Source organism: Echiichthys vipera (genome assembly GCF_963691815.1).
Source record: "Echiichthys vipera genome assembly, chromosome: 6".
In the NCBI taxonomy this organism is placed as follows: Eukaryota; Metazoa; Chordata; class Actinopteri; order Perciformes; family Trachinidae; genus Echiichthys; species Echiichthys vipera.
Window position 1 is genome coordinate 18,821,462 of NC_139831.1, and position 72,089 is coordinate 18,893,550.

Consider the following 72,089-nt stretch of genomic DNA (forward strand, 5'->3'; position numbering starts at 1 on the left):
CATAGAAAACAATTCAACAATCCCATTTCAATAACAGTTTAAAATGATAGTATATCCACTTTTAATAGCGTTGAAGCTATAAAAAACAGATCTACAATCAGAATTTCAACCCAAGGCCGCACAAATAAAACCCTGGGGAACAACGGCTGTGGCTCAGGTAGAGCGTGTTGTCTGCTAATTGGGAGATTGACTGTTTGATCCTTGTCTGCATGTCAAAGTGTCCTTGGGCAAGACACTGAACCCCAAAAGGAATGTGGCAAGTAGTGATCAGAAGAAAGGCGCTATATAATTAGTCCATTTACCAAAATCAACTGTGTGTTGCTATGTCTTATTTTTCTGTATCACCTTGTTGCGTGCAGCTTGTTAATTTAGATATAAAAAGAAAAAAAAGATCCTATTTTATACTAGTATTTTATCACAGTTTGAAATTCTGGTATCGTGACAAACTTAGGAAGGACAGGTCACCTTTCCTACGGTAGGTATAACTCTTAAATATTTATGTGTGCTTAAATAGTTCCATATCATTAATCTCGAGAGTGAATGACTGACTGACTGACTGATATATATATATTTGTGTGTGTATATAGGCACAGAGGTGTGTATTCATGAGGACACCCATAGTGGAAGAAGACTGATTTTAGTCCTATGTGAACCTGGTTGCGTCAGTAGGACTGGATCATCAGAACCCAATGAGGCCTTCCACTGTCTAACTCAGTATATCCCCTGCTGCACCATCAGTGAGTAATCGGTTTTCTGAGGCAGTGTGGGAAAAAGGGACGTCCACATATTCTGGTTATTGCTGTTTTCACTGTTTTCACTGCTTTCTCTGTCTTGACAAAGTTTAATACAAGAAAATTCATATCCTGCAGCCAAACATCCAAGGCGGGGTGTTGAACTCATCAGTATTTTTTTTTCCATGTGTGTGGTATTGTGTATGTTGTGACTGTGTCTGTGTTTCATGGAAAGATAAGCGTCCTTGGGGGACACTGGAGGCTGGCGTACAATACAAGGCAAACAGAATCTAAACCTGTTAGATGATAGACTTTCCAGCTGCCCTCTGTGTCCAGTTGCTGTACTCTCTGTTCCCCAGCTTCTGTTTGTATCTCACCAATAGCACTTAACAACCACTTCCTTTTCACTCAGCCAAATAACAGATATTGATACAACCAATCGTATTTATGGAAAATCAGCCTGAGGCGATGAAAACGAGTCGAAGTGAAAGGGTTGTCTTTTGTTCTCACTAGCTCAGAGGAGAAAAGGGTTATCTCCAGATCAGATTTTCCATGAGTTATTTTGAGTGGCGAAGAGGTGGTTAAGTTTAGACAGAGCACAGGCAGTGTTTTAGCTTTCAAAAGGGCCCTTGAAAGCGACAAAGCTCCTACAATTGCCCTTTGATGTTTCACTCCAAAGACACAATGCTTTATTTTATCACTTGGCAAAATGCAATTAATCTGTTTGATGACAAGTGCAGAGATCAAGAAGAATTATCCTGATGAAATATGTTCTCAGTTTAGATCCTGTCAGCGTTGAGGCAATGAAAAAAGCTCCTTGCATGTTTCCAAGGCAGCACGTGATACGCGGCTAATGAAATGCCTTTATTAAAATGCGTATAGCCGTGCTTTGTGGCATGGCCATTGAAATTTCCATGATTGTTGAAGACACACAGGTCTCCACCCTTGAGCAGATTTAATTTTCACACATGCTGGGTGAGGTGTCTGCAATTCCTCCCCGCCCTGTCATTGTTTGTTCTGCTGTTAAGTGTGAATATGAGCAGAGGCCAGGCAGAAATATAGCCTTGTTTAAGAGCTTCTCCTGCTCCGCTGAGTGCCATTGGCTGATGTCACACTAACCCAACAGCTTTCCAGACGTCTGTAGTCCGCCGTGTCCATCAGTGGGGTGAGAACCAGACCTTGAAGCCCTACAGTTGTCCTCAGAGTCAGAACATTTGGCTGTATGACGTAAAAAAAAGAAAAGTCTTGCAGAAAAGGCATGCATTATTCTCCCTGATTCCACCATGACTTATTCATACTTGCATAATGCACCAAAACAAGTTTCTAGACGGTTCTCAGTGCAATGCATTAGGTAAATGGTAGAATGTGTTGTCTTTTTCTGTGTTGCATTAAGCTAAATTGCAAATGACGTGTGTGACCGTGTTCTGTGAAGTCATAGCTGTGTTTTCTTGTACTGGTCTGTCTCTCTAATTACTCCTGTGCTCATGTCTGATTTTTGCACACATACCTTTTGTCTTAACGTGGGCAGCTCAGAACAGCAACTCTTTGATCACCTGGACGCACACCAATGACAATAAGATGAACGCAGACTTTCCAATATGTGCTCCATAATGACTTCAAACGGATGAACACATGAATCCCCCGTCCAGACACTGAAGCATGCAGGGAATGAAATGGAAATCCTATCAAACTCAACACTACATCATCTTGCAGTGTTGCAAAAAAAAAAAGGAAATTGACAAATAGCCCCACCATTCCTCTCCCTCACACACACTCATACACATACACACATGGGCCCTGTTGCTCCTACACACACCTCCCAGATGAATCAGACTCCCAAGTGCTTACCGTCATCAGCATTCCCTGAACCAGCCGTGGCTGCGGAGCACAACTGCATGACACGAGAGTCTCAGGGGTCAAATGAAATGCACACTCTAAGTGCCACTTCATTTTCAAGGCATAGCAGTGAGCAGCAGCTCATGAGCAAACTCAAATAATACCGGATTGTGTCGGCCATTGTGCTCCTATACGCTTGCATGGGGGTACATTGTAAACCAGGGTCCTTTCGCACTTTTCTGCAGTCACGCATGACTTCTCCCCAAACGGGCTCTCCTTCAGCCCCTACTGTCTATTTATGTAGACTACTACCAGGGCGGCATGGAATGCACCTCCACCACGCTCCACTCACACACACACACACACACACACCTATAAGACGAGGAGTCTGCCTCGACCTGCTGATATGAGCTGTTTGAGTATTACTTTTACACCGGGGTAAATGTTTTGATTAAAAGGCCGTTACTATTTTGTCACAATGGCTTTGTAGTGGAGGGGGTTTGCTGCCGTGCTGACTGATGGACGGCCGCTCCCTGCCTCCAGTGAGCGGTTGAATGACAGGGGAGCTGTCATCGCCCGGCTGCCGACTCTGTTGCATTAAGAGAGAGGAAGACAGAAAGGGTTTGGGGAGGTCAGAGAGAGCAGGAATTGGATGGAGAGCCAGTGACATACGATGTGTTGAAGTGGGAGAAGATGTCAGGGAAGGGAGCAGGCCTAGAGAATTAGAGGAGGGAACGTGTGCTCGAAGCGAGGAGGTCAGTATTGGGTGCAGCTCACCTCACACCCCTATCCCAGAAGGCACTGCAGAGAAGGAGTCTGCATTACGTAAAGAGGGGAGAGCAGGTGTTACTGTGAAGCACACAAAGCCTCTCTACGACGCCTGCGAGCAACAGTCCTGCTGGGATGTTAGAGTCCACGGTTAAATGCTGCAATGACTCTGGGCTCCCATGACATGATGAAAAGTTTCACAGCATTCAGTAATGGGGAGATTATATTGGTTGTTATGCACTGTGTCGGACAGCCACGTCAGAGGATGACAATATGTCATAAATCTTCAGAACAAAAGGAAGCAGCATCTCTCTGAAGGGATGGAGGAGGAATTAATGTGGTACATTAAAGATCAGAGTCAAACACATAAACATAGATCAGTGCTAATAGTGACATCAACCGTCTTGGTCTTCCTGGCATGAGATCAGTTGGTTTCTCTCTTGTTTTTTTCGTCTTGTAAACACAACTGTGAGCCATAAAAACATAATTCCACTTATAAACAAAACTAATAACTGGTTTTGGACACCTTGATGTTCACACAAACTCTCATTTAGCCTCAACCCCTTAGTGGGATGAACTCTGCTAATGAGTTCACGTTAAACTAACATTTGATTGTATCCTTATTTATGTTCTCCAAAGGGCAACGTGTGTTGAAACCTGCTCAGATGTCTGCAAGGATGCAAGTTATTGGTCTCACAGTGCCTCCCATTGGTGACTGCTGCAAAGTGCATGAGGTGTTGATGTTGTTTAGGTGCTTGTAATTCCCCCCTTTAGTGAATGTAAAGTGTTTGAAAAATAGTGTACACTGATTCATAGTTTGCCACTGTGATCTTTACTGAATTATTTCAAAAATTTTCAGTGAAGCAAAACTGAAAATGTCTTTAAAGTTCAACCCCCTTTAAAAATGACCATTTTTTAACTCCCTTTCAAAAAGCTAGCATGACATGGTCATGATCCAAAAGCTTTAATGATCCTGCTGTTTAAGACAGTAAGAGATTGACTGTGTTCCCGCAGGTCTCTTACTGGGGTGGCACCATTGGTGGCCATTCAAATGTCCGGGGGTGGCACGTGTCACCCCAGCCCACCCCCAGGGACATGACTGCTGCATCACAGCCTCAGTAAGATGAAAAAGCTGAAACATATATCTCAATCCTGAGTGAACAGCTTGTTCTAAACCTGAAATGGAACTGAGCAGAAGAAAACACGGCTCTTCTTCATGAGTCTCACGCTTAAGTTTTCAGCATACATCAGTACATGCAGTTGTAAAATGGAGGGTGTACTCAGTTATACTCAGTCCACTTCTTTTTCCAGCAGTTTACAGTATACCCACCTATCATCCAAAATCCATTAGAATATATAGGAGGGAATACCCAATTCCTCCTCTGTAACCTTCCCATCTACCTAATAGTTCATTCGCCTCATCAACTACCACTACTGAGTACATGTAATCAACTCGTTCCTTGATAATTATTAGCTTTGGTGTTTAGCTGATACAGCATGGTTGAACCTGACACCCTGAAGACTGTAACACACAATCCTTTTACCTCCTCTGTGGGGAGCTAATGCATGAAGCACTTGCAGGGTCCACCTCATACCTCAAATGTGTGAGAGGCAGGGCGGGATCATGGACCTGTGAGGCCCCTGGACACATGTCTTCTGATTCTTGTGACATCAGGAGAATCTTCTTGCACCAAGGGGCCTGGAGATGTAATGGTCCTACTGTAATATCTGTGGGGGCCTTAGGGGTCAGCTCATGCTTTAAGTGTGGATGGGCCCAGGGACTCTCACACTGGGTGCCGAGGTGCCTAGTCAGCTCACACCAAAAGCCTGAGGGCCCTCACATTATAAGCACTGAGGGATCTCCCTAGTGGTTAGCTCAAGCTTTAAGCACCCAGGGGCCTAGCTGGTACTTGGGGGCCAGGCGTTCAACTTCCTCTGGAAGTCTTGAGCCAGTCAGTACTCTCCTCTGGCCAAAGAAATGCCCAATGTCATCAAAAACACTACACACAAAGGGGCACTACATTGAATAAAACTCTGTTTCATAGCGTAAAATATCATGACGCCGTGGGTTGGTTTTCTTCCTGTTCTTCCTAGTTTTTAAGTCACTGATGTTTACATGTTTTAATTCTCAAAAACAAATCTTTTTTCTCATACTGTCTGAATATACCTGTATTCACTCTCTGTATGAAACGCTCTGTTTTAACACCGGTCTCTTTAAGCCCCTCTTCTGAAAAACCCCAGTCTGCTTTGATTGGTCAGTGTTTCCGGGTCTTCCACATCTGCGCTCTCGCCGTCTCTGCACCATCATTGCAGCCAAGGAATGACTGTAACAGCACTGTAGCAACTTGAATGTAAAACGTGTAGATATTTCCTTGTATTCTTTATAATGAATTGAGTTAAATGATCTATGATTATATAGTACACAACTCTTACTCTGCATTTTTCATTACATACATGCACTTTGCTGCCTTTTACTTACTTGGCTGTAAAGTTGTGATGTAATGCCCCTTTCAAAATATGATTTCCGTGCCCAAGGCGGTCCAAGCCTCTAATTTATACAATGCCACAGTGCTGTGTTCCCCGTTGTTTGAAAAGATCTGAGATCTGTTGTCTGAAAAAACAACATTGTAATTGTCATTTTACCGCCTTCCTATTGATGAAAAGGTGTTTCAATGAAGAAAGAAGTGATTGTAATTGTTCACTAGTTCGGCCGTTGTTATCTGTTCTCCAGAGTGAGAAATCACATTTTGAGAGGGCATTGCTTCAGAATTAGCCCCGTGCTATTACCGTTATTTTACACATCTTTTCTGGAATCCAGATAATTCCCATTATATACAAAGCATGTTGAATTACTGGGTTTGTAGCACTTATTTGCTCTTTTCTTTCTTTAAATACATTTTTCTTTGATGCATCACTATACCCTACAGTATCATTAAAGTTTAATTTAATCCAGCTAAATCTAAAAGTTTGGAGTAAATCGGGAAAGGCATGGATGAAAGTAATTTGGTGCAAATTATAACATTAAAAATAAATAAGAAACAACCCAAGATGATGTCATTCACATAATGGAGAGAAGGTGAACATCAGTCTTTATGTTAAAAGTAAATGAGCTGTAGCAGTATTCATGGCTTATACTCCAAGAATGTTGATCTAATTTTGCTCTTGGAAGAGAAACACATTTGGTGACTTCTTGTTTGTGTGTGTGTGTGTGTGTGTGTGTGTGTGTGTGTGTGTGTGTGTGTGTGTGTGTGTGTGTCCAAGGCCTGCAGATATTTGGACAAGAATCCAGCTGGTTGTGCAACCTACAGATGAAGCGCAGGAGTAAACAAGAGCACTTAAAAATTACTGTTAAGAATTAATCCCCGGTTCAGGTCCAGCTCTGGAACTTTGTTGCTTGTCATCCTCCATCTCCCTCCCCTCAACCAGTATTGGTTGGTGCATTTTACATGGAAGATCTTGCTTTTCTGGTTAGAGAAAGTCCTACCAGAGTTCATATAGAAAACATAAATCGTTTTACATTTGGGAAGCCTGTACAATAGTGCCATGGAGTAAATAAAGACAAAAGTTAAACACTAAATGGTGGATTCCTTCGGCCGAATGCATATAATTAAGGGCATTTAATTTACCTTTGTGTTATAACTTTAGACTTTTAAAGGTCCAATATTGTATGAATTGATATTCCCGCGCATTTTTACAATATAAAGCAGGTCGAGGTGCTATATAAATACTGTGAAAGTATCAAAATGTTCAATTTACAGAGAAATGCACTGAAATTCAGAAATACAGTCTTCAAACAAGTCGTCAGGACTTCTGTAAGTTTGTAATGTCACAACTACACTATAAAGGTTAAAGGTGCCATTACAGTCATTCCTCGACTGCAATGACATTGAAAGACAAGGAAACACGGACCAATCAGAGCAGACTGGGCTTTTTCAGGAGGGGGGCTTAAAGAGACAGGTGGCATTTCAGACAGAGGGCGAATACAGGTATATTCAGACAGACATATTAGAAAAATTACATGTTTTTTGAACATTAAAGCATGTAAACATGTCCTGGTAGAAACCGAAAATACAAGTAAAAACCTGAAAATGAACATGATATGGGACCTTTAAAGCTTGTTTTTTGTGCTGTGTTATATTGTCTTACACTTCCCTAAAACTGAAGCAGTTTTGAGTGAAAAAGGCCGACTCTTGATTGGACGTCGACTCTTGATTGGATGTGATATTTGTGATGCATCTTAATATATTTCTTAGTTCAGATACACCTGTACACCTGACTGGGGAAATACAGGGATGATAATGGGTCAGTTGTTTTGTTTTTAGTTCTTGAAATATATTTATATACACATTTTTTTGCTGTATGTGTTTAATAATTAATTATATTGTCTGTTTGTTTTATTTTTTACATGTTTTTATTTTGTTGCCATTTTATTGGCTTCTATTTTTGTTGTTGTTGTGAAACACTTTGTAACTATGTTTTGAAAGTTGCTTTACAAGAAATGTTTATTATGGGCCAATCCTACATATCTATCATTTATTGATAAATATGTTTGTATATTCAGTGATGCCACTTTGCTTTCTCTTTTATCGTTTGTATACCTTTGCGGACTAGATGACTTTTCATTTTATTTTCTTGCATTTAATGACACTTGAGGTGAGATTTCCTTAACAAGCCCTCATGGGTTTTCTCTCCGGCACAATATGTTGCGTTTTTTTTTGTCTGTTTTTTAATGTGCAAATAAATGTTTTTTATTCTTCTGATAAACTGCCAGGACACTGGACTAGCTCCACGGGAGTTTTTATTTTATTTTGTATTTTAATTGCACAATCAGAAAGGCATATATCATTCGAGATAAAACAAGTTATATAAAATATAAACAACCGAGCAAGGGACATCAATAACAAACACAGAAGGGGAAAATAAATGAAATACTAGACAAAACTTGATAATAATCAATTTAATAAATACATTTAAAAAAACAATTAAAGTAAAATTAACTGAAATCAGTCAGAAAAGGTCAGTCAGGGACAGAGACTGTGGTCAGGCAAAGCTTCATGGCTCCCGCAGTGCGGTGAATCGCTCTCCGATGTCACTGATGGCTAAATCCCAGGACTGGAAGTCGAGCGCAGATCAGAACAAGAGGTGAGATGAATATGGCTCTGTCCAGAGGGTTAAGATGCTGTCAAAGGGTTTTCTCCTGGATACCTGTTCTTATAATAACCTCCGTGGTGTTGTGGTCGTACTACGCCTACGTCTTTGAGCTATGCCTTTGTAAGTATGAGAGTCCGTTTGTTGTGTTATTGTTTTAACTGTTAGACCCCGCAGATTGCCGAACAGCAGTGTTGACACAAATAACGTTATAGGCAGAGTAAGCTAGCAAACTAGGCGGAAGTGGTTCATGGTGTGTGTTTTTATTTGACTAAAGTGCCAGTCAGTTTTTAAAACACGTATTTTAATGTCTCATTGCCACTAAGAGCTCTGTGTTCATACAAAGACTGAGTGTTGTTGTTCCTCCTGTAGCTAAAAACCTTTCAACCTGGCTAGTCGTGTTAGCAAATCTTGTTCTTCTTCTGAATGATAAAAGTCGTGTTGGTGGAAACAGTTAGCAACGCTGTTGCTGTGTTTTCATTGTGACATGTTCTTGTTTTTTACAGTTACACTCACCAACACACTGGAGAAAGGTGAGTTGGTCCACACATTGTGCTACTAAACCGCACATTAGGTGCATAATTGTATGTTGTTTTGTAATTTATTGTGCCTATTTGTTTTGTGCTTTCAGTGGCCTATCTACTGGTGTTTCATGTTTGCTTTGTGATGTTCTCCTGGACCTACTGGAAGTCCATATTTACCCCTCCTGCATCACCATGCAAAAAGGTACTGCTAAAAAATGACAGGTTGAACCTCATGCTAATCAATTGATTGTGCCTATATTAAGTCTATTGATATAAAAGAAATTGAGAGTTAATCATGACGCATGTTTGTTGCTCTAGTTTCAGCTGTCTTACTCAGACAAGCAAAGATATGAGATGGAAGAGAGACCGGATGCTCAGAAACAAATCCTGGTTGAGATTGCAAAGAAACTGCCCATCTTTAGCCGAGCCCAGTCTGGAGGTAAGTCGTCCTGTCAAGTCATTTATATTTTTCCTCTGCAACAATGTTATTTTCATATGGAATTATTCACTATTTTGCCAAGTAACATGGCAGGTTCATCAGCGCCAGTCCGTCATCTCACACAGTCTTAATTCGTGTGTTGAAAAGAAGTAGACTACGGCAATTAGCTTAGTGTGCTCCTGAGCATCCCCATCCAGCGTAATCAGCCAATGCATCTCTTTCATTAGTGCTGATTGCTAAGACTTAAAGTTCTAGGCTACAGGAAATAAGTGAACTTTAAGCTCAGCTCAAATGTCGTTCATTCAACTGGCCATTCTGCTGTCTCCAGCTATCAGGTTCTGCGACCGCTGCCAGGTACTGAAGCCTGATCGCTGTCACCACTGCTCAGTTTGTGAAACGTAAGTCACTCTTTCCTCCTCAGTCCATTCATCTAGACAGATGGCCCCAGGCAAGGAGATAATTGTTGGCCTGGGACTGCTGTGATAATTAGAAGGTGTTGCTTTGTTGACACACAATCTCTCGGTGAGAATATCCGAGTGATCAATCAGAGCAGAGGTTTATCAAAAGGAATCAGCAGTCAGAGTTGTGTGATGTGAATAATGGTATTTACTGCTTTAACATTAATGCCTCTCAGAATGTTAGGCAGAAACAAAGTATGTTTTTCTCTTAAAGATGCGTCTTGAAGATGGATCATCACTGTCCCTGGTAAGTAACAACTTAATCCGTATTTTTCTTTTTGGAGGAATTAATGCATACATTTTGCTCTGACACAAGAGTTTATTTTTCTTTTAGGGTGAACAACTGTGTGGGATTTGCCAACTACAAGTTTTTCCTGCTTTTCCTCTCCTACTCCATGCTCTACTGTGTGTTCATTGCAGCAACAGTCTTTCAGTATTTCCTCAAATTCTGGGTGGTGAGTGTCATTAGTCACAAATTAAGAAATAAATTATCACTCATGTTCAACTTCACAATGGAGTCATATGAGTAAGTTGGTACATACATTTTAGTTGTACATAGTTGACACTTAACCCAGTGTCATGAGTTATACCTTTTTTTTTAAGTTTAAAAGCTTCTTGTTCTCCTGTTTCTCTCTCCCAGGGGGACTTGCCAAATGGGCCTGCAAAGTTTCATGTCCTCTTCCTCATGTTTGTGGCACTCATGTTCTTTGTCAGTCTCATGTTCCTCTTTGGCTACCACTGTTGGTTGGTGTCAAAGAACCGATCCACTTTGGGTGAGGATTTACATATTTATTTGAGAAGTCAGATTCCGATCATAAAGCTGCTCTCTCACCACCTCATGAATGTGGGTTGTTTGTAAAAAGTTTATGTTGAGAACTGCAAACCTATTGTGATTGTTTTTCCTTTTGTAGAGGCCTTCTCAGCTCCAGTTTTTGTCAATGGACCAGACAGAAATGGCTTCAATGTCGGCATACGCAGAAACCTGCAGCAGGTATTCGGAGAGGATCGGAGGCTGTGGTTCCTCCCTATTTTCACAAGGTGAGTATGAGACAGCAAGTTAAAGTGTAATTCCGGCGTAAGGGGTTGGTGCTTTGTTTTATGTGTAGGGATACTTATGCTACTGCAGTGGTTTAGTGCTATTTTCAGCAATATTAGTGGTTAAAAAAAACTCTTCAGGATTTCTCTGTTAATAGGTGATCAACGAAAAAAAACTGTCTCCATGGCTTATTTGATGTATATTCATGCCGTACAAGACCATGGGATGCTTTTATGCCAGGATCACACTTTAAGCATGGATGTATAAAGAGAACTAGATACAGAGTTGGAGGCCCCGTTCATTCTGTTGAAAACTGCTTGGTGGCACATAAAGCCAAAATATTTCAATTTTTAATCGTGCATCTCTCCTGGACTATCCACACGTCACCTGACCAAATGGATCAAATTCTGGAATTGATTTTGGGGGAGTTGTGCCGCTAAAACAAATGTATTCACTAAATTAAAGACGTCTCTCTCCAAATGTATGTCAATGGGAAAAAGTATTTTGGGGGAATCATATGATGGACCAAGTAGGTGCAAATTAAACTGTTTGGCCATTATGTCAAATTGGCTTCAAAGCCCAGCGCACTTCCAGGCATAGCAGTGCTTCCACATCATGGGGCTGATAGACCAGGCACACAAGAGACTTCCAGAAGCCGAGACGGCTACTTCTGGTTTAGCAATCCAGCTAACTTGAATGGGGATAAAATGATTTAATTGTGCAGCGCTTTGCAGATTTTCAAAAATTATTAGACCGGATCTTATATTAACAAGTCATTTCGCAGGGGCATCACGCTCAGAAAATGTATCCACTGACTTACAGGCATCTCTTTCGCGATGTAAGTCAATGGGAAAAAGTATTTCAGTAGTTGCTATTACACTGTTGGGTTATTATGTCAAAATGGCTTCAAAGACCAGCACATTTGCTTGGGGCTTAAAATTAAGATTCAAAATAAGCTAATTCTCCTTCTCTTGCTCATTTTTTCAGTGGTGCTGCTAATTTTATATTTGTGGTGCAACTGTGGTCTCAAATCTTTGAAGTTGCTTTACAAAAGCAATTTGTTTTAGTAAATTATATAATTCAATACAGGGGATATTGATAGTTGGTATGATGAAAAATATAAAGCTGACTGTCTGCAGAATACAGAATAGTTTTACATGGAGCAGTGTTGCATCTAATGAACAAACTGTAGAATGAGGGATTGGATAAGTGGATGGTACGAGGTAATGGTCATGGTTCCTTAACTAGCTTCCATCTCCTTTTGTGCACTGTACATGTCAGCCAAGGGAACGGCCACTACTTCCCCTTGAAGAATCGAAGTTCTGACTCCCGAAACCCCTTATTAGCTAATGAGGACATGTGGGAGGAGTCGGATGATGGCTCTGAGGAGGGAAGCTTGGGTGAGTCAGTTTAATTTTGTCAAATGCATGTTTCTACTTCCTAAATTGCAAACTGCTTTCAATATCTTAAAAAAAGAATCAGTAACTCTGTGCATTGTGTGTAAAATTAGACTGCATTTGCCTCAAAGTCACCTGATAAACAGGATCAACATTCCTCAGGGGCAGAGTCCGTGTGTGTCTAGTCTGAGTAAATGTTCCATTTAGTGTTTCACTACAGCACATATAACACCTGATCCATAAAAAATATGGATTTCTCTTGACTCTTGATACACTACTATGGGTTTATGGGGCACAAACGGAACAAATTAATTTGAATATGTGCAGTGTTGAATTTGTTGTTTTTTTAGCCTGTTTTTGTCTCATCACTTCTATAGATCATGTTTGTATTTGCAAGCAAACGTCTTCCCCAAGTACCAGAATGTAAAAAGAGATGATTGTGAAGGTTCAAATGTTAACAAGTCTTTTGAGCTGCCTAATGTCCCACTATAAGCACCCCAATCATACCATAACCAGTCCCTCTAATTAGGTTATTAAGGTAAATAAGGCATCATCAAACCAACATAGTTGCACTAAGCATTCTTTTTATTACTGTTAATCTTAAAGTTTTTTTTTTTGGCAATTTTTAAGCCTTTTATTAGATAGGACAGACAGGAAATGGGGTGAGAGAGAGAGGGGGGAGACATGCAGCAAAGGGCTGCAGGTGGGAGTGGAAAATAATACATGGGTGCTGGTTAGACAAAAAAAAAAGTCTGAACTTTTCTCATCTGCGTCCAGTTTGTACGAAGCTGGTGGAAAAAACCTTTTTTTTTTTAAAAAACAATTTATTTACATTTCTTACTTACAATTCAGGGCATTCTGGTCATGGTCATTATTCTGGGCAAAAAAACAAATCAGTATCCTATTCATTAAAGAGCTCCAGACTTTATCAGAAGTTTTAGTCTGACTTCTCTGGTTTCTGACTTTGAGAGGGAGTAGCTCATGTTCACAAATATTTTTTCTGTAGAGAGCCACCTTCCACCACCCACCATAGACACCTGGGAGAACACACTGTTGTCACCTTTGAGGGAAAAGGTTCAGAGACACGATTGTCACAGTGAAACAAACAAATGTGTTTTTGTTCAAACGTGTGAGCTCAAATTCAGTAATCTGGAGGCACCAATAATCTAATCCTATTATTCTGCTACCACCTGGTGGTCATACGCAACACCATGCTAACGAAACTTCTGTATGAGCTGAATCAATTACAACAAACACTGTAAAATAATGTATGCTGACATTTCTCCTTTTTTCTCTCTTCAGTTGAGGACCAAGACCTGTCTGTTACCATAGAGATGGAGGAATAGTAATTCGATGTAAGGACAATCTACACCTGTACAGAAGATGTAGATTAATATCACACACGCTGTGCACCACGAGGCAAATACATTCCAAGTCACGTGGACCTTCAGACACTCTAAAAAAACAATTATGAAGGGGGCCAAGCGTGTGGATTAAAACCTGCATTTGGTTTGTCATTGCCACTTTTACACGTGTTTTAAATCATGAGGAACAGAGGAACTCAAACGTACAGTATTCCATATATATATATATATATATGTATACATATATATACATATATATACATACACACACTCAGAAAAATAAAATATGTATACATATATATATGTATGTATATATATATATATATATATATGTATACATATATATACATATATATACATACACACACTCAGAAAAATAAAATATGTATACATATATATGTATGTATATATATATATGTATATATATGTATATGTATATATATATATGTATATATATATATGTGTGTGTGTGTGTGTATATATATATATATATATATATATATATATACACACACACACACACACACACACACACACACACACACACACACACACACACACACACACACACACACACACACACACACACACACACACACACACACATATATATATATATCCCCACTACTGGTTGTTCATCTCAAGGCCCTGGCCTCTGTGGGATTATAAAGTGTTAATTGGAAAGCTTCTGTCTGGCACTGTGCTACTTTATATGCTTCTGTTTCATTGGTGGGCTGTGAGTTCACAGTGTTGCACCTTAGAGATCGTCGTCGACACCCATGATGCTCCAGAGGTCTCTTGTAGTGATTCAGTTGTCTGGCCTCTGCCAATTTGGGTATTGCAGCATATTACTAGATTTAACTTTACTTTTTTCATTGAACATGAGAATATTATAATACCTGACTTAACCTCCGCCTTATTAATATATTTATTCTTGTGTTTTGGGAGTCCATTTCTCCTAAGAATGTATCCAGCGCGCTGCTCGTGAATAGACTGTACCAACATATTTGGCACCTATTTACGAAAGAGACTCTCATATTATGCTTTAATAGATTACTTCAGCATTCATAGCGAGTTAAAATGTCAGAACCAGTGTCTGATCAGACCAGCGACTAATAATTAAATACAGCTCATTGTGTTTGAACATTAATGCTGAGATGTAAACCAGGGAATTATGGCAAACTTAATTATATTTTTCATTTTTTCCGTGGAGTCATATCTTGAACATACTCTATACGTATCATGGCCTAAATGTTGCTGGATACATTGCTGATTAAAAAAAAATGCAGTGATCTATTTGATATTAAGGTCTGGGGTGAGCATATGAGACATACTGTGAGAGACATTTAAAAAATAATAATTTAGTCTTGTTATTACCATATCAGCCATCCTCAGCACGGTAACGCTTGTGTGCGGATACAAAGTGATAGGAAAGTGAAATTAACTTTCAGCATTGGCACAAAATTATTCATACGGTAGGAGAGCACATTCTTCTGTTTTCACTTTTGATCTTTTTAACATGCAGTTAACTGTACATGTATAGAATGACTGATCCTCGTCCACTGGTTGGTAGAGGTCAGCAATCTTCTGCAATATGATGTTCTAAATAGTTTTCTACCTGTGTTAATGTATTTTGACATTTTTAATACCAACCGTATTGGGACTATTTGCTCTCTGGACTTGGGTATTTAGCCAGCGTACTTGGTTGATAACCATCTCTGTAATTGAGTACACCCTTTTATTTAGAGTAAAAAGTTAAAGGCCTTTATCAAACCTTGTTTGATCTTGACACTTTAACTTTCTTCATCAGATCTGTTTTTCTATTATTCTGGGAAAGCCAAATCAAATGCCGTTTGCAATTTCTCATGTCTGAGAAATAAACAACCTACAGAAGTAATTTATTGATTCAAACTGTCTTTTTATCTGATGTATGATTCAGTGTTTGAAAGCATGTATAGGACATTAGGAAAGATGTGGATGTTGAGTGTTTCATGTTATTATTGTATCTATTTATTGTTATAACCTTCAGCTTTTTCCCTGTGTATTGAGTTTACTGATTCATAACTGCTGCAGGCGGTGTCTGTATATTTTGCTCCATTAAGTGATAAAATAAACTATTGAAGCATTGTGCCCTTATCAAATAGATAGGATATTTATAACATTAAAAGTTGACAAATTATACCCAGTTTGAGTTCAATATTGCTCGAGCCCATACAGTATGGTCCCTTTTGAATTTGTGATTGTAGCGCTTCCCTTTTCTCAACATCCCTGAACCACCAAAAGTACTGAGACCGTTTCATTTGCTGTTCTGTCTTTTAACAAATATAAATTCTTTATTTTCCATCAGTTGTTGTAACATGCAAAATAAAAAGATCCAAGTTGAACTTATGATGCAATCTTATTTCCTTTCTTTAGCATGAGTATACACAGCAAAAAAAACATAATAAATACAATGGATCAGATGAATCATTTTGTATCAGGAACTTTGGAGATAAAGTAGCTGTATTTGGCACAACGAGGAGAACACAAGATACATTTAAATACACAAGATGAAACATACTCCTAATAATTTGTAGGTCATGTTCCTCCAGTTGTCCTCCATTCAGTCAGTGCCGAAGTACCTCTGTCCAAAATGTGTGGGAGCCACTGGATGAACCTCTGTGGTCAAGATGGTGATATCAGGGAACTCCTGGATTATGGATTTAGCTCCTAAGAGAAAAGTGAAAAGGTATTACCTTTTGGATGAAGTGTTTAAAGTTAACATAATGCAGCATCACTGCTGTTAGCAATTAGTAAAAACTGGTTGGAAGTGATTAAAAAAAAAAAGAAACCTGAGAACCTGCAAAAGCAAGACCTGACTTTGGTGATCTATTGATATTTTATTAAACGCTGCTCAGCATTCATAAAGGTTCTTTAAAACAGAAGTTCTTGACTCTGTTGTACTCCGTGGAGGAGTGTCATAAAGTGCATTTACTCAAGTACTGTGCTTAAAGGTATAATATGTATAAAGTAGTTCTTACTGTTAATAAACAAACAGCATTTAAAGTCACCCCCTTGTCTCCTCCCGGCTCAAGACCAGAGAAAGAGAGAGAGAGAGAGAGAGAGAGAGAGAGAGAGAGAGAGAGAGCTAGCAGCGATAGTCGGATGAGCTGGCGATTGAGTGCAGAGAGCGATTGCAGTTCAGTGCGGATCAAACGGTGTGAGGGACGTGACAATGCAGCAGTTGTGAATCAGACAGCTGCTATTGGATAGGGGCTACACACACATGTGGGCTGAGTGCCTCTCTGATTTCTTGTGATATAGTGGACATTTTGGCTCAATGAGGGCACTAGAAGAAAGGTCAAGGGGTTTAAAAAAAAAAAAAATAGAAATCCTCCTCTGGAAAAACCATGGATAAGCACATTTAATGTCATGGCCATCTAGTTAGTAGGTGATGGAGAGAAAACTACTGTTACATAAACTTTTTTTCCAGGACAACCCTATGTCTGGTCCAATTTCAAAATCATTTAAATTTAAAAACATTGTTTGTTGATGATCAGCAGTGTGACTGAACAGCATGGTGGTTACGGGCAGCAGTATATTGTATAGAGACAAGTCATCTTTCGACTACTGCAGCAAAATAGGCTTGAGCACGAGCGTGCCAAGGCCAGTCGCTGGATTGGGCACCATGGCTGGGCTAGTATGGCTATCTTAAGTTACAAAAGTCTGTTTATCTGAGGAGTGGGAGAATTTATGACAATTACACCAATGCAGCATGTTATGGGTCAGTTTTAGAGAGATACTTCAGAGCTATCGGCGCAGTAGTGGAAAGGCGCATGGGTTTTATTCTCCTGGGCTATCAACACCAGCTGGCTCGAAGTTAGCCGTAGCTAGCAGGTAGTGGAAAGACGGGTAATGAAAGGAATGTGAGTGAAGAGGAGACTAAGTGTGTGATCTGGTGATTATCTGCTGTTGCAGTGAACTGGCTGTGGTGGTATACCATGAGGCGTGGAGAAGAGGCTGAGGAGGATAATGTGTCTTGGCTGGACTCCATGCTCTATCAGCACCTTCACCGCCTCAATTACAGTGTTCCCGGTACCTGCAGACACAGAAAAGTTAAAATGTCCCATATTATACCTGTATTCATCCTCGGCCTGAAACGCTGTGTTTAACCCCTCCTGAAAAAGCCCAGTCTGCCCTGATGGATGTTTCCAGGTCTTCTGTATCGACGCTCTCGGCGTCTCTGCACCATCATTGCAGTTGGGGAATGACTGTAACGTCACTGTAGCGGTACTTTCTAGCTACTGTATATATAGTATAGTTGTGACATCACAATCCTGTCCTGACAGCTCGTTTAAAGACTACCGGCTGTGTACATTTCTCTTTGGATTGAACATGTTGATACTTTTAGAGTATTTATATAGCACCTCGACCTGCTCCATAACAAAAGTTTCACTTTTTACAATACTGGACCTTTAACGTTTGATGTTTGTCTCGGTTCAAAATGTTAACAATGTCACTTTATTCACAGAAACATTGTGTTCATTTAAAACGTCCTCTCACTTTCACAGTGTATCAGGTGAATAATGCAAAATTATTATTTTTTAAATAAAGAGCGTTATATTTTTTTCCGTTTACGCATAACGATGAATTATGTGAGTATTTAAAAACTGTACTAATCTGGGCAGCTGGTAGGCTTTCATTTCTGACCGTGTTAACATGCATCAGTGTAACCATATGTTCCATCATTCTGACATAAAACATACCTTTAACCTGGCTTGGTCCCAATCATAGTTTTTTAAACTGAGAGCAGAAAAATACTGCGTTGTGACACTGGGAAACTGGGGCTATTCAGATACTATTTTTGTTGCCCCTCATTATGCTATTCAGCAGCTTGGTGGCCATCTCCCAGGCAGTGTATAATTTCCCCCATGAGAGCTATAATTATCAGAACAGTGCGAATGGTCCGTTATGATGTGGAAATGCAGACTTGGCGGTGAAGGTCAACTCAAGGGAGATTTCACAAAATGAATAAATACATGAAACCGTTTTTACATTTGCACAAAAATGGACATCTCTTGACATTTGCGTGCTTGAGGGCGGTAAACTGGAGTCATCAGTAATAAAACTGTGCACAGCCTTGTTACTTACTAAGGATAGGGTACATGAGCAGCACTTTTCTTCTGTACACATCTGGAGGAAACTTGGCATAGTACACCTTGGCTTTCTGTGTCTCCTCGTCGCTCTGGATGAGGATTTTGCCGATGCGGATGGAGCGGCAGCAGTCCCGCAGACCCTGCTCCATGGCCTCACCTGTGGGGAGGCACACAGAACACAACTGGGATGGAAATGTTGTCTGTTGACATACGTTTGTTGTTTGGAGCCAGTGTGCTAGCATTTATTTTTTCATCAATGCTGGTTTCCAATAGTCTTGTGTGTATGACTTGCAATACTAATAGCCTAACAACACTTTAAAGTGTAATTCCAGCGCAAAATCATCCCATGGCCTTTTTCGGCACTTACATACATCAAATAAGTAATTGAGACAGTTTTTTTCCTCTCCATTAATAGTTTATACACGAAAAAACTGTCTCGATGGCTTATTTGATGTATGCAAGTGCCGACAATGACTATGGGATGATTTTGCACTAGAATTACACATTAAGTGCAACAGGCATAGGCATTGTTGTATAGAGTTGTGTCATTTAACGTCTAAAGAACACACCAGACTTACCATGCAGAGAAGTATTACAGATACAGTAGTTTTTAATGTGCCGATCTTGAAGAACAAATGTGCTGAAATGGCTGCTTTTCTGGGATGTTATCATGTCATTGAAAAATAGGAGAGCCTTGTATACCGACACTGATAACAATAACATAACAATAGGAGCAAATGTTTTGACTCGTCTCATACTCTGCCGATGTGTTTTGCTTTTAAACTGTATTATTTGAGCTACACTTTGTGTACAAGAGGCCTACAGTTGACATGTTCTGCCCTAGCAGTACTGTCATACAAAGATAATATAAGGGTTTACAATGGCTGCTTTAGGTTTTCCGTCTGACAGGGATAAGAGTCTCATTAAATCTGACAGAAAAAAGAAAGTTAGTGTCGCTGACTGCGATGCCTTTAGAGAATGTGTTCTGCAAAGTACAGAATTTAAGCGTTCTATTGTATTATTAAGTATAGTAAAATGATCAATCAATTCCACTGGGAGAAAAGAACTGACTGAGCACACAATAGCCTGACTTGATGAATATATGCAGAACAGAATGTACAGCATGAGTGCACAGTCGGCATTATTCACATATGCATGGAAGACATGATACGTGCCCTTACAAAGAGAGAGACTCTAATTTGGTAGGTGTGCTACGACAGGTTTAACTTACCACTCCTCATTATGCTGACTCCACAGTTGCCTCTCTCAAACTTGACTCCTTCATACTTATACCCTGAGGGGACAAATGAAATAGGAACATTCACAAATGTAAGCTTCTCTAAAGCCCACTAGTCACACAGGCTGGAGGTTAGACGCTGGATGGATTCGTTATTATAAATCGGCAAACTCGTAAATGGATCTTAAATGCTGGAGCTCAAATTCTGTGTCCAAGTTTTAAACCTAAACGCTGACTTTGTTATTAGAGAAAGAGACCCTTACCTGTTGGTGTGGTCACAGTGCACTCTGAGTAGGGAAGCTGATTTAAACCCTCCTCAACTACTAGTCTGATCTGGCATTGGAGAAAGAAAAAGCTTACAGTTTGTATCTTATATTTACACACGCTAAGTATGTTGTATAAAGTCCCAATCTTACCAGTCGATCAGCACAAAACACGAAGTCTCCTCTGCTGGTCGTCCTGAAAATATAAATATAAACAATTGATTAGATAGTTCTGACTGGACTTTTCACCATCTACCAAACCCACTTTTTCCCGTTATGATACATAAATGTATGGTACTGGCTGATACTTGGCACTGTTTCTTAACCAGTGTGAGTGTCCTCTTTAAATGTAATAAACATCACCTCAGTGTGAAACTGATGGGGATCATTTCTCTTCATGGAAGGTTAGCTAAAGTTACGCTGTAACTACAAAGAACTTTTTAACAATAAGTGGAGATTTTCATACACTAATATCCTTGAATACTTGTTCAAATTGTGGTTATCTCATTAAATGGTTAATACATTTGTGTTGTTGAAATTATTTATTAAAACAGTGACTAAGAAACATGTTTACTGTCATTTTGCCTTCAAGTAGGTTCAAGTTTGGAAAATGATGTTACTTCACACTGTCTTCTTGACAGTTTCACATACATATTATACTACATATTAATTCCATCAAATTTCCCCTCAAAAATCCTCCCCGCATATTTTGTGTTGTTGTAAACTTTTGTTCATCAACTGGGAATTGAAAAAAAGTTCTGCTTTCCTGCTCTTGGATGAAGAGGTCAAATTGGATCAGTCACATACCCTGTATGATCAATACCACTGTATCATTAGGTCAGCAGCATCAGTGCTGATATCCATCAGATACACATTTACACAAACAAACAATCATATAGATTGTTTAAAATTGTAGCCAGAAAACAAATCAATATACTGTATTTGAGGCGATATGGCCAAAATCTGCTATTCTGATATGGTCCATTTCATATCTCGATAAAATTATGTATCACAATGTAGCAGCATGTTTTCTGGTAATTCAAGAGGTAAATAGTCTATATGAAATAACCACAGTTCATATTCATATTTTATATACTCCCGTGTGAATTAAAGGATCAGAATGAAAAGGATTGTCCAAATGACGTGAATTGTGCTGTAAGGGCCGTAATAGGGCCACTAGTTTCTCGATATTCCAATAGCAATGATTTAGAAGAAAAGAGGTAACACAGTTTAATATCGTTTTGACAATATACAGTATATCTTTCTTCTTGTATATGGAAGGACTTTATTTCAATATATCACGACATCTGCTCTTGTATGTAAAATCATCGGTTATGTAATCCAGTTGATGTTAATTGCATGGGACTGCAAGCTAAAGTTAAGTATGATTATAAAACCAAAACTTTCATTTTATAATAATATCCCAAGTATTTTAGATAACATTTTCGGATAAGTTTGACCCAATGTTCTTGTTAATTTAGAAAATGTAATCGTGTATCACAAAATCTCAGTATTATTTTTTTCGATTCCACTTAAAGACGATACACTATCATGTAGAATTAATACCCTACTTTTTGGGGAGTTATATGAACTAGACTGTATATAATTGTATTTATGATACAGCTTGAATGTTGCCTTTTCCTAAAATGAAAGGCTACTTACAGATCTATGTGAGAACCTGAAAATGAAATAGGAGCAAGTGAATTAACTTAAGTGGTATCGAGTCACATATCATATAGTATGCACCACCACAACCATCAGATTTGTTGTGGTCTGTATGTCAAGCTAGAGAGAGTTAGGGACTCACTTGTCTCTGATTATGGTCTGCAATTCCCGGATCTGGTCATTCAGAGGGAGCAGTTTAAGCTGAGGTCCCAGGTTTTCTTGGCTGTCAGTCTGTAAGGTGGCATCCGCGGGTTCAGACACCACTGCAGGCACGCTGCTGCTGCTGCTGCTGCTGCTGCTGTTGTTGTTGTTAGCAGCGAATCGTACTTGCTTCATTGGATGCTCCTGGCCACTGTTGACATTGTTCAGTTGTTGATTGTGGCATGGCATCCTGAGTGCGAGATCAATGTGTCTCTCTTAAAACGGCGCTATTATAGCCAGGCAGCGTTTCCTAGCGACCCAGTTCAACCGCTGTGTGACAAAGAAGACAACGTGCTCTTCCTTTAGCTTCGCCTGCAGCTGTTTTGAAGTTTTAAGCTACCAAAGGCAGACTGCCCATTAGGACCACATTCACAAACCTTTAGATGCTTAATCCCGTCGTGTTAAAAAAAAAAAAACTAGCCGATGGTGTATCTTATTTTAATGTAACGGTAGTGTCAAGTAACATAGCTAGCTAGTGCTGGTTCTAAGCTAACTCTGACACAGAGCTCTGACAGCGCTCTTCTTCTTCTACTTCTGGATTTCCGGCAGACTAGATGCCTTAGCAATTTATTTTATTTATTTTTTAATTGAAACATTCAATATAAACATTACTTTTCTTACATGTTCCAGAGTTGTACACAATGCAAAAAACGTTTGGAAACAATAATAACATAAAATTAAAATGTAAAAAAAAAGACAGTAAAACTTAAAAATAAATAAATAACAAAAACAAAAACGTATGGGTTCTGCTAAAATAAGGAGTACATTTTAAATGCCTACATAATATAATAGTTTTTGCCAATTTATTATTTTTAAGTTTTCCGCAGAAAACACTTTTCTTGTTTAGCGTCAGTGACAATGTCTTTATATAGGAAGGGACTTTGAAAATGTCTTCTTGTGGATGTGGAATTTATTTATGAGAATCAAGAGGTTTATTGTGAAGTAAACTGATTTGTCATCATGTTAAAATTTTGGAATAATATATATTAAATTGTTATGTATTGTTTAGTTTTGTTGTAGATGCCAAAGCAACTGACAGCGTTGGTGAAGACCGGATATGACGTACCGGCATGTTGACTACCCGCTTTTCCTGCATTGGCAAACATGGCGCCGATGTTAGTGCCGTTGAAATGCGCCTTTTACTTTCAAAGACGAAAATTAGCTTTTCTCCTTCGACAGACGAGCTCGTATCACATCTGGAGTAAAAGTGTCAGTGAAAACGGGACGGACCGTAAACGCCAAAGTACATATCAGGTGAGTGAAGGAGTCGGGTCGGGTGGAGAGGACACAGTGCTGGTGGTGTAACAGTCACTACGCAAGGGCAGAGATGTAAACTGTTTCTAACTAACTTTCCGGGAAGAAGCGTTATGTTACGGATGATTTGGTCAGCGTGCTTACTCTGCGTGCATACGCCGTGTTTAACTTAGCGTTGAACGACAGCTGGCTAACTTAGTATTCACTAACTTAGTTGTCTTATCATGTTACTTCTTTTTGGTTTGAGTTACAGAAGTACCTGTCAAAATGTTTTGTAAATGCAATCCTGACAAAGATGGATTCATTACTAAGGCGTGATGAATCAGTATCCTCTTTTACATCTTGTCTTAAAACTCATTTGTATAGAATTGTCTTGATGTCGTCTTTTGTCGTGATGTCGTCTTTTCTTTCTCTGCAAGCACCTTAAGCTAATAATAATTTCCATTGTCCATTAAAGATGCCCCTTCTTTCTATACAATGATGTGTAAATATGGTTGTGTTGTACCCTACTGGATGTCACATGATTATTTTTATTATTTGTGTTGTTTAAACTGTATATATGTGTATTTTGATTTGCGCTGTCAAAGCACTTTGTAAACCGCTGTTTTTAACGGTTATTATTATTATTATCATTATTATTATAACTAATTCTTAATCCCAAATATTCGGCATATTAAACTTACATAATTATTTCATTATCTCAGCAAAATGCTACAAAATGACTTGGCATAACAAACTAGCCTCCTTTTTATATTTTTACATATTCATATTTTAAACCACTATTAACCGCATAAAATAATAAATTGGTACAAACTATTCGATTATTTAGGCATTTTAGATTTACTCCCTTAGTTTAGCAGGCCCCATGTTTTTGTGTTATTCTTCATTTTTTTCATGTTGTACTGTCTTTCTACATTTTAATTTATTTTATTATAATCTCAACATTTTGAGATACTTTTTTGGTATTCTGTGTTCACATGAGCGTCATTGAACACCATGGTAAATGGTTAACATCACAGTAGGTTCTGCACTTTGTCCCTTAGATTTGACCCTGTGCTAAGTGAAAGGATTATAACACAAGGGCTTGACTGTCTGCTTCAAATGTTCACTATTTTACCAAGCTAATGGTGCAGCATGTCAGTGTTAAGATAAGACTGTCTTGTTTGTGCCACCAGGGACTGATGTAGCTGTTATCACATGTTGACAGTATGTCATTGATCGCATCACATTTTGAACGTACTTTACAACAACACGTGTCTATCTTGCTAAAATGTGATGTAGTCTGGTGTAAAAGCTCTGTCACACCTTCATCAAAGTTATAATCCAACTTTTACCTGTAAATTTGAGGGGTGGTTGATTTTTTTTTGTTATGTACCAGCTTTTTCTACTATTTTGTTCTCCATATATATCAGAGGTCACTGTAGTTTGAGCTAGGTGTACTTAATAAACTGACAAGGAAGTGTATTTTATCTAGAGAATAAAAGTTACCCCCCAAAAACCACACATTACAAACAAATCCCACATTTACAACTAATGGATGAAATATTTTGTATAACATTGGTATAAATAAACACATATGTACCGTAAAATGACTGTCTCATAACAAATGAGGCTTTTCTTAAATAAGTTGTACAATATTTGTTCACGTCCAGCTGGGAGGAGGCCTCGGGGAAGACCCAGGACTAGGTGGAGAGATTATATCTCCACACTGGCCTGGGAATGCCTCGGGATCCCCCAGTTAGAGCTGGTTAATGTGGCCCGGGAAAGGGAAGTTTGGGGTCCCCTGCTAAAGCTGCTGCCCCCGCGACCCGACCCCGGATAAGCGGATGAAGATGAGATGAGATAATGTGCTAAGTCATCATATATAAGAGCTGCAATGATATTGTGTCCTCAAGGAGATAAAAGTATCTAAAATTGGCCCACGTCACGTATATCACCAATAAAGTTAATTCTTTGTATGAATGTTGGTCAATCACAGGGTGAGTGTTTACTATCAAGCACTCAGTATCTTTCTTCCTTTTCACTGTGTTTGAATTGAATTTCACGAAAGGTGATGTCAGTTGGCTATTTCTGAACATTTTGCAGCTCTGATTCTGAACTTGTATTGCTTCAGTTGATTTCAAGTTGGATTAAATGAATTGTATTAGTGACACATATTCATTGTGAAAAATGACCACATAATAAAATGAAACAACTAAAGATAAATGCAAAGCCGCTACAAAGAGATACTTTTATTTTGGGTGTCTGTACCTATGTAGTAAACTATGAGCATTTTGGTGAAAACACTCAGGGAAGAAAATGCTTTAGTGTTTGTGTTTGCAGTTTATTTGACCTGTGTTCAAGTTGTTCTCTTGTTCCTTATTGTGTGAATGTTTCTGAATATTAAAACAGCTTTAAAATGAATCAGCAGGAATCAGAAACATCAGTCAAATAAGATGGTATATGTTTGTCATGTGTTTCAGCTGAGTTCCCCTCCTCACCTACGAACGGCAACATGGAGTACAAACCGAAACGAAAACAGTCGTCAGATTTTGGAGGCAGTAAAAGTAAGTGTGATGGAGAAACAATCGTGACTCATGTCAGCTATCAAAATCAAAAGTCGAATAACAGGGCATTATGTTTCCACAGCATTTGCAGATTACAGACAAAAGAACATGTTGGCATGGAAATGCAGGAGGAAAGCTAAATGCAGATCCACAAAATGTGGTGAGTAAAGTTCCTTCTTTGAGTCTGATCATTGACACTTTTGTATGCTGCTTTTTAAGGACCACTTTTGCTTTTGGGCACATGTGAACTGAAAATAATGCAATGGCCTTGGGCTGCAGCTAATGATTATTCTCAGTATTGATTCTTCCTTTACCTGATTCTTTGGTCTATGAATTTAAAAAATACTGACAGATATATTTCCAGTGTTACCAAAACTAAAATTGGTGTCTTTCTTTCAGCCACCTGCAGTGACCTTTTGTCCAGTGCAGTCAAGTTTTCTCGGGCTGATGTATTGATGTGTTTAGTTATTTTAATATAAATTACATAGGTTTATACTTCTACAAATTAGATATAAAAGTACTCATTTCCCACATGGCTGTCTGTCTGATAATGGTCTAATTCCTGTTTAATTTTGGAATCTAAAAAAAAAAAATCGTTTAAAAAAAAAATAAAAATTGATTAATTGACTTTATCATTTCAGCACTGCAGTGTGAATATCTCTTATGATTGATGTTTGGGACATTTCTTTTTACACTAAAAGATATATATAGTACAGAGACTTCAGTCTTTGCAGTTTTACATAATGCTTCATCTTATTTGATTAAATGCAGGTGTTGGGCACAGTTTCACTGTAATTAGCTTGAAAGCCCCGCCATACAGCAGCGCTGTAACATGGTGCCACCATATTGAGTGGATTAGAGGAATTACTGCATATTCTTTGGCCTGTGGGGAGCCCCTGTGGCAGGTGTGTGATGGAGCGTGTGTAAACAGCCATGTTGGCACCACTGGACTCTCAAACTCAGCTGGGATGACAGCCCAGGTGTCTCCTGGGACTTGTAGTGTCAGACTGGACCCCCAGGTCCACCTGGAGACTCTTCTGTTGCTGCGCCCAGATTTCACATTGACATTTGAAGTTCCATGTTTCTGCCCAGAAAGCCATCTTGAGGTTATTATGATTGTCACACTGAAAACAAAATGCAAGTTAGTTGCCAATATTGCCAAACATAAGGTAGTTAAGGTTGAAAGTAAACATTTGTAGTAAATACTATTTTACTCATTTGACATGGATCTTACAGGACAGACTTGTTTCTCAAACTCATGGTATTGTGATCTAAGAATAAGCTTTGCATATGTTTTCTTCTTTACAGCTGAAGGAGGTGGATTCTAGGCAGATCCTGTCTGCAATGCTGTCTTATGTGTGGCCAAAGAATAGACCAGACCTGCGGGCCCGTGTTGCCATCTCTCTGGCCCTGCTCGCTGGAGCCAAGGTACATTTACAGATATTGTCATAAACATTTATGAGGGGTTAATTCCTATTTAACCTTTTTGATTTATTAATTTTTTTTTGTCAGATAAAGCTTATTGAATCTATTAGATTAGCGACAAGCAGTGTTATTGATGCATATCGCACAACTAAAGATTTTCAGTTGCATATCACTTTGGAATAAGCTTCAGTCCCGTTTTCATAGAAGTGGCTGATGGTATGCCACTATGGTATCACGGCATTAGCCATTATCTGGTGTGCATGCGCTTGTCACCTGCACACAACGTATATGCTGCTTGAAATTGGCATTGTCAGTATACAGTAAAGTAATATCATATATTTTTGCCGATGTACACAAAGTTAATATTACAGTTAGCCTTAGCCAACATGGCTATTGTTAGCCTACCTAGCTAACTGATATGCCTGATTAATGTTTCTCAACATGGAGTTAAATATGATGTAATGTGTGATTGCGTTCTACTATTAAACATACCGGTACTTAAAAAATACAAGTAATATTAGCGTGGTCAACTAGTTTGCTCTAATGCTGGTTGCTCAACAGCAACACATTTTTATTCAGACCTGACTGTGCTTATGCCACTGACGATGCTCCTGATGCTTTTGTTGTTAGAGGTATAGAAAGTGATGCATTATAGAGACTTTGAAATAGAGAGATTAGTATTAATTTTCTTTTCTCTGGTATGATGTATAGAGATCCAGAGATGGGCACTTTTCATTGTAAAAACAGTAAAATACAGTGAAAGAGAAAAGTGACAATTCAAGGTTACTGCTGACGTCAGTTAAACCCACAAGATAATTAAGTGTCAGAGATCAATCTTTTAAGTTCATACCATCGCTGAAACAAGTGGCAGGAAGCAGGAGAGAAGAAGAAGAAGAAGAAGAATTACTTTATTTATCCCGCACGGGGAAATTGAATTTTTTTTCACTCTTATTATTATACATACATACACACACAGGCCCGAAATACACACATGCACAAACAGGGCCTATACATGCAATTAGGGAGGGATGTTAGAGCGAGGCTGCCAGTGACCAGCGCCCCGAGCAGTTGGGGGTTCGGTGCCTTGCTCAACAGCACCTCGGCAGTGCCCAGGAGATGAACTGGCACCTCTCCAGCCACCAGTCCACGCTCCATACATGGTCCTCACGGGGACTTGAACCAGCGACCCTATGGTTCCCAGCCAAGTCACCTATGGACTGAGCTACTGCCGCCCCAAAGAATAGAATAGTAGTGCATAAACTGAGGAGTTTGAGTAGCCACAACAAATTTCCAAAACACTAACTCGTGTTTTTAGAAAAGGCTGCAGCATCCCTCAGGTGTAGTTAAAACCTGTTTTAAAGCAAAATGGTGGACAACTAGAAAAAGCAAAAGTAATGTCTGGTTTTATTATTTGTCAGTGGCACATCATTGTTGTTTGCCACTACTGCAGCTTGAAGACATGATTGATATGGCTTTATCCCAGGAGACTATTTAATTATTGAATTACCAGAGAGCATGATATATATCGTTATCGAGCTATGGAATGATCTATATCAGCATAGAAGATTAGTGTAAGACTTGGTGTCAAACTCTGTCACAGTATAATGTTACATCATTTTAATACAAGCCAAAACACAGCAAAGCGTTGGTCTATTTGTTCAAAAAAATATTTGTAAACCAGAAATACCTTATTAATAAATCAAATAACATCTCCCTCCATTGACCACCAGTTACTCAAGCAACATGAGCGCTCACCCCAGGTTTTCACACTGTGTAAAGAGCCTGTGTAAATCTAAATACAGTTTACTTTTAAAATAACCTAAATAATTAATTGCAAGCATCAATCAGTGCATGATGTATTTCCTCTTCCTTTGTTGATGGTCTCTAATTTACACCCTGGGAAACAATCACAAATTCACAGCTTCTAAATAAGCATGTACTGCTGCCACTCAGCATGTCTGAGTGTGTGTGCTAAGGAGGAGAGAACACACACATGCAATGCAATCTTCTCCTATTTTCCTGCATGGCTGGAGTTAGCCTCGATATCTGCAGTTTGCCTGTTTGAACTGAAACCACCAGCAGAGAGGAGACAATTTTAAATCAACTCATAAGTATGTGGTTGCAGAGGGCAGGGCGTTAGTTCGAAATAATAGCTTATCATTTTCAGTTGAATTGCATCATGAAGAAATCATATATCAAGCTATTGTGATACACATGTAAACATAGCCAGTGTATAGCTTGAAAAATGTACATTTATTTTTTCTTGATTATTTTATTAACTGTTATGTTCATATTGCACTAAAGTTCTTAATAAAATGAGAAAATACTAATTTTTTATTTGTAAAGTATTTAATTCACATAGGAGTATATAAAAAAGGCTTTATCGTGAGGCTATTCCATATTTTTTATTCATTTATTTTTGAATGAGCAGGAAAAAAAAAATATTGTTATTGAGATATGAAAGGAAAGAAGATTTTGACCATATCATCCAGCCCTATGATCAAGTCAGTCAAATAACTTATTATATAGAAGCTCTTGTTTCCATTTGCCTCAAATGAAGCCCTCTGCCTCTGTGTATTATACTATAAGTTTAGGTTGATTCTCAGTAGCCTGAAGCCTCTTTTCTACTCCTTGACACAATATCTCTATTACAAGATGACATATTGCCATGTACAGATTGACGTGTTGATTTAATCTCCAGTTGGCCGTTAATGGATTTAAAAGAGCTCAGCCATCCTTATCATGTATTAGTGGAAAAATTGGGGACTTGTTTGGCCCCGAGATAATAGACCCAGGCTATATTTATGTCATTTTCTCTTGTCTTGGTAGCAAAGATATTGTTTTTCCTTGAGGCACTCAGAGGACTTCTATTGTCTGAGTACAATACCCACGTGTATAACGTGAGAACCCTGGGGATGTAGCTTTTGCAGTGTAAATGATGCATTATAGTTGTGTCCTTTTTACAGGTGCGTGTGCGCATGTGCATGTGCATGCGTGTGTGTTTGTGTTTGTGTGTGTGTGTGTGCGTGCGTGCACGTGCATACTGTATGTGCTCTTGCTTATATTTTATCAAAATTATAACATGCAGAACTTGACAGGAGTAAAAGAACAAACATATTTAAATCCATTCCCTGTGTAAGCGGTTGAGAGGTTCAAATAAAATGGATTTCAAATGAAAAACCCTACTGTTTGCTGCTGTGTCCTAACACACAGAGAACCACCTTCCCTGAGTCACACAGCTGTCCCTGGGCTTTTAATGAGCTTTAATAACCATTTCAGTTCCATTAGCAGGAAGTGCCAGCTACCTCACCAACACAATCAGTCAAGAAGAATACACACAGCATACTATACCATACATTACATACAGGCACACACATATCCGTACTTGCACCTGAATGGGTAATATTGGATGTATTGCAGAACAATAGTAGTAAGAGTAACACAGTACTATATTGAACATAAGTCTGTCTAATAGGATATTTGAAACAATTTCCACTCCCTTTTTTTTCTCTCCTCCTCTCCGAATGTTTCCTTCTTCCCAGATGACCAATGTGACGGTGCCCTTCATGTTTAAGTATGCAGTGGACGAGCTTAACCAGATGTCGGGACACATGCTGAACCTGAATGACGCGCCAAGCACTGTGGCTACCATGGCAACGGCCATGCTGATTGGCTGTGAGTCCCAGACTTGTATTTCGCTGGCAGGTGTCGAGCTCATCAGAGGGGACTGTGGGACTGCCTATTATCTACAGGCTGACCTTTCCCAAAACATTCATATCAATGCCGCTCGGCAACCCCCGCCTCTCCTTCACATTATTTACATTATGTGCTCCGTTCTTCAGCGTCTGAGTTCACCTTTGTCAATCCCTGCGCTCCTCTCATGAGCGCTGATGGCTTTGCAGTATGATACCTGTGTGCTCCCAAGGCAAACATCGTGAATTTGCTTGTGGTTGTAATTTTTTTAAGTTATACAAAGGCCAAGGATGTGTCTTTCACTTCATCCCTTTAGAGCACTCCCTTTTTTCTGTCTTTGTCCAAATGGCCCCTGTGAAAACAAGAAGAGTCGGGGGTGACATGTAGCGTGAATGTCAAGTTCCTTTCTGCTTAGTGTTTTTTTGCTATGAGCTGGTGATGAAGACCCTGACACCCACTGCATGTCACTCTGGCCTTAGGTGAGATCAGCGTGGATGCAATATACACTTAATCCTGTAGCCACTTATTTTAATGAGCCCATTCAGGTCTTGCACACTAATGCTGCCTGTCGATTGTCGAATAATTGGAGCACATGAACAGGACTCCAGACAGGATGAATTAAGATGGCGAGGAAGAATGAAGGGGATGCTTCTAAAGAATTGTAGGAATTGTGTTTTTCTGTTCCCTCTTTGCAACACTCAAGGCCTGGTACTGGGAGCCTGTGGTGACGGGTGTAATTTGGCTGAAAAGGTTGCACAGTGCTCATCCTACCTTGTCAGATGTGGACACGTTCATTAGATGAGCATTCCTATTTAACGCCACATTATAGCCCCATGAAGAACGGCAGACAGGGCGATTATTACCCTGACTTTGGTCACAGCAGACAAGTTGTGTATTCACACAAGTCGGTGAAATCGCCACAGGAAGGCCACATGTCATTCAAACACACAGACTATTAATTTGTGACTGTCATGCTCACTATCTGCTTGTAAACCAGTTTATGAGAAGTATAAGGAATCAAATACTTGACTTCCTTGGAATGAGATGGATGATTTTATTGAACTGAAACTCTTAAGCCCCTTTCCCATTGGCCAAAAACCTCACTAATATCTGGTCTTGGTCTTTAGTGGGAAAGGTTACAATCTGCATTAATTCCCGGGACAAATGACTCTAGCAATCCTGGATATTTATGGGCTCCATCTGATCATCAGTGATTAAAAACATGACACGTGGGTGGACACGCTAATTTTGGCCCTTTTTCAGCATGATGCTATGACGTGTGTCACCTCCGCCTGTAACTTCTGTGACTCTTCATCTTCATCTTTGTCATCTCAGCCACAAATTCCATTTTCCAGATCAGCCAGACAAAAGTCTAGACTCAGACAGTGGTGAAATTAAGCCTGTTCATCGACTCAACTCATAGTCTTGTCTTTCTGTGAAGCTCTTATAAAAAAACCTCCTCCCCCTCTTCTAGTATTCTGCTCACACATGTAGCCCGCTCACCACCACACACATTGAACACACTTGTATACACTCACACACTCGCCCTCCCCTCAGTCTGCACTGTGCTGGCCTTCCATGATAGTGAGGATTCAGACAGCAACCTGCTCCGTAATTACAGATGTTTGGGTAGGCTGCTGCTGTAGCCCTGCAGTGCTTTGCAGACCATAGATGATCTCATACAAACCTTCGCTTTAGAGCAGTTAACAATCCTGTACTCCTAGTCTCAACTGTCTCAATACTGTATTACATCTTACAAGCCAGGAAAGGTAGGGAGTGCATTCTTGTTTTGCTGCCTTATATTACTTGAGAACTACAGGCGTTAGTGCTTAGGATAACGATATGTTTTCCTATGATAGTGCCCAGTCCCGCTGATTGAACCCCCTTGCTTTTCACAGAAGGTGTGCTAAACTCTCCGTCTCCTCCACTATCCCAGATGGCGTGTCACGGGCGTGTGCAGCCCTCTTCAACGAGCTAAGGAACACCGTGTTCGGCAAGGTGGCCCAGAGCTCCATACGACGCATTGCCAGTAACGTCTTCCTTCACCTGCATAATCTGGATCTGGGTTTCCATCTCAGCCGCCAGACAGGTGCGCTGTCCAAGGCCATCGACCGCGGCACACGGGGCATCTCATTTGTCCTCAGTGCTCTCGTCTTTAATCTAGGACCCACAGTCTTTGAGATGGGCCTCGTCAGTGCCATTTTGGTGAGTCTCATGGTGACATCCACGCACACAGACACTAACGATGGTAGTCATAAGCTTCAACATTATTGTAGAGAACCAGTTTACAATTTTCTCACTTTTATTTCTAATTGCTGTTCCTGTTTCAGCCCTTTTAATGTTATCACAAAACCTGCTATCACCTTGACACTCTTCACAGCAGATTGTCTGGAAATTAGTTTTGGGGATAGTGTCTCATTTACATTCTAAATGGAATATGAATCCGCATGAACTTTTGGTGGCAACACAGAGCCCATTAGCGTCAATGATAAATCCCAAAGCTTTGTAGCAGCTTAATGTCCTCCTGTGGAGTATGCCCCGAACAGATGCCCCCCTCCTTGGCCACCACTGAAAGAACGGCTTGTCTATAGCTTTGCGCTATTATTCCACTCCGGACCATAATGTCAGCTTGCCTGTAATGAGGGCAGACTCCATTGCCCAAATAGCTAAAGCATTAGCACGATTAGTTCTTGTAGTTTCCCCTCCATTTGTAACACTCAATTTCATAGTGGAATGGTCAAAAACAGTAAGTTCTCAAAAGGCTGTGTAACACCAACGTCGAAGTGCAATGATCTGATGTGGTCGCTTGACTTTTTATCACAAAACCTCTGAGTCACAGCATGTAAAGGATGCTTTGTTTTGTCTGTGCCTTTCTCTTCTGCAGTATTACAAGTGTGGTGGACAGTTTGCAGCAGTGTCCTTGGGTACCTTATCAGCATACACCCTCTTCACCATTCTCATCACTCAGTGGAGGTAACAACAACGTTTGTACTAGACTCTATTTCAATTGGTCGCTTTATTGCTAATGTTTTTGTTGCTAATATTAGACCGTTCTGCAGCTCTCTCTGCTGACAGTAACAATGTTCAGCCATAGGCTGAAATACGTACAGAGAAAGTTTCTTACGTCTTTGTGCATGTGTCTCTAAACACAGGACTCGTTTCCGGATAGAAATGAACAAAGCAGACAATGACGCTGGCAACGCAGCTATTGACTCCCTCCTTAACTATGAGACTGTAAAGGTGAGATCCACCCCCACCTCCCCTCAACCACACATACACAGGCATACAGACATCTGTACACTCTTATTTCAGCTCCTCATCATCCTCACCTCCTCCCTTCATCAAGCCTTCCCTTTTATCTCCTCCTTTTTCTTGTCTTTTAATTCTGTTCACTTAAGCTAGGCACACTGACATGGACAAATATTTACTCGCCTCTGATAACAGTGTTTCACTGGCATGATTGCCACTGTCAGAATTTTGCCTTTTAATGAATCAAAAGCTTTCTCTAACTCTCAATGTCGTGCTGTGGCTCTGTCTTGGACTCTCACTGCTTTCACGTAAAAATTCCTTATCAAGCCAAGTACAAGCTAGAAGTAAAGTTTATCTTACTGAGTGAAAGGAGTGGAAATTATGGCTGAAAGGACTGAAAGGGAGTAAAGTTCCTGTATTACTGAGATCTGATGTTTTCATCAATTCAATATTACTGATTGCGAAACATTTATTGATGGTTATACATTGCATACCGCTACCAGTGTGCATAGTCGATGCAAAATAAAATGTGGTCAATCAACGTAATGTGTTGTAGTGATGAGTCTGTAATGAAGTAAGCCTATTTCAGCAACAAGATATTCTGTTAAATAGCACAAAAGGCTGCATAACTCAGAAAACTGACCTCAACCGATTATCAAAATGGTTGATGGTAAGCAATTTGTTTTCTGTTTATCAAAAAATCAGTAATGATTTCAGCAGTGTATTGTCAAACCCACAATGTCCTGTTCATTTTTATTTTGCTCATTTTTCTGTGCTCTGATTCTCTGTCCTACTCTTCTTCCCTTCAGTGTAAAATTGTCCATCCTTTTCATTTCTGTAAATGTTACTCCAGTTGCTGCAAACAATGAGACATTTGCCACCAGACATTCAGAACTATTTCCCTGGGTTAGTCAGTGACCCAAATAGTATCTCAGTTTTAGTTTCGGACTGGACTGTCACTGGGGGCTTTATTTCGAATAGCAAATGTCTGCTGAGAGCCAGGGTGTTATGGGTCAGTGTGCTCTCACAGACACCTGAATGATGCGGTGCAGATGTAAACATTGCCATACACTGGAGATCAAAATTAGTGAACAAATTATAAATACTTTATTTATTTTGAAATAATGTTATTTTTTATTGTTCAGAATCTGATAGAATATCCACTTTGGCTATACCATTGCTGAACTAGCTTTTTTTAAAGTAAAAAAAAACAAGGAACTTCAACAAAAACCTTTATTTTGTGAAAAAACAGTGAGCAATTACAGTGAAGGTATTGAAGGAGGTTCACATAAACATTTGCATTCACCCTGCCATGTAGCTGTACGAGAGACCCAACTCCTGCTGCAGAAAACATCCCCAAACCAGGACACAACATTGCTAAAGTTCAATTTATTTGTGTCTGATGGGAAACATTATGTTCACCAATGGACTGGGGAAAGACTGAACCCAAAGAGTCTAAAGAAGTCAGTTAAATTTGGAGGAGGAAGTGTCAAAGTCCAGATTTGAATCTCATAAAGAATCTCTGGAAAATCCTTGACAACAACGTACTGGCTAAGAAGCCCATCACAGTTAGTGAACTGTGGACGAGACTGAAGAAGAATGGACCAAGATCAAACCAGAGCAGTGTGAGAAACTAGTGATGTCCTGTGGGCGCAGATGTGCTGAAGACATTCAAAGCAAGGGCCTCTACACTTCCTATCCATTTCTGAATCCTATAGAAGAAAACATTGTTTTAATCTTCTCTTCTGACAAAATGGTTACTGTTCTCTAATATTGCTCACTGTTTTTTTTCACAAAATCCAGGTCTTTGTTGAAGTGCCTTGGTTATTTAAAAAAGATGCTAGCACAGCAGTGGTATAGCCACAGTGGATATACTATCAAGTTCTGAATAGTATAAATGTGACAATATTTTTAGAATAAATCAAGTAATTTGTAATTTGTTCTCTAATTTTGATCTCCAGTGTATATACTTATGTCAGTGGCGTTGCAATCTTGAATCTTACTCTTTTAAACCTCTTTCTAGGTAACCTCATTGTACATTAGGACACATACAAACATAATCACCATCCAGTTTCGGATACTTTGCTGGGGTGCTCCAGATATATTTTTGTACCCTTATTATTTCCTTTGCTGTATTATTTTGCATCCTGTTGTTCTTGTTTCTTGTTTTCTGTTTTGTTCTGTGTTATTTTGTGTCATCTGTGCCAATGCGGCCGGATTTAGCATCACTCTGAGCTGTGAGTGTGCATATGTAATTAGATCTCCACCCACTCAGAAATCCGTTCCACTTTGACAAAGGGCTGGATGAGAACCTGAACACGATGCCTTGCACTGCTTCTGTTTGTCCTCCATGTGCTACTTTCTCTCTCTCTTCTCTCTCTCTCTCTCTCTCTCTCTCTCTCTCTCTCTCTCTCTCTCTCTCTCTCTCTCTCTCTCTCTCTCTCTCTCTCTGTCTCTGTCTCTGTCTCTGTCTCTGTCTCTGTCTCTCTCTCTTTCTCTCTCTCGCTCTCGCTCTCGCTCTCGCTCTCGCTCTCGCTCTCTCTCTCTCTTTCTCTCTCTCTCTCTTTCTCTCTGTCTTTCTCTCTCTCATATCTTGCATTTCCCTATATGCAAATATGTGGCAAGTCAGTAGCAGCACAGCACCACTGCCGTTAGCAAGGGAAGCAAATCGCCCACTTAACCAGAGCACAGGAACAATAGTGCAAACTAAACAAACAGAAATATTAGGTAATTGGCAGCAGAGTTGAGGAGGGTCGTTGTTATGATCATGGCGTAGTTTTATGTGCTTGTGGTTGATTCATGAGACTTTTTTCTCTAAATGATAGCTGTATGTCTTAAAATTGCTTGTGTGGTGCATCACTTAAGATATATCTGTGCCCTGTTAGTGTCTATGTAAGCTACAGCCACAAATGTAAATTACAGAGAGTGATGACAGATTTTTGTTTAACTTGCAAAGCTTTCCTTTTCCTCCATTTATAATTGCCTAATATGTTATAAACTGTTATTTTGCCATAACCACTATCCTCTGCCAAAGCTGCTTTGCTGAGCAGGTTCTGGATTTTGTTATACCGCCCTTCACATCCTTTTAGATCAGTGTGGGGGAGATGGAGATACAGACATTTAAAAGGGCTTTAGAGGCCAACTGAGACCCAGACTACGCCCAGAGCAGTCACAGAGAACAAATGCAGCCGTGAGGCAGGCTGCGCTAAAGTGTCTTATCTGCCTGGCACTGCTTTCCATGCTTCCTTAAACTTTGACCTTAACCATATTTTGTGTCTCTCCTCGCCTATCTTACACTTTCTTTCATTTTGTGAATCCTTTTTTTTTTTTGTCTCTGTGCCCTGTGCTCCCTCTCTGCATGTTTCTCATTTCGACTGCAGTACTTCAACAATGAGAAGTATGAAGCTGAGAAGTACGATGGATACCTTAAGATCTATGAGTCGGCCTCTTTAAAAACCACGTCTACGCTCGCCTTGCTCAACTTTGGCCAGAGTGCCATCTTCAGTCTCGGCCTCACTGCCATCATGGTGCTGGCCAGCAAGGGCATTTCAGCAGGTGAGAGTCTGTGTTTGTGTGTTTGTGTGTGTGTCTGTGTGTCTGTGAGTGCGTGCGTGCGTGTGTGCGTGCATGCGTGAGTGAGTGCTTGCGTACTTGCGTACTTGCGTGCATGCGTGCGTGTGTGTAAAAAACCCTGACTGAACTGGATAATAGAAACCAAATGAGAACAAAGCACAGCAAGCATGAAATAGCCTTGATGCAGAAAATGAAATCACAGCAGGTGGATATGGATTCAGACTGTAACATGCTTTGTCTGCTTTCACAACTTGAAAGAAGAAATGGTTGAGTGTTTTTATTAGAGCTTGTATCCAAAGATACATTCATAATACCACAGAGCTAGATTATGTGCATGTCTTTAAATTGTTCTGTTGCTCTCGTGTAGGTACGATGACCGTAGGAGACTTGGTGATGGTGAACGGCCTGCTTTTCCAACTCTCTCTTCCCCTGAACTTCCTGGGCACAGTGTACAGAGAGACAAGACAGGCCCTGATAGACATGAACACTCTTTTCACCCTGCTCAGCGTTGACACCAAGATCAAGGTAACTTGTCGGCCTGACATACTCTTCTCTGCATTGTAGCAGTAAACTGCAAAATTTCTTTTACATTTAACAAAAGCAAACAGTGGACTAGTAAATTATAGAAATCGAATAGAGAGACATCTGAAAAACTCACGATTAAGCCTTTTACCAAGATGTTTTCTACAGCAGCAGCACATGATGGTGGTTAAAAAGAAAGGTATTGAACGATTTCAACACAGGACTGAGTAGGGATGGCCGTGAGTTATCGATTCCTATAGTAGTCCTCGTTTGGTAAACAATGGCACTCAAGTTTTTTGTGCGCACACAGCACCTCTTGCTTCTGTGCTTGACCCGAGACACAAAGACCTTTTGATTTTTGGAACCGGCTCTTTGCCTCACCAGCCGAGAGAAAGGACTAGTTTGAAAATATGGATGCCAAGGAGCTAGAAGCTTATTTCAGTGAGCCATGCATTTGTCCTCAGAAAAACACACTGGAATGACCTGTACACACTGGGGCTGGTACAAAAAACTGAGCGTTCAGGAAAAGCAGCACCTGCTGATACGTGCCACCTCTTTGCCAGTGGAGCCACTGTTCTCTACAGCAGGACTGATCATTAACAGAATTCAAATGGAAATGTTATTGTTTTTTTGTAAGGAAACAATGTTTTGAAGTTTGGGTTTTGAAAAATAAATCCTTAAAGGGTAACTGTGACTGTTTTGATTGAGAATATGTATTAGGTGTTGTGTAGGCTGTATTGCTGTGCATCATTATTCCTGCAGAAAAATGCGTTGGTTTCTAAAAAATAGATTTAGAAAAACAAGTACTCGATTTGCCCTTGAGGTATTGATGCGATCCCTCGATCTCGGAATAAACTTGTGCCCATCCCTAGGACTGAGTTGTTCTTAGCCCCATGACATGGCTAACCTATCCACATGTGCTGATAGGATTGTGAGAAAATTATAGGATGTCGTCTAACATGGTAATTACTTGCTTGTTATGACTCAGGTGCTTCATCAGCTATTGCTACTTACATTACTCGCTGGTCAGGATGTTAGGGAAATTTGCAGCAGAACTATGATTGGCTATGTTGTGTGGATTTATCCAAAGCATTAAATAGTTGTGATCATTAGCCATTTTAATGGATGCACCCTATATTTTAACAGATATTGTAGTGGGAAGTAAAACTGCTTTCCTTTCTTTTCAGTGGGTCCTATTTTCCAACATTAACAGTTAATTGTCTTAATCATTGATTTAGTGAGTTTTTAAAACAACACAAGCTTGTGTAGTTTAGTTTGAATGTGATGGTTTATGAGCAAGTCCGTTTTGTTGTCATTTTACATTTGCTCTAACAGTGATTATTCATTCACTCATTAGATGACCTAATGATACACAACGGTTTTCACTGTCGAGTTCTTTAAGGGAGGATGAAACTGCGATAAATGTTGTGTTTTCCGCTGTTTTTGTTGAAACTTATGTATGGACTCTTGCCCTAAAGTGCTCTTCTCTTCAATATCCCCTTCAAGTTTTACATTGCCCACTAGGGCTGCAACTATTATTTCCAGCATCAATCAATGTCTTGGCTTTTTTCATTTTGTCCATGAAATGTAGGAAAATAGTTGGAACAATTATAATTAGATCTGCAAAGGTTAATCAATTTATTTATTTATTTATTAGTTTTCAACTATTAAATTAATCGTGGGATATTTTGACAATCTGTTAATTGGTTTGAGTAAGTATAGGAAAAAAAGTATAAATTCTTTCTGATTTCTTTGTATGTCAGTAAACAGAATATCTTTTAATTGTAGACATTTTTCACCATTTTCTGACATTTTATAGAACAAACAATCAATTAATTAAACAATTGATCGAAAACATAATCAACAGATTAATCAATTTTGAAAATAGAGCTCAAATTATAATTTCCCAGAGCCTAAAACAAGACATTAAAATTGATTTAACAGTCCAAAACCCAAAGGACTTTGTAAAAAACGTCAAATCCTTACATTTGAGGAGCTGAAACCAACAATTTTGTGGCATCTTTTATTGAATGACAAGTTATTATTAAAATAGTTTCTGATAATTTCAGTTCTAGAGCCAAGAAATACAGTATGTACTGCCCTTTTTATGGGGTTACATCACTACATTCTGTTATTCATATTGATTACCTTAAACCATAAAGAAAGACAAAGTTCTTCCCAAAACTAGAGCCTGTTCTTTAACTTAAGAAATTGCCAAAATCCTTCAGATTTTAGACATGTTGGTCCTCCATTTCTTCAATGTCATCGCTATCAATTTTTTTTGTGCGACATTTCCGACGTTTCAATGCAGTTATCTTTTCCTTTTTACACAACACGACAGCCCATCTTGCGTAAGTGCAAATGTGCGCCTGCTGCCTAACAATGTGAATGCCTTTCCCGCCTCCAGCCTGTAATTATAGTAGGAGAAATGAATCTGTCCAGTTATTTTTCACTCATCAGTAATACTCCTCTTCATTGTGATTCCCTGTGGAATGACACTGCCCGGCAGGCCATTACTGTCTGAATGCTTTTTTTGTGGAACACGTTGGATGTAAAATAATTTAAAACACCCTCTTACTTGAAACAGCTCTACAAAATAAATAAATAAAGGATTTTTGGCTTTTTTCCACGTTGGGGGTGTGTGGAATTATCATTTGTTTATACTAATGGACTATGAGTTCTTTCTATTAATTGGCTGGGGTTGATTGTGGGTGATTATGTTGTTATGAGATAGTATAGAAACGGAGAGTAACAGGCTTTTACTCTCAGGGCAAAGATAGCGCTTTGTTCACAGCTGACCTTGGCTGCATCTCAGCACTATGGCTCAGCTCAGTATGTACCAAAAGTTTTCTCGCCTATTGATTCCTCAGTCACCATGAAGGGCAGCTTCTGAAGATTCAGTTGAAACGACCTCTGGAATTTGCTCTGAATGTTTCTGCTTTATGCAGTTCATGTTGGCTCAGTGCTCTAGCATTATACCCTTTTACAAAGGTGTTGAAGTAATGTTGCATCATTCAGGGCCTCGTCTGCCAGTGGCTGTTTTTTATCCATCTCCTCACTCTGTTTCCTCTGTTTCAACCCTCTGATGGTTTTCTCTAGGAGAGGGATCTCGCCCCGTCATTAACTATCACACCACAGGAGGCAACCATTCGCTTCGAAGACGTCTATTTCGAATACCTGGAGGGCCAGAAAGTCTTAAATGGAGTGTCCTTCGAAGTACCTGCTGGGAAGAAGGTGGCCATAGTTGGTGGCAGCGGGTCAGGGTAGGTCACTTTTCCTACAAGTACACTGACTGTCAAACCTATAGCCAGGTGTCTGTCATCTTAGTATGTACAGCCAGTGTATCTGATCATCAGATATCATCAGTAGACTGTGGCGGTGCAGCTCACAGACAGAATAATGCTGACGATTGGTTCCGCGTCTGGTTGCAGGAAGAGTACCATTGTTCGGCTGTTGTTCCGCTTCTTTGAGCCACAGCAGGGGAACATCTACATAGCGGGGCACAATATCCGAGACATCAGCCTTGACAGCCTGAGGAAGTCTTTGGGGGTCGTACCTCAGGTCTGAAACACACCAACACAATAAAAAACAAACAATAAAATGTCATTTTATGAACATCACATAACTTGTTTTTCACCATTTGGGGCTTCTTACCCGCAAATGAAATATACATGTGTCTAGATATGCATTTGCAATAGTTGTTGAAGATTATATACAACAAGGGGGCAGCATAGAACAAAGTAACATTCAGTAGTTAACAACAGCATTAGAAATAAGCTGAATTCAGTTAGGTATTTACTGCAGTGAGCTCAGAGGCTGATCTGAACAGATGGTACATGAACAGTATTTTTGTCATTTGTGTTGGTTCTCTTTCTCCCTCCTACCCTTCTCTTTGTATCTGCAGTCCTCTTTTTTTTCTCTGCTGCAATAAAAAATATTCTCTGAAGCCTCTTTTTTTCTCTAACTGTGTTGTTGTCAGGATAGTGTTCTATTCCACAACACAATCTTCTACAACCTGCAGTATGGGAAGATCAACGCCACACCAGAGGAGGTGTACCAAGTGGCGCGTCTAGCAGGCCTCCATGACGCTATCCTCAGGATGCCCCATGGCTATGACACCCAGGTTGGGGAGCGGGGCCTCAAGCTGTCAGGTTTGTTGCACAAAATATGACTACAGTTTAGATATGGTCTCATTTGCACAAGCAAGTAAAAAAGTTGTGTGTTTTGTGCATTTCCCTGGATGGATAACTAAGTAAAAACATTTAAACGTCCCATATCATGCTCAGTTTCAGGTTCAAACTTTTACGTACTTGTCTGGGTTTCTGCTAGAACATGTTTACATGCTTTAATTTTCATTAGTTCAAAATAATTTTTCTCATACAGTCTGTCTGAATAAACCTGTAGTCATCCTCTGTGTGAAGCGCTCCGTTTTAGCGCCTGTCTCTCTAAGCCTCCCAGTCCACTCTGATTGGTCAGCGTTTTTGGTACTTCTGCATCTGCTGAACTGGCACTCATTTACCTTGTGACATCACAACCGTATAGAAGTCCTGACGGCTCGTTTAAACACATTCTGTGAATACGGGCGTGCATTTCTCTGTGGATTGAGCCTTTTGATACTTCCACAGTATTTATTTAGCACCTTGACAGGTCAAGGTAATATAATTTAAAAAAACATGGAAATCTCACTTTAGACAATATAGGACCGGTAAAACACAGAGATTATTTCAGTATGTTTTTCTAGTATATGGCTGCAAAAAGCAATTAATTTTTGATAATTTGCCAGTAGCAAATCCTCATATTTGAGGACGCCGGACCAGAGCATGTTCTGCAGTGTATTTGATTATTGTCTTTTGTAATTATTGTTTTTTCTTGAATATATAATTTTTCTGGTCTCAGTTGGTCCTTTACAGTATTAAAAATCTGACCATATCTAAATCTTACAGCAGTTGTAGCTGCCATTACATATTATGTGATTACCCGGCAAATATCTTATCAAAGCAGAACTAGTCCTACTGAAAACATGCGTTTATTGATCTTAAAGTACTGAGTCTAAAATGTTTTGCTACTTAATTGTGTACAGCTCAGCATTTGTAGGTGCATTTTATAAACATGTATACAATAAGTGGAAGAAATGAAGTACAGGAGCCTAAATCTTCCAAACACCATTCTCTTTGTCCTCCATCTGCTGCCAAGAATATACAGTATATTAGCATGGCAGTTGTATGCTCGGAGAAATAAATGTGGCTGAGAGAATGCAAAATGCTGTGACGAATATCTAAGTTTGGAGTTTGTGCGCTGCTGTCTTATAAAAGAAGGTAATAATTAAACTTAATTATTACACGGGATTCATTACGAGATTTAATTACCATTGTTATTTTGTTGTCCTCTTTTGTGTAATGTGTGAACTTGTTTAATGTCACCTTGCCTTATTTCATCAGCAGTGATAGCACACGACTGTGTAGTATTTGGCTCCGAGCATCACTCTGCAACTCATTTAGCCCACGTTAACACACAATGTTTCACACACACAGAGTGTGAGCACTTTCACTCAACATTCAAGATGCAATTACTGGCAGCACAGACTTTCTTTAGTGAGTGATAGAACGGACAAAATAAAGACATGACTAACTTCTCATTAATTTCACTGCTGATGTACGTGACAGCTGCCAGTGTGTGTGTATGGGGGGGGGGGGCGTGGGGGGGGCGTCTGGGCTGTAAGGCTCCTAACTTTCTTCAGCGCTGTTTTCCACTGCCAGCAATACTTATATCTGCTGAACGCCGCTTGATTTCAATAGGCCACACACAGCTCATATGTAATAAAGGCTGAGTCAGACACAGTGGGAAAAAAATCATAGTGTCCTGCTGATTTATCTTCACAATTAAATGAAAGTCTGTCTCACCAACCCTCCGTTTGAGGTAATTATCTGATGAGAAGGGCCAGAGCGAGACCTGCTGTATACTCATATATCTCAAAAGCGTTTGGCTTTAGCCTGCTTTGGTTATTTGTGACATCTATTTTGTTTCAGGAGGGGAGAAGCAACGTGTCGCCATTGCCCGAGCAATACTTAAGAATCCACCTGTCCTCCTGTATGATGAAGCGACATCCTCCCTCGACTCTATCACAGAAGAGGTGGGCATGACAGTTCACAAACGCATGCACACTAACAGACACAGGCATGCAAACATCACATGCCACAAGTGCCTGTTGTGTGCTGCACGTACAGCTGTCGGTAATTCAGCTCACTCCTTTGCATACCTGCTGTGACATACACCCCCCACACCGCCCCCACGTTCTCCCCCGGCCACCTGCCACTGTTTTCTCAGACTTAATCTCCAGCTCAGTTCAAACCCCACAGTCTTTGTAAATGTTAAACTTAATGAGAAAGTTTGGCCTGCCTTATCTAAACTTCAGTTAATAAAAGAGGGGCAGTAGAAGTGGTTGTTAATTGAGATTTCCAGTTGCTTCGCAGCACGATGTTTTTTTAAAATTATTACAAGTAAACATTGGAAAGAAAAGCATATGAATGTAGATTTTGCTGAGCAACATTCTGTAGACTTAGCTTCTCCTTCAAATCAAAGTTTGGGAGTATTTCATATATATCCTGTCATTCATGCATTTTTTTATTATTATTTTTGCATGCCACGATTATTGCAAACCTGGGGATGTATTTTCTTTTGGATTACGGGATACTCTTGTAAATCTTAACAAGTGGTTAACTTATTTGTCTTTCTGTCCTTCCAGAACATCCTGACTTCAATGAAGGAGATGGTGAAGGACAGGACATCAGTGTTTATCGCCCACAGGCTTTCCACAATTGTAGACGTAGACGAGATCATAGTGCTCAGTGAGGTACGAACTCATTCACTTATTTTTTTACTTGAGCTTGTGCCCCCCCTGATTAACATTCCAGTTGTAATGTCAGGTCCGTAAAAGGCAGATAATATGACGGTTTAGTATTTCCAAGTAAAAACATGCGCTGTCTTAATTGCCAGTCCAATTAGACAATTTTTGCATTGAACGGAAGTATGATGACCTGCACTCTGCTTGACCTTCAGCGCACTGTCTGACAGCAACAAGAATTTAGCAAGCAGCCTCTGTTTTTGCCACTCATTTATTTTGAGTACCTTTCTACAATGTACGTAGTGAAAACATGCTTTGTTTAGCTTTTCTCATTAACTTCAACAACAGGACACCGTTGGTAAAAGTGAATGTATTATTTTCTCCATAAGGGCTCATTAAAGCAGTCAGACTCGACTGGGTGTTTTGGTCAGATGGCGTGCCTTGTTTGTCTCGGTGACTAATAATGTATGGGCCAGCTTCCCAGACACTGATGAGGCCTCATCCAGGTCTTTTAATGGAGCTCACCATTCAATGTAGTTTATCTATACAGTTTTTGGTCAGATGTGTTTATGTCTGAATGGCACATTCAACCTGGCTAAGTGTGTTTTACAGTGTCACTGTATTGTGCATCAGGGAAATATTCACGTAAAGGAAAAAAAAATACTGCAACTTAACAGGTCGGGCTTCTGTAAAGCACAAACAGACAGATACAGAGGGAAGTCGGTTATTATCTGTAAAGCAAGAGTTGTAACATGTAACATGGATGAAGTGACATTTTCCACCAGCGCTAGAATCAGATAGGATAAAATGAGAAGGGGTTTCTTTGAACTGTGGTGAGTGAGCATGTGTTGTTCCAGAGTCAGATGGCAGGGATCAGAGGGTTGTGGCGAGGAGGTATGTTTGCGTATGATGTCGCCATGCCGTTTGCTGGTGTCACCAGCAGAGGACTGCCTGGGGTGCTCATTAAAATAACGAGCGGAAGCAGTCACATGCTCATCGTTGGCGCACTAAAGATGATGCCAACACCTCTGCATGCTCATGGGAGCTGGGGGAAGGGGGTGCCTTCATTTGTGTTTGACTGTGTGGGAGGGGTGTGTGTTTGCTGTGTGTGGATGCGCGTGTGTCTGCGAGTCCGTGTTTTTGCAAGAGGAATCGCAACAGTTGTTGGGGAGGCGGCAGGAATTCTGGGGGGTGGGGCGGGAGGCTGACTCTCCATAGTGAATTTGGTCAGTGTTGTGTGGTCATGACGAGATGCTAACTATAGGACTCTGTTCATGGACTCATTTTAAATTGATATATTGCATTGGCAACTTTAGCTTTCATATGTTTCTTTTTTCCCCACCAATGCCAGGGTAAAGTGGCAGAGCGAGGCAACCACCACACCCTCCTCAGCACCCCCGGCAGCTTGTACGCAGACCTGTGGAACACCCAGAACAGCAAATTCCTCAACAGCAACAAGGGCTCGCCCGAGTCTCCGGCTGAGCGCCTGTCCCAGAAGGAGGAGGAGAGGAAAAAACTGCAGGAGGAGATCCTCAACAGTGTTAAGGGCTGTGGGAACTGCTCCTGTTGAGAGAAGCTGCCATCTCCATGTCTCTACATCCCTCACAGATGGCCTACACTGGAATCCCTGGTCTGTGCGGTATTTGGGAGGGAGCAGAGTAGGGGTACTTCCCCACTACCCACTAAAGCCAAGCCCCCGCCCATGTGACTTTCCCTTCTCCTCCTCATGAATATAGGCCAATGCTCGCCAAAGTGAAAGAGGAGGAGCAGAACAGGGAGCAAGTGTGTTTAGCACTGGCTGGTGTCCAGAGATAGAGCTTCTATGCCAGTTGTCTCAGCTGAAGCCAAGCATAAGAGACCTTGTATATCACATACGTGTGCGTAAGACATCTGTTAGTCAACATGGTTGCCCCCCTTCCCTCCTTATTTTTGACATCAGGTTTATTGACATCTTCCACTGCACTGGGAACAGATGAGAGTGCACATACTGACTTGCATATGCCTTGATGTTGACACAAAATTTGTATTGATATATTTTTTAATTATTTTCAATATACACTAAACCTGGTTTGCTTTTTATATTGAGGATGTTCGCAGACAATTTTTTCTGTGATTAGAAATACGGAAGTACAAATATTGTTTTGCAGTATGTTGGTTTGAATAACACCATTCAGATTCAGTTATAGTGCCCACTGTCCATGTGTTGTTTTTAATGCATGTTCTAAAAATATAAGATTTGGCAGATAATCAAGTCCTCTTGATTCCACTCACAACATTATATTGATGTTTGGACTCATGAACAGGCACAATAGCTCCCCAGTGAATTAGCAGTATGTCATCCATGTAAATATAACACTGAGAATGACAAGAAGTAGCTCTAATAAATCATGACTGGTTTACACCACAGTTAGAGGTATCAAGTTGAAAGTGTCCTCTGGGAACATTTCACTGTTATCATTTAGCCTTGGTTGACGGCCCTCTTGTAAAGAACACCGTTCAGAGAGTTTTAACAGTGCTAAGACAGCTTTTTGTATTGTATGATGAGGGTACAAAGACGTCTTCCTGAAGGTTACATGTAAATGTTAATATTTTAAGATGGACAGTACAGACGTCCTCATTTTCTGAGGGCTGTTTTGGCTGTGAAATGCACATTTTGTTGGAACGTTGGTATTATTGTATCTATGAATTAAATTATTAGTCTAGTTCTATACACATGATGTGAAGCCTCTCTCATGGTTTTCCTGGACTATGTTGACTGTGCGAGTACACTGCAGACGGATTAATAAATGTTGGCTTTTGTCTACGTAACAAGGTCTCCTTGCTGTTCTCACTGTATAAGATATACATTTAGGAAATCTCTTTAGTGTCCTGTGGCAAGAAAGTATTTCTGCTACATAAAACAAATTTGCTTTTCACTTTTTAAAGAAATAGTTTGACATTATGGGTAATATGCCTATGATAAGATTAATGTGATTGATTGATTGACATTCTTATGTCTGTCTGTTCAGTATAAGGCAAGTAGGCTTTGCTTAACTTTAACCTTCACAGTTTGATTCTTTTTCAGTATTTTCGAGGTGGAAAGTGGTAAAATTACCTCGTATTTAAAGAGATAGCTTGAAATTCTAGGGAATGCACTTATTTGCTTTCTGGCAGAATTGAATGAGAAGATTTGATACCACTGATGTCTGTACCGCAGGGCACTGTGCTTCATTTCAGGCATAGAGAAATTTTAAATGAATTTAATACTTAATGCAATTCATTGTACACATTTCCTCCCCGACAACTTCCCCATGTGAATACGAAGCTACTAGCCTAGAATTTAGACTGGAAAGAGTCTTTCTCTTTTCTGTCCAAAGGTCAGATATTCCACCTACCAGCTCCTCTAAAGCTCATTAATTAATGTGGTATATCTTGTTTGTTTAACCTGTACCAAAAAAACAAAGTATAAAAATGACATAATATGGACTTTTTCTTTGCACTGAGCAGTTACCAGGCAACCAGCGGAGACTCCAGGAAGTTACTGGTCCCAGCCAAGAAATAGTCTGGCACATAACCCCCCTGTAAAACAGCAAATGTTTCCTTTACACTTTGGTATCGGATCACACAAACAAGATATAACGTGTTAGTCAGTTTTAAAGGTGGTGATAGGCATATCTATCTTTGGATAGAGCCAGGCTAGACCGTCCCCCCATTTTCAGTCTTTATGCTAAGCTAAGATAACCAGCTGGTGGGTGTTGCTTCATAACTACTGTTACTGCACAGACATAAGAATGAAATTGGTAATAAAGTTGTACTCCATATGAATTGAGATATCTTGTTTCTAGCGTCCTTTATGGCAGTAAGATGTAACTGCAGGCAAGCCTGTTCTTCCAGAGCCCTCCATCCTGTCACGTTCAGGGTCGCTATGTGTTGACCTTTTTTTTATTTTTTGCCCTGTTATAAACTTTTTTAAAACACATTCACTGTGCTACTTCCAGTCCGTCCCCTATATGTTACCCTCTTAAATACACACACACACACACACACACGTTCCTGTTACACTGCTCTCACTACAAGAATGAAAGTTCCTGATTTCCGATTACAAGTGAGCGCAGCATAACTGGTAGTGACGGGTTCGGCCAGCAACATGACGGCCTTTTTACATCTAGCCTGCGAATGTCGCCACAGAGACAGATATTGTAATACTCTGCAAAAAGGCAAGTAGAAGTGCTTTCATCAGTGGGTCATATGATCAGTCACCATTGTTTAAACTAACTCTTTGATATATAGTAACTTAAAGACAATTAAATAGATGTAAATCTTAAAGCTATTCTAAAATACCAGGTAACTACCCCCTTAGGCCTCTAAAAATATTCAAATTAAACTACCTGAGAAGGTTAAAATCAGTCTTTGCTTGAAATAGTATATCAAACTTTACCAAGGGGTTTTCTTTTAAAGGGTCACAACAAGCCAAGGCTGGGACAAGCTACATTACACAATTGTGGGAAATGCTGGCAATATTGGATTTAGAGAATTTTATCTTATTTTCTTGTATTAATTCAATGGATTTACCCAATTACATAATTTTATCGGAAACGTAATAATTTATTTCATTTATAGAAAATATTTAGCATTCAACATATTTTCAATGAATCTAAATTTGTATCAAAATGTAATCTTTGATTCATAATCACAGAATAATTTGGTAAAAACTGAGTGTGTAACTCATGAGAGCAGTCAAAGAAATTGCTTTATATTTCATATTTAACAGATCATTGATTTGTCTTTCCTTGAATACAAGTAGATTAGAAGCTGAAGCATTATTTCTATGAACACAATCCCAGCAGTTTCTCCTTATGTTCATTGTGTAGCGGACAGAATGACAGTGGGTCCCCTCAAGAACTCCTGCAGCTCCCTGGATCCTCCTCTGGGACCAGATACATTAGACAACACTTTCTATGAGGCCTTTCGGCTAGATTATAATTGAAACCGACAATAACAAAAACATTCACATCCAGTAACCAAGCCCCTGCTGCAGCGCATAGTGAGGCCTCCGCCACCTCTGGAGGAAGTCACACGTTATAGATGAAAGTAGACTTTGATAGAGCCGCTGCTTTAAAGGAAAGCAACTGGATGATTACTGGTTGGATGGGTCTCCTTTCATGCGTCAGATGTCCATCCAGATGAGTTGATGTTAATGGCATCCTTCTAATCTAACCTAGGAAGGGATTATGAGACTATTCATTAGCGACTTCCAACAACGTTCAGCTGCCCCTAACAGGTTATTCACCAATTATTCAGTGAACATAATTCATCTCCTTGTGTGCTGTGAGAGAGCCTTGGATATTACACAGAGCAATGATTTTTTTCTTCTCTCCTTCACTCAGGCAAAGCTTTGTGTGTGTTTTATAGGCCTACGGTCAAGGACGTAACATTCTGAAGTATTGAAGTTGCGGAGCCATCCGAGATGGACGTACACATGGAGGACGTTTGCTTTCTGGCTATTTATGTTAAAAACTGAATCACAAAATCTGTTGCTCAATGTCCCTTAATTGTTCTGTATGCATGTAATTAGTGTGTTGTGAGCTGCTTGTCTGTTTGTCCTCGTCCTTGTACTGTGTACCATGCTGCATTCTGCAGGCGCAAGAGAAGAGAGCCACACAAAGGCTTTTTATAACGTCCTTAATATGGACCACAGCGGGAAATCCAGCCCACTATGATGAAAACCACGACATTCTACTGAAGGAGAGATTTTTCAAAGATCATGCTGCTGATGTGCAGATACAACATCTTATTTTTAAACGCACTATTTCTGTTAAAGCGTGGCTACATCATCCTGCATGGTGATGCAGTGATGGATTTAATACATAGATCTTCTAAAAACAGAGCTGCATCCCTGGTCCCATAAAAGCTCTTCAGAGTGCACAGGTGATAGGAGGGGTTCGGCCACACACGTCAATTCCCACGTTGACCCTGTTGTCGAGATCCGCAGCACTTTTTTCATCATGATAACAGGCAGAGCTGGCACCAGACAGTCAGCTCATTCCCATCCTACTACAATGGAACTAGTATGTAGCCAAGGGCGTCTTCGCCTTGATAAATATGCATCAATGCCTTTAGAGAAGATGTAGTTATTTCCACCGTTTTGTGTGGGAGTGTAAATTTATGTGTGTAATCCCTGTGTACTAGTATATCAATGCTCCTGGTCAAAATGAGAATGAATATTCACAAATGCATGCACTGGTATGCGTGCGCGCACACACACACACACACACACACACACACACACACACACACACACACACACACACACACACACACACACACACACACACACACACACACACACACACACAGCTAATCCTTTAAAGTCAATAAACACAGATATAGTCATATTACCATCTCTGCACACATACATTATGCTGATGATGATGCAACCTCTGAGCAGAGGCTGAGTGAGCCGTGCCACACCTTTGTAATACGTAGCCTATGACTGCTGCAGATACAAAACTTCCATCCATCTTCAACCGCTTGTCCCTATCGGGGTAGCGGGGGGGGGGGGGGGGGGCTGGACATCGGGCGTGAGGTGGGGTACACCCTGGACAGGATGCCAGTCTATCGCAGGGCCCATAGAGACAAACAGAGACAGACAACCACTCACACTCACACCTACGGGCAATTTAGAGTCATCAATGAACCTAACACCTGCATGTCTTTGGACTGTGGGAGGAAGCAGGAGAACCCGGAGAAAACCCACAAAGACACGGGGAGAACACCACACCCGCCGCCACCCAGATACAAAACTTATACATTTAAATGTGTTCTACACTCACAGGCAAAAGATCTTTCTTTTCAGAGCAATAAAAACTGCAGAATCTTTTCAACCTCTTATCATGCAAGGCTAAATGCTTTCTCTTTTTCAAGGTAACTTTACAGTATTTTTTAAAAAGGTTTGACTCCCCTAATTAATAAAAGCTGTGGACTTTGTTCATTGGATCATTTTTTAAAAAAAATTGTATTTTGTTTCACATGCTACAGGCAGGATCATAAGGGATGGAGGCTGAAACCTGTGCTGGATGATAATAATAGGGAACATCATCCCTAGGATATAATAGTTTTATCATCCACCAATTTTGGACAGCATAAATCAACATGCATGGATATTTTTTGTGCAGTCCCTCAGGGGTCAGTATCAGGCCCAAAACCGTTCATAAATAATAAATGCAAGGTGTCAAAAATGCTGAAACTTGTTTGATTTGTGGACAACACTAATATTGATTGTACTGGGGAGAATTTCGGAGGGGATCCCAAGTGAAATTAGTCAATTTAAACAGGGGTTTGCATGTATAATCATGAAACTCTGATGTAAAATTTCCGATTGATAATGTTGATATAGAAATTAAAAAAAAGTTTACTTTATGACAATTTGTATATTGAGATGTTAGATGTTTACTGTTGATAAATCAATAAAATAAGAATCAAAATCTCCTTGTTTGTTGAAATCAGAGCTGAATTTCTGAACGGTGTCTGTCTGCTGCTCACTGTCCCATGCATTTTGTTTTTTGTTCTCTTGCTGCTGCTGTTTTGCTTTGCCAGTTTGTCTTACTGTCTTACCTGTCTGATGCTTGTGTGCAAGACTACATGTCATTTGTGTGCTGCTTGTTTTTAACTTCTTACAATGCTTTTCCCTCAAGAGGCTTTGCCTTTCACCAGGCTGCCATTGTAAATAAGAATTTGTACTCTGCTAGCCGTGAATCACAAACTGTCCCCATATCCCAGTGAAAATGACTGTGGCTGCTGTCAACAAGTCCCAGAGGATGGAGCAGCTCGGGGGTCTGTGCTTAGGTGACATTATCATCATCATCATCATCAGGATCATCATCATCATCATCACTACTGTCTGTCTCTGCTGTTCAGCCTTACAAAACAATTAATCAAATTAACTAAGTATTACAGAGATAACTCCTGCTTTAGCAGAGATTTTCTATTCAAGGGTTAAATTTAAAAGGAAAGGTTGTGTCTAGAACTGTTTTGACCTAAAAAAAATGCATTTCCCACAAACATAATTGGTCAATCTTTAAATGTGTTATAAAACTTTCTAAAAGATTTCTAGGTGTGCCTGATGTGTATTAGCCTGCGAACCAGACAGTCTACTAGATCATGTTTCATTTGCTGGCAGATGTGTCTGCAAATCTAGGGTTCATCTACTGTAGACACCACCATCCAATTGTCTCCAGAGGTATTTTGGTCTGCACCAGTTCATAACGCCCCCTGGAAATCTAAAATGAACTGAGAGGTTCCAGGTGATGCAAAGCTACGTAGGTGTGCATATGAATCTGCAAAAAATCCCAGAACTCTACCTCTGAATTTGTTGAGAAGAAATCTGTTAAACTGGATCAAGTGTCCGAGGACCCTGGGGAGGAGGATGCGAGTGATGTTCGATTTGCCCTGTCATTCAGTGGCCTTTTAAGACTTGAATCAATGTAAACCTGCATGTATATTTCAGGACATACAGCTCAAACAGAGCTAAGAAATCAGACCAAACGGCCCTCTTCTTTGACTGTTTGGTCAGGCACAGTGATGGATGCACGCAGGTTACAACTGTCATAATCTTATTGGAGATTTCACACCAACTGTCAGACCCAGTGAGCGTCAAAGCCTGAAATTTCAGAATTTACATTTTGCGCTCAACCCTTTGCAGGCTTTAATTTTACGTGAGCTTGAACGCCAGTCTACTCCTTTAGATTCATTTCAATTGTGTTGTCTTTCACATTCAACTCAGGTTACCTTTTCAGCTGCTTAGCCAGGAAAAGCCTTTCACTTTATCATTCAATCGTAAAACATTTGATCACCATGCTACGTCTGTCATTTTGCATTCTATACAGGCTTTCACAATACATATCTCCTACCTCGACATAAACTCTTTTCAGTCTCACTCAGACTTACAATTGGTCACAAACATGGTTCTACAAAGAGTATGTTTAAGAAGTCTTACTGCATCTAAAAAAATATCTGAAGCTCAACTGAATGACTATTCATGCCATCTTAAATAATAAGACAGTACCTAAATTGACGAAAATAACCAATTAATTAATGTTGAGTATTTGGTCAAATATTACACACTGACCCACTTATGTGTACTGAGCCTTGGTTACAATTTTTAGTTATTGATATGTAACCTAAAAATCATAAAACATTTAACCTTATTTCCTACTGTTGTGGGAATTTTGGATATTTGTAATTCATAATCATAGTTTTGTCAGGTCAGACGCAGTTCAGTGTCTCCTCTGTCTCAGATTCTTAATGGATAACACAAATAACTGCCTCATTATGGTATAACGGCATATTTGTGCATCTGCACCCTGTGTTAGAGACCTTGTGATGAGAGAGGTTCAGAATGTTCAGAATTGTAATGTCTGAGGCAGGTTTTGTTTGGTCTAAAAACATCCCCCAACCAAGGCGTAGCTCGTCCTGTCTCTTTCTCTAAAAGACTGGGCACAACTTAGATCGGGGTCATTCCTGCTAGACTCTGGGCTTTGTGAGGAAGCAGGGGTGAACATATTTTTGTCTGCAGTAGAAAATGCTTTGTCAAAATAAACCACGGAGAAAAAGCTGATCCTGTTTGTTGATCTTTAATGAAGAAATCCATTTCCACAACACAATACTGTAAAACAAATAGACAACAGACAATATATTAATTTGCTTTGGCATTAATATATTATATTGGAGCTGTTTTACAATTTAACATTGAACAATATGTATATGACATGCACAGCAGAAAATCCTGCAAAACCAAATAGGAGCAACAATGCTCAGCACTAAAACACAGAAACGTGAACAATGCCATGAATTCACTCGTAGTCTGTGTAAAAAGGATTTGGACCTGTAATGCTTCCAGCTGTGAGAGACAGCTGTTCAGGCATCACATTAAGAGAACTTGTTAGTTATGCTGTTATTTTGAAATGCAGAAATGCAAACATGTGTCACCATTTCTTTCTACTCGTTCTAATTTACATTAAAATATGTTGTTTTTTAATTCTTTAAATAAAGACTAATTGCAGCTGTCAGCTGCCAGTTGCATGTTATGTTTTTGAAAGTTTAGATGTGTAAGAAGTTGTAGGTTGTTGATATTGCATAAAGACCTTTTGTGTTATTCTCATAAAATATTCTCCAACGCATTTTGTGTCAAATCAATTAAAAACGAATTAGAATAATTTTCTGCACAAACAGGATGAAAAAGTAAATTTAGTAAATGAAAAATACTTAACATCGTTAATGGTCACGTGTACAGTTGCATAATTACGTCATTCTCTTGTACTGCAGCAAAAGGTCGTCCAAAACATGTGGACATCCAGAAGTCCTCAGGGGAGCCAGAATGAAAGGTTTGTTTTCTACATCTTTTCTGGACGTTGAATTCTTAACTAACTCTGTTTGTCAATGGACGTCGAGAAGTTGTTATGGCTGAACGTGTTTTTCAAATAATTCTGGTCGGCAATCGACGTCTAGATTAAAACCTGTTCAAACAGTTTGACTGTTTGTTCACCCAGATCAGAAGTGTCCAACCCTGTTTCTCTCTGCTCCAACACACCGGATTCTAATGCTCTGCTCGTTATCAAGAAGCTGAAGCACATCACAGGTTTGATAATTGTTATATGTTAAAGCAGGGAGAAACCTGAAACATACAGGGCAGCGGCCCTTCAGGAGCCGGATTGGACACCCCTGATCCAGATTATGGTCTGGACCTATGGATGTGATATCGAGCTGTTTGGTGCCTCTGCAGATGTTGCCTGTTCCTTACATTTAAGTATTTTCATTTCAGTTTCATTTTAAAGAGAATGTTTGCGTTTAACTTTAAATTCATGAGGATAATATTATCATGTTTCAAACATTGTATTATGCGACATTTATGATAAATGCTGACAATATGACAAACAGAAATGTTAATTAACTTGATACATAAACCTTGCTGCACCAAATGTTTTGACAGCCTTTATGATAACTACATTGTGCTTTATATTATACAGATGATGGATGGATCTTCACATAAACAAACCATCTAAATACTTAATTCAAACTTTTTAGCACTAATATTTATTATATGCAACATGTAAGCGTCAGTGTTTATTTAAGCCTACAATTTCCACTCATCACGCTGCAATAGTGATTACCTTCTGCTTACTGCAACGACCAGAAGAAACACTGTAATTATACCAGCATGAAAATGTTCTTCTCTTGTCAGCTTTGAGTTTTGTTATCAACTTGCTGTGCTTAAAAGAAGCTGTAAGCCAATTTGTCTCCTCTGTAGAAACATCTGTAATGAACACTGCATAAGGTATTTTAAGAAACGAGGATATAATTTCTGTTACTATGGAGTCACTATTGAGTTCATTAGCATAAGCATTGTACTTTATGTGGAAAGAGAAAACATGGCTCATAAAATGAATCTATTTTCAAGGTAGTGTGTGTGTGTGTGTGTGTGTGTTTGTGTGTGTGTGTGTGTGTGTGTGTGTGTGTGTGTGTGTGTGTGTGTGTGTGTGTGTGTGTGTGTGTGTGTGTGTGTGTGTGTGTGTGTGTGTGTTACATTACAGAGAGTTGCTGCAGAAATGTGTGCCAGTGTGCATGTTTTGTGTATGTGTGTATGTACTATGTGTGCACAATCACACACACCAAGTTTAACAATAAGGACTTAACTGTCTTTACGTGATATCAGTATAGTGTTTGACCAAGCTGCAGTAGATGGACCAATTTGGTCCCTGTTTCATTGGAGCCCAGACTTGTATTCGCACAACAGGAAATCAACGGTTTAGTTTGAATAAATTGTTTAGTTTAGCAGTTCTGTTTCATTGGACATTTCTGCACATTGAGATTACACAGACATTTACATCCATCAAGATGGAAACTGAAGAGCCTCAAGATGGCAAGATGAATATTTGTATCTAAAGACAGACTTAGGGCTAATGGACCTGCAATAATGCTAGAGCTGAAACAGGAAGTTGTTAAATTGATAAGTCACAAACAAATAATTTATCTGAAATTGATCAGATTTTTTTATATTATTATAAAGCAGGTCCAGCTGCTATATAAATACTGTGAAAGTATCAAAACGCTCACTCAGGAGAAATGCAAACAGTCCGTATTCAGAAACTAAGCAGACTTGGCTTTTTTGGGAGGGGGTCTTAAAGAAACAGGATATAAAACAATACGCTTTATTTGGAGGGTAAATAAAGGCATATTCAGACAGACATTATGAGAAAAACATTTGTTTTTTAACATTAGAACAAAACATGTTGGAGTAGAAACCTGAATGAGCATGATATGAGACCTTTAAGCAAAAATACCAAACATTTACTGGCAGCAGTTTCTTCTGTGTAGAACAATGACAAAAGTGGGATCTGAGTTTGTCACACAAAACATGTGTTATTAACCACCTAGCCAAATGTAAAGGATAAATAATATCGCCAAATGTGAAAAAATAGGGTTGGAGATATCCAGGAGGATTTTGTCCCTCTTCCTGAGGTCAGCCTTCAGGCCATAGACGTTTGTCCCTCAGTTTTGAGAGTGTGGGGAGACAGGACTCACACACGGCCTTCATGTCGTAGTTTGTGCTGGGGATCCCTCACCCCGGGACACAGAACCACAACAGGGAGGTGAGTTAAATTCCGGCCCTGGAGCCGAATGTCCAGGGAGACCTTCTTCACCCCCGGGCAGGCAGCCCACTTCACCAGTTGCTTTTAGATCCCACTGAGTTGAAAAAGTTCTTTAAAAAGTTGCGCCTTGCTAGTGCGATTCAGCGTCACGACTTTCGTGTTTTACTTCTCCGGTGTGATCAGAGGCAACCACAGGTCCGGTGGTTGAAAGCTTCGGTCCATGTTTTGTTAAAAAAAAATACAATAAAAGATGGGCACGAGGGATTCCAAAAATAAAAATGAGAAATATTGAATCATTGCTTACATGCCCATATTGGTCGCTGCATTATTCTTTCTTCAAGAAGATGTCTTTCAAAACACTCTTTTGTTAAACTCCTGGTTTGCTAACTATGTTGTTGGTTCTTCGTGTTGTGTGTAGAGACTCGTATCATGCTACTGCAGAGGTTTGGTGTTATTTTGAGCAATATTAGTGGTTAAAAATGCCTTCACCGTACTGCCCCGAGCTAATCAGTGTTAGCCACATCTGGCTGTTAGCGACTCTCTGGGATTTCTCTGTTAATAGTTTATACACACACACACACACACACACACACACACACACACACACACACACACACACACACACACACACACACACACACACACACACACACACACACAAAATGTCTTGATGGCTTATTTGATGTATGTAATTGCGGAAAAAGGCTGTGGGATGATTTTATGCAGAAATTACACTTTCACTCAATTTTTTATTGCAAATTAGTAAACATTGCAATGAAACAAATAAACAGTAACATCTAACATACTAAATCATTATTTGCCTCGTGGTTGTAGCAGATATGCTAGCCATGGTTATTTTTCTTGTTAGGATGATATTGCTAACGCCTGTATCCACTTTTGGCATCATGGAGGCTCAGTTTTTCGACTTGTCAGCTTGTAAAAACATAGTTTTGGGTTATTTATCCTCTTGGTAGTACCGTCCCCTCACAAAGCAGCTTTTAGGCATTTTTCATTTTTTTTGCTAGCAGACAGAACTGACAGGTTACCTGCTAGGTGAAAAAAAAATCCTAAACCCATAACTTGTGAAATACTGTTCAACGCTCCAACTCCATAATTCAATGTTCAGAATTACAGTCTTTTCACAAGTTGACAGCAAATATTCTCCAACATGTTTTGAATCAAATCTCTGAATTTACATTACACAGACTTTAAATGTGAATATTTTGTTTGATTCTAATATCTTAGGGTTTTAGACTGCAGGTCAGACAAAACAAGCATTTTAGTTAGTCATCCTGTGCTTTTGAAAAATGTGATGGGACCAAGCAGTTAATCACTTTATGGAGAAAACAATCGTCAGATTCATTTATAATGAATATAATAGTTAGTTGCAGCTTGATTGAAAACCTTATAGTCAACAAAAACGAATATATGTATATACATGTGCCATTACTCATTAGGCAGAATTTCGTCTGCATAAGGAATTGGCCATTCTGCATCATGATTATTTTGCTTTTGGTTATTTAAGAATATATTATATTATTATGATTTTACTGTAATGAAAACAGAAGTAAAAATGTTTGAATGCATAACTTTTAATTGTACAAGGGTATTTCTGCATTTTGGTATTGGTACTTGTACTTAAGTAAGTAAAGGATCTGAGTACCAAACACAATCAATATACAATGATAATACAAAAAAAGTGAAAATAAGCAGTTCAGCACATTCTGGGAATCAGGAACTATTTAACATTTCACTAGATAAACAATTTAGCGATTATCAAATTGAATCATTGTTGATTATAGCTTTCCAATATAAGCCTATAAAGGAATAGACACGTTTAGAGCCATCATGCAGCACTTTGAGCTCTCATATGACAGCACGTGTGCATTGTAACTGCAGGAAATGTGCAAGATCAACTGACTATTAACTGATATTTGGCTGGAAAAATATCTTTCATCGATTATTCATTAATCTCTCTTTTTTATTTACTTATTTTTTCAATTTGAAGATCAGAAAGAGAGAGAGAGAGAGAGAGAGAGAGAGAGAGAGAGAGAGAGAGAGAGAGAGAGAGAGAGAGACTCAAGTCTATCCAAATATTGCTTCCAGTCCGGTAAGTGTTGTGTGTGGGCCTATCTTCCAGCACAGGCATACATGAGTAGTCTATTCATTATTCATGTCATTGCAGTTGCCCTGTTATGATACAGTCCTATTTGGAGTGGGCTACCTGATTTGCTTAGCGCGTCCGTCAAAGCAGTGCGTGGCCCTGCGTCGGCTGGCTGTGCGCGCTCATAGGTCGGACCGAGGAGAATCGGAGGGGGAGCAGGCAAAGTGCGCGCCTACGAGACTGCGCGCCGCAAGGAGGGGGAGAGGTCCAGCTGCAAAAAAAAAAAAAGGAAGAAAAAATACGCCGTGACAATGGCAACATCAAGCATCTCGTAAAAGGGTAGATAACAGGCGAGGGGGCGCCGGGAATCGGGAGTTTGAGAGGCGACAGCCCCTGTTGGTTCTGAGAAAAGCAACGATATTAGGACATGCTGGCTGCCCTATAGCGCGTTTCCTGGAATACGAATTCTTCCGTAATTGAAAATGGAGCGGCGGGGGAGAGGAGAGTCGCGCTGTCTCCATCATTGAGAGGCGCGTCCACCTGCTATTACTGGAGGCCCGGGAGCTGCTGCTGCTGCTGCTGGTGGTGGCGGGGAGGGTGGGGGGAAACATGCAGGGGAAGTGTTTGCATTTCGGGGTAAAGACGCATCTCTGATACTGTCCAAAGCAGCTGAGAAGGATCCCATTGCGACGGGGGAAAAAACGCAGTTTGGGCGCATACGCTCTGGAGGTAGGCAGTGAAAACGTTATTATGCTGCTATTCAGCGTGCCGTGTGTATTTGAGTAGGGAGCGAGCTCTATTAGGTATGCACATGACAGCTTGATTTATACACACGCTGATTTATATCCCTGCTTTGCCTGATTTGATCTGATCGGACATTTTATTCAAAGGGAGAACACACCAAGCATGCGGTGTAGTAGCTGCCTGCTCGGGACAGCTGTCGTAGCCTACATTCATTCGTCTCTGCTCCATCGATTACCAATTCCCTGCGAAAAAATACCCCCACTTATTTAAAACACAGGCACTGACCTATTCGCTTTAGGCGCAGATATTCAACACAAATACAGATGCCACGTGTGGTTGTTCATATTGAAGCCAGTTACCTTGCACTGTTTGTATGTTTTGAAGGCAAACGGTGGCCTGTGGACGTCATTTTGAATCAACGCTATGCATCCCAAGCAGTGCTGCCCCAAAATGAATAAGACATGAATAAAGGGGAATAATCTATAGTCCAAAACTAATAAATGATTAATGAATGGGCTATTGAAACCCAGTGGGATAACACATCATCTTACAGCTAGGCCCCTCCACTGTGATAAGGCGAATAAATGATTCATAAACGGTTTATAAGCACATATTCTTAAAAATGGGTTTAAACACCGTGATGGCAGAACACACACAGGTGCACTAAGGCATGTGTGAATGCCTGCACTGTCGGGTCACTAGATCAGTAGCTTACTGTGTCTGCTCCCCTTTAAGGATGCCTCATGACAGATGTTTACTGGATGTCCCAGTCAGCCACACTGCGAGCCAGACAAGCCATGCTAGAGAATAATGAGCTGCAGCCCATGATAACAGCCTCTGTGATGTGGTTTTTGTGGAGGTGTTAGAATCAGTTGTTAACTTTGTTTTAAACAGGCTTTTAATTGGATTAAATTTTAACGAGCTAGACATTTCCCTGGCTGATGTTTATTGGAATGCCTTGTAAGATGGGATTTTCTAATAAGAACTTGGTGAATTTATCGCCACAATTAATGATCTGTGCTGCACACAGTTATTGACCCGACATGACTTTGACGTTTGATTTATGTTTTTTGGGGATTATATTAGCCTATTTGACAGGGTGTTTCTTTTAACTTTTCAGCATACCTTGGGCACTTGGGTACTAAAAAAATGAAATGTAAACTGACAAGAGGAGGCAGCCTGTCACTGCACTCTCCTTCTCTAATGTGAAGACAGCAGTGGACACCAGATGGAAGGCCATGAATTGATTGAGTCAAAGTGAGCCCATAGGAGGACCAAATTGAGTTGACACGTTCATGTGGGTGTCATTAACATACGTGATAATGCGTGCCGTCATTGGGCCTAAGGCTACATGACGTTTGGAGGGGAGAGTCCCTCCTTGCTCCGGCCGCCTGGCCTTGTTTGAAGATCACAGATGCGGAAACTAACATGAGCTATCATATCAGACTGTGTCTTCCTTCTGTGATGTGCCACCACCAAGCTCGCCATGGAGCTTTGTCTTAACAGCATTTGTCATTCACATCTCCTCCTGGTCAACTCAAGTGTCATCCTCCGTTCACTTTCAAATTGGGTGAGAACTTGAGCCCAGTGACACATTTCAACACCATGGCTGTGTTCCATGGTAGCAAGAACAGCGCTGGAAGGTTTTCTGAAAATGTGTTTAAAATGCTATCCAAGCGTTATGTTGCAGCAATAAAACCGGCAGCTTGTGTACATAGTCTCTTATCTTCCCCTGCCCATGTGTGCTGTGTGGCTTCTCCTCTGCTTCAGCCTTAGGCACATGTGTTGGGCCGCTTCTCCCCCGTCTGTTGAATGGGAGAGAGTCTCAATATACAGAATGAACTGATCCTCATCAATCACCCCCTTTTCTTACCAGTGGGCATGTTATTCATATATGAGGATCATGTTTCTGATTAATATTCTACACCTTGCTAATCACTACAAGGTGCAATAAAGAAAAGGATACAGCATTCACTGTGGTAATGCAAATGTTTATTTGTATGATGATTCTTTTTTGTAATTGCCTGATGGCTTGCACTCCAGCTTCTGACTTGACAAATGGCAGAATACAGTCGAGAACATCTCCTTAAGCATACAGAAAAGGATTTCCTTGCCTATATGGAGCCCCCGCTGTGTTTTATGTCTGGAGCTCTGCAGTTTTCTCTGCACGTTGTATCGCTCCAGTATGGAAGCACCCTGGCTCCGTCCCAGCACGCTGAGCCCATCAGGGCCGACTGTATGTTTAAGCACACTGTGTTTATGTCGGGCCACTGTATGCTGAGGCCTGCTGCGTCGACCCCAGCCCTACGTTTGGGCTGTGACATGCTGGCTCTGGCCCAGCGGAGGCAGTCTTTCTCTTTGCTGCTGCCGCTGCAGAGTTCTGTAATTAAAGGAAGAGGTAAGTCCAGGGGAGAAGGCTGGGCTCTGATTGCTTTTCATGGCTGTGAGGAGAGAGCTGCAGTGTGTCCTGAGGGACTGAGGCGCTGCTGAGCTCTTTGCTGCCTGCTCTATCCCCCCCAGATGGGAGCCGTTCCAGGAAGACACACACATTTGAACTCACATGCGACTGGCATACTCATGCACACACGTAAACATACTCACACACATCCTGCTGCACACACATAGACACAGTGGCTGAGAGAGGCAAAAATTACATTTGTAGCTGACAGGCAAACAGCACTAATCTACTTTAAAGAATGCCCTGTTTTAGAAAATATGTGTCAGTACGAGGCATGAGGCACCGAGGCACTGAGGCAAAACTGTTACAGCGCAGTCATGTAATGAATTAAAAACAGTGCAATCAGAAAGACATTAAGGATCTCTCCCTCGATTGGCTACCGGTCGGCGTTGACAGAGCAGTTGACGTGTGATTGGGCTGAGTGTAGATGTGAGCAGAGGCTGCCTGTGGTTGTCTTGGACCAGTGCTCTGCAGGGGGAGCTCCCCCCTTCTGCCATAGCAGCAGCCAAAACCGGCGAGGGCTGCTCTGCACTCTGAGGGCCTGGCAAACATTGACATGCTCACATATAGGAACTGGGTGGGTCCAAGCGCTTTTAGGGGAAAAAACGACCTCTGCGCTCTCTCGTCGACTCTGTTGCTGTATTCATTCACGACAGCCGGCTGGTTAAAGCACATAGAGAGTTTAAACCATCACTTTGCATTACATGTATTATCAGAGAGATTCCTGTAGAAGGCAGAAGCAACTTTGATGTTGGAGATTTAAAAAAAAAAAAGATGAATGCAATTCAAATGCCAAGTCCAGCCATGTTTTTTTACACAGTGTTCTTGAATTGGTTCTGCCAGGATAATTAAAGTAATGCATCAGGATTTCTGCCATTAACAAATAAAAAGTCCAATTAAACTGAGGTCTATTAAACCACTTTCCGCGTTGCCTACTTGATCTCAATATGTAGGCTGGTGGCCGCTGGGACCATGAGCATGCAGGCTTGACGTTCATAGCTCATTTCCTGCTTCTACATCAGGGTCTTATATTGCAGATGGATAGATAATGTGAAATTTCCCCCCGTTCTGCTCACACTCTCCCGGGCCCCCTTGTATTTCAACGCATGAGATTCTTGAAAAAGATAGTGGGACATGGTGCCGGGAAATTTGAGAAGGAGCCAAAAGTGGTGGGGATTTAATGCAGTGGACACAGGTGCACCGACATGAATGGTGTGAAAGCGGCATATTCACAACATGACTCGGGAGGGAGGAAGCTATATGACGGGGCTAGATTTTAATTGGTTTCACACAGTGTGCTCCCATGTATTGTTCCCTTTGTAATGGCACACACAGTGGCAATAACAGCTCTGTTTTTCGTTATATAATAACACTAATAGATTCATCGCCCCTTGTCTAATTTGAACATGTTTTTTTTTTCTATTCCTCATGTTGGAGTTGGAGGAGCCGCATATCCATGTTACGCTAGACATGTATAGTGTCAGGGTCCTGAATACCGGAATAATAAGCCACCTTCATTAGCCTTATCTTTGATTTGGTGGATGGAAAAGGGGGGAGGAGATGAAAAAAGGGGTTGATGATGAAAAAGAGAGCAAAACATAGGGTAGGGTGTGCTGAGAGAGAGAGAGAAAGGAGAAATCAGAGGAGCTGCAGAGGAGATGGGGGATGGACATGGTGGGAAGATTAGAGGAAGGGCCGGACAGACAGAGGGAAAGGGGACAGAAAAAAGGGAGAGACATAGTTACTGTTGGTGGTGGGGGTTCAGGTTGCGTCCTCCCAGTCGGAATAAACAAACGGTCGTGAGACAGACGGTGTTGTCTCTAATGGGAGAGAAGCTCGCTGTGCCCTGGATGTTTCCCTGCACCTTTCATTTTCTAAATGCTGTTTTGTCTGTTCACCACTTAACAAGCCACCAGTGCCTCAGAAAGGAACCTCGCTTTATTTGCTGCTGTACATAATTACCAGCCATTCAAGACGGGCTTGTTTGCTACTCTAAACGATGTTGTGAATTTATGTACAAATAAGACACAGCCTATATTTTGCTGCAAATCTTCTCATGGCGAAGTTGAGTGTTTGAAATTCATGGCATTGCGAGCTTTCGGTCCAAAGATTTGTTGTACTTCATTTCACTTTAATTGCGCTGCTGTTTATTTGTGCCCTGATCAAACATTAGTGATATGTGTATCGAATAGCTATTTTTATCATACGGCGGAATGACAAAAGCCTGTTGAGCAGATGCGATAGTCTTTCTGTCACATACAGTCAGCTGACGAATAGAACTTTACTTTCCATTTACCATAGCACGCCAGAGGCAAAACACAATCCACGCGCGACACATCTAAGCAGAAGTCAAGTGAGAAATGCTTTTGAATATCTTAACACAGGGAATGTGAATTGAATTGCATACATGAATTTCAAGTTGGATTTGACCCTGATCTGTTGGATGATGTTGCTGATGATACAACAGCATGACTGCTATTCTACTACGGGCAATAATTATAATCATTCACAGCTAGTGGTCCTTGTCACAGGAGTGGGGCACAATGGAAATAATAATTAGGACTTCTCATTTCAGATGCATCACAGAAGGGTGTATGAAGTGTGTACTGTGGCTCTTTGACTTTTAGGATGTACAGCTGTGTGTATACTCGCTTGTTTCTCCGTGTGTGTGTTAGCTCCAGCACGCCCCAGTAAGAATTTCTGCTGGCTCTGGGTTTTCCTCAGCTTTGTGACTCCTGTTAGTTCTCACATTCACCCACATACATGTTTTACATCATGGCAGTGACCCTGAGTCACAAATTGTAACATAAAGATCGTGATGTATCTCTGTTGTGCGCAAATAGACTTTTTTTTTTTTTTAACTCACCAGTGCTCTTCTGACCCATTCCCCCAAGTCATTATTCAGTGACACTGTCAGAATAAAGCCCACATATATCACAGTTGAGCCAGTAAAATGCTCTCCAGAAGGAGTCAAATATGCATCTCAGCATAGCCGGCGCTGATAAAAGAGCTAATTCATCATTTAGTCACACAAAGCCTCAGAGATTCTTTGTAATATCTTGTAGTATACTATTGGAATTCAGGAGATCTGGATTTTGCAGAATAACATTTCCAGGCTTTTTGTCTAATAGCAATTATCGTAGTCAGAGTACCTACTTTTATTTTCTAAATACATTTTTTAAATGTATGTATGTAATATTTAGTTTTGCTAGGTATTTTGCTATTGCCTAGCAAAAAAAGACAGAAATATGAAAGTAACTGAAAAACATCATAGGTTTCCTAGCTATTATGGTTAGGGCTGGATGTTGACCCTTTTTGACCTTTTTTGTTTTCTTTCTGACTCAGCTGTCAAGTGGTGACGGCGGGCACTGAATGCTTTGTCAGATCCTATGTGCTGTTTCCTTAATCTCCAGTCATGTGTTCCCTGATTAGAATCATTCAAGCTCATTTTACACTGTATTTTATTGAAGTATCATATTGTTTGGTTGCTTTGTGTTAAGACTAGGTATGAAACACTTAGTCCATTAACCACTTATTCAATCGACAGAAAAAAACGTGGATCATGAGGATGTGCTGACTTTTCTTTTCCTGTTTTATAGTAAACAGAATATCTTCAAGTTTTTGCTTTTAATCTGAAAAATTAGGCAATCGGATGGTCCCTGTTTTCTGACATTTTATAGAACAATTAATTAGGAAACGAAATAAGCAGATTAGCAGATTATCGAAATTAATCATTCATTGTTTGTAATACGTTTTAGTTTTAGTAATTAAGATAAACATAAACACTGTTAAATTTACCCTGTTTGACCGTTTAGAAATAGATAAAGCTGTTTTGTTTTTATATTTCTCAAAGTAAGGTAGTGAACAAAACTATCAGAAATAAACTTTGGCATTGGTATCAAACCTCAGGTCAAAACACAGCTTAACAAGTGACACCTACAGTATAATAATAATAGTCTTTATTGTCCTCTGGCTTCACAGGTTAGTTAAAACCATAGACTATAAATAATGGACATTTTCTCTGTGACGTCACCCATACGTTTGTAAAAAGAGCCAAAATGAAGCTCAAAGGGGGCGGCTCCTGGTGGCTCGGTCCGTAGCCATCTTGGCAGCGTCATTACTACACGGAGGCAGGCTGAACGAAGCTACCAAGCTAGCGAAAGCTAACAAGCTAGGCTGACCAGCAAGCAAGACTACTTTGCCAGAAAGGAAAGCTGAGAGTGACAGCCTGGAGACAGAGTTACGTACTTGCTTTATCACCTTAAATTAAGGCAGCGCAATACGCAGCACAGGGGTCACAGCAGTGATGGGTCTAACCTGAGTCGGGGGGTTGGTGCTGTCTGGACTGCGGCTAACGGCATCCCCCGGTCAGTTAATACATGTCTAATGAACAATTTGAAGCAAATCAATAAACCTGAAATTAGATTACACCGACGCATCATCAATGAGATAATAATGATGATCTTTAGACACTGTCGTTGCAAACAGTGCACATACGTATTTATGGTTTTGACACTGACAGAAGTCCATGGAGGACTGAAATTTAACGTTGATGTCGACAGAGCAGTGCAAGATGATTATCTTGATTGTTAAGAAATTATAACGCCAGCATAAATGTAATAATCCCTGCAATACACTGATGTCCTGTCCAGGGCGGTCCCCACCTCGCTCCCAATGTCAGCTGGGATCGACTCTATTCCCCTTGGACCCCGTCAGGGACAAGCGATTGCAGATGATGGATGGATGGATGGAAATATAATAATAAGAGAATTTTAATCACTGGAAAAACTGGAACACATGGACTTGAACTTGTCCTTTAGTTCAATTAAACTCACAGCAAGCCACATTATTAGTCCAATATTTGTATGAATAATTCCCAAAAAGGCACCGACCCATGCGTCCATCGAGTCAGTTCAGTATCAAGGCACAAACGGAGGTGTTGTGACAGTAGCAGAGCGGACCGTTACCTGTCACTCAAAACAGCCACGCCCTTAATTATGCAGTACTTAATATCCATAATATCCTTTAAACAGTTCTAAAATTCATCCCTGTACAGTTATAAAGAGTGAAATTAGCTATAGAGAACAAAACCATTTTTTTGCACCAGGCTGTAAACATGTTTATCTCTGCTGTAAAGTTGGGCATTATAACATGAGACTCTGTGGGGATTTGCTCTGTTTTGGAGCAAGCCTCAAGTGGCCCCTCGATGAACTGCAGTTTTTGGCACTTCCTCATGGTTTAATTTCTCAGCAATACATACAATAAAGTATAGTGCAGACCAGTGTTTATGAATTTAGCAAAGTTATGTGGCATGAAAGACTTTCTGTAAATGTTTTCTGTTGCTGCAGTGTCTGTAGCTATAGTGTCCTCCCGAGGGCAATTTTATTAATTATTTTAAAAAGGGGATGAACAGGATCAGACCCAATTTTGGGGGCTTTTTCTTTCACCTGCGTTTTATACATATGCCTAAATCCCAGTTGTTTCCGTTCTTGACTATTCATTTTACTGGTAACTCTTGAGAGTCTATTTAGTTCTCCCCTGGGTGTCTATACCATGTACACAAAATAAAGCTTAAAACACATTCAAAGAGATTACTGTGAAGAGCATTTAAAATATTCTTGCTTACATCATGTAAATCTAGTTTTCCTGCTTAGATACAAGCACTGTATTTCTTTTAAAAAATGATGTTCTGTATTGGCTGTAAAATGCAATCAAAAAAGGTCCTTTAATATTTAAAATGCCTTCTATGCAACAGAAAGTACATCCTTGCCCCTCATCCATAGTGTCCAGTAATCTCACCTTCAGTGTGAGCATTTCTTTTGCTGTTTCTATTACTGTTATACAGCGATGTTTCTGTCACTATGGGCTAAATACTTTGGGAGCATCACAACAGAAGGTATTTTCCTTTTATATTCAAATGACGCTGTGTATAACCTGCTCCTTTGATATCTGTCTCTGAGGTGTGTATATATGCTCGCATATGAGCACTCCTTTTTGCCTTTTGTGTTTACTATTTGGGATTTGCTTATGGTTTATTTATGCAGTTAATTCCATTGAGAGAAAGTCTTTGTCATGGGAGAGCCAGTGTACAGTCTACATGCATACTTTATAGCAATATGATCTAATAGGTTTGAAACTCACTATCAAAGATGTATACCGCTGCAGTGTTTTGGCTCCAGTGATGAGGCCTCTGGAGAGGTAGGGTAAGGTATCTATGTGCATAGTGTCTGTGTATGAATTATCTGTGTAAGGGGCAGCAGTGCTTACAGAAGCCCTCTGTGCTGATTGTTAATCCTGAGGTGCATCGAGTCTGCCTGGATTTAGTGAACTGACAGAAAATTAGCAATAACAAACACCCGTCTGTCTCCCTCCCTCTTCTTACAAATCTGCGTACAACTACTGAAGCTTCACTGTGAATGCAGTGATTTCTGCCAAACAGTTGAAAATAACAATGTGTATGTAAGCATGTGCACATGCTTATTTGGCCGTCTGAGCTTTCATATGGGCATGGAAGTGCTTTTGAGCATGCACGTATTAGTCCGCATTTGATAAGCTGTTTGTTTTTCATCTTTTGCTGTATAAAAATGATAACGAGCGAGCACTGTTAATTTGGATAACATAGAGTTTGCACAAGGAACACATATTCACATATTCAGGACAAAGGACAAAGGCTCCATTGTTGAGAGAAAAGTAAAGAAAGAATTGTAACAATTTACACTTTGACACCCTCCCTGATGTTTTCTGGAAATGTTCATTTAAGTTCCCATTATAAAATGTATTTAAATCAGACCAAAGATTAATTCCATTATTCTTGGAGGCTGCTGGGGTTTCTGTCTCCGTTGAGACGGTTTTCTGCTCCCTCTTGAGACCTGTGGGTTTTCCCATCACTTTTAAAATCAATTACTTTTCTACCTCCCTCGCCTCTCCAACTCTCTCTAAGTACTCTCCTTATATTCTTCATTAGAAAACCCGCCACTTCACCTATAGCTCACAATGAACACCTCACTGGAACTTTTATTACTTGTATTATTAAGTGTTCATACATGATGATGTGAGTGCCTCTCTCTGATTTATTAATACGTCTTTTTAATGTATCAAGCTGTTGCCTGCGCAGATTGTTCTTAGGCCGCTTTTTTGCAGCATCTAGACAATGTCGATGCTACGGATGAAATGAGGAAGACAATCTGTGGCTGGGTAAGACCTGTTAGCCCTATGTGACACTAAAACCACAACAAAGACACTGCTGTACTGCTGCGGAGGAGCGGCTGCAGCCTTGGGGAGGGATCATGTTATTCTCCCTTGTGCGCCATCTCACAAACATCTCACCGCACAAACTGAGGGGAATAAGCATGGATGGGCTTGACGGCTGCTTCCTATTTTAGTCACCGGCAGGTAGGCGGATGAGTTGAACTGCAGAGGATCTCTGTGCAGCAAAGTCTTCGTCTAATTAGTTTGTCTAATTATGTCTTTGTGCTGGAAATTTCTCAAATTAGTGGTATCGTGCAGAATGTGAGAATGCTCATTATGGTTGTCATGAGAATTGTTGCGGTCGTTGGAGAAGAGAAGAGAAAGGGAGAGGAAGGGAAGGAGTGTCATTGGTACCAAAAGCTCTCCACGGTCCAAATCCCTTTATCAAATACAAATACGTTGTAATGTGAGATGTGGCGCCCGGCTTCATCCCAGGAATTTACAGGGAAAATGTTACTTACTTTTGCCTGTGAAACACTAAATACCCCCCTTCCTCCCTCCCGTGTGGGGGGATGCACCTATTTGTGGCAGACCACAAAAAGGTCCCCTTTGATTTTCCCACCCTGTGTGTCAGCTGCAAGAGTGTCACAGCATCAGGGATGGAAGTGTCTCACATGGAGACACTTTTTGATTTTCCCTCCTTGTGAGGTGCCACAGCTTCAGGGACGAAGACCCCCCCTCCTCCTCCTCCCCTGCTCGCCATCATCACCCACGACTCTGAGCTCCTTCTCCTGGCCACCAAGTGAGGACATGCCTCCTGGATCGCTTGCCATTTCCCTCCCTCTTCTCCACCGCTTCTCCCCTTTCTTCCCCTTCCTCCTCCTCTGCTTCCTTGTCCTCATTGCTTCCCTACCATCTCTCTCTCTCTCTCTCTCTCTCTCTCTTTCTCTCACTCTCTTTCTTTCTCTCTCTCTCTCTCTCTCTCTCTCTCTCTCTCTCCCTCTCCTTCCCCCACTCCTGGGCCTACAGTAATTGGTATTCCGAGTGGCAGCTGGGATCCATACAAACAGAGCAGACAGAGGGAAAGAGCGAGCAAGTGAGGCATGTGTGTGAGAGAGAGAGAGGGAGAGAGAGAGAGAGACATGGAGGTAGAGAGAAAGAGAAAGCCAGCAAGTCAATACGCTGGTTCATTAGAGCACTGAGTCACAGTGGCCGCTGCCTCGTTTGTTTGTGTTTGTCCAATACTCTGTCTTAAGCAGAACCCACCGCCTCTGTCTGCTCACACTGGCAAACCTGACAGCAACACACCCCAGGCTGCCTGGCCGCCTGTGATATGGGCTTTTCTGTGCCTGTGAGTATTTGGACATACCGGCTTATGAAATTATTACCAAATCAATTGCTCCCAATTAAGTGAAGCGAAGCCTTTTATCATGATTCTTACCAACTCAAGTCCAAGTTCATGCTCAGAATGGGTCCAGTATGGAAATTGCCATACTATATATATATTTGCTCTGTTATTCAATAATCATTCTGTGATTGAGTTATAGTTTCTATGACTGATTATATGTCAGCAGTATGTGATATTTTTTGACAGGATTGGCTGAGGTGTTGATGAGACATGTGGCGGCAAAAAATAGCAGGTCTTATTATGGCGGTGGATGTAA

At 40.3% G+C, this 72,089-nt stretch overlaps 3 protein-coding genes across 3 annotated transcripts; 2 read left to right on the plus strand and 1 right to left on the minus strand.

The window, feature by feature from the left end:
- Positions 1 to 8,482: 8,482 nt before the first annotated feature.
- On the plus strand, positions 8,483 to 13,855 carry zdhhc15b (zDHHC palmitoyltransferase 15b; the record flags this gene model as incomplete). The annotated part of the gene is made up of 11 exons (XM_083914760.1): positions 8,483 to 8,606; positions 8,990 to 9,016; positions 9,115 to 9,209; positions 9,326 to 9,446; positions 9,775 to 9,844; positions 10,119 to 10,151; positions 10,239 to 10,359; positions 10,545 to 10,677; positions 10,816 to 10,942; positions 12,222 to 12,340; positions 13,640 to 13,855. The coding sequence occupies 11 exons, from the start codon at positions 8,483 to 8,485 to the stop codon at positions 13,681 to 13,683; spliced, it is 1,014 nt and encodes a 337-aa protein (XP_083770886.1). The 3' UTR covers positions 13,684 to 13,855.
- A 487-nt stretch (positions 13,856 to 14,342) lies between these two features.
- Positions 14,343 to 22,677, minus strand: uprt (uracil phosphoribosyltransferase (FUR1) homolog). Its single transcript, XM_083915270.1, has 7 exons — positions 22,144 to 22,677; positions 20,490 to 20,532; positions 20,337 to 20,406; positions 20,068 to 20,130; positions 18,832 to 18,993; positions 17,681 to 17,779; positions 14,343 to 16,410 (listed from the first exon to the last, which is right to left on the minus strand). Exons 1-7 carry the CDS (start codon positions 22,389 to 22,391, stop codon positions 16,304 to 16,306), a joined length of 792 nt encoding a protein of 263 aa, XP_083771396.1. The 5' UTR covers positions 22,392 to 22,677; the 3' UTR covers positions 14,343 to 16,303.
- A 629-nt stretch (positions 22,678 to 23,306) lies between these two features.
- On the plus strand, positions 23,307 to 48,100 carry abcb7 (ATP-binding cassette, sub-family B (MDR/TAP), member 7; the record flags this gene model as incomplete). Its single annotated transcript, XM_083915220.1, has 16 exons — positions 23,307 to 23,456; positions 25,919 to 26,002; positions 26,085 to 26,162; positions 27,311 to 27,430; positions 30,970 to 31,102; positions 33,057 to 33,325; positions 34,005 to 34,093; positions 34,273 to 34,360; positions 37,750 to 37,924; positions 38,310 to 38,467; positions 41,564 to 41,727; positions 41,896 to 42,025; positions 42,444 to 42,615; positions 44,491 to 44,594; positions 45,207 to 45,314; positions 46,657 to 48,100. The coding sequence occupies 16 exons, from the start codon at positions 23,307 to 23,309 to the stop codon at positions 46,873 to 46,875; spliced, it is 2,241 nt and encodes a 746-aa protein (XP_083771346.1). The 3' UTR covers positions 46,876 to 48,100.
- Positions 48,101 to 72,089: the final 23,989 nt, after the last annotated feature.

What these genes read in the sequence shown, in the direction of transcription:
- uprt (XM_083915270.1), bottom strand. Translation starts at nt 22,391, where the DNA reads ATGCCATGCCACAATCAACAACTGAACAATGTCAACAGTGGCCAGGAG. An exon ending in CAGACCATAATCAGAGACAA is followed by an intron (nt 20,533 to 22,143) that starts GTGAGTCCCTAA and finishes TTATATTTTCAG; the next exon opens with GACGACCAGCAGAGGAGACT. An exon ending in CACTGTGACCACACCAACAG is followed by an intron (nt 20,131 to 20,336) that starts GTAAGGGTCTCT and finishes TTGTCCCCTCAG; the next exon opens with GGTATAAGTATGAAGGAGTC.